This window comes from Tasmannia lanceolata, unplaced genomic scaffold (assembly GCF_043159265.1).
Source record: "Tasmannia lanceolata isolate RefF3 unplaced genomic scaffold, GAP_Taslan_0.1 ptg000008l, whole genome shotgun sequence".
Taxonomy (NCBI): Eukaryota; Viridiplantae; Streptophyta; class Magnoliopsida; order Canellales; family Winteraceae; genus Tasmannia; species Tasmannia lanceolata.
In genome coordinates this window covers 68,341,794-68,413,882 of record NW_027518685.1, presented here as the reverse complement: position 1 = coordinate 68,413,882, position 72,089 = coordinate 68,341,794, and the positions used below count along the sequence as shown (strand labels likewise).

At 37.1% G+C, this 72,089-nt stretch overlaps 3 protein-coding genes across 4 annotated transcripts; 2 read left to right on the top strand and 1 right to left on the bottom strand.

The window, feature by feature from the left end:
- The first annotated feature begins 16,135 nt into the window (after window positions 1-16,135).
- Window positions 16,136-40,595, top strand: LOC143883782 (cuscuta receptor 1-like). The gene is made up of 7 exons (XM_077387093.1): window positions 16,136-16,551; window positions 23,500-23,652; window positions 24,677-24,829; window positions 25,629-25,784; window positions 33,975-34,130; window positions 34,422-34,568; window positions 39,937-40,595. Exons 1-7 carry the CDS (start codon window positions 16,179-16,181, stop codon window positions 40,593-40,595), a joined length of 1,797 nt encoding a protein of 598 aa, XP_077243208.1. The 5' UTR covers window positions 16,136-16,178.
- Window positions 40,596-40,613: 18 nt separating this feature from the next.
- Window positions 40,614-41,870, top strand: LOC143883783 (uncharacterized). The gene has a single exon (XM_077387095.1). The coding sequence runs from the start codon at window positions 40,614-40,616 to the stop codon at window positions 41,787-41,789; it is 1,176 nt and encodes a 391-aa protein (XP_077243210.1). The 3' UTR covers window positions 41,790-41,870.
- A 7,403-nt stretch (window positions 41,871-49,273) lies between these two features.
- Window positions 49,274-51,602, bottom strand: LOC143883779 (putative LRR receptor-like serine/threonine-protein kinase At1g14390). Of its 2 annotated transcripts, none has more exons than XM_077387092.1 (5): window positions 51,116-51,602; window positions 50,713-50,921; window positions 50,510-50,559; window positions 50,197-50,308; window positions 49,274-49,806 (listed from the first exon to the last, which is right to left on the bottom strand). In XM_077387092.1, the coding sequence occupies exons 2-5, from the start codon at window positions 50,902-50,904 to the stop codon at window positions 49,573-49,575; spliced, it is 588 nt and encodes a 195-aa protein (XP_077243207.1). In that variant the 5' UTR covers window positions 50,905-50,921; window positions 51,116-51,602; the 3' UTR covers window positions 49,274-49,572. The 2 variants fall into 2 exon arrangements, with proteins under 2 accessions (XP_077243207.1, XP_077243206.1); XM_077387091.1 differs by lacking the exon at window positions 51,116-51,602 and adding an exon at window positions 51,010-51,029.
- Between the last annotated feature and the right edge of the window lie 20,487 nt (window positions 51,603-72,089).

Genomic DNA, 72,089 nt, shown 5'->3' with positions numbered 1-72,089 from the left:
ACCTTTCCTTCTCTACATATATATCTATGTTAAAGCTTAGAGTGAAACTACAACCGAGCTTTTAGTTTGGAGAAAAACTTGTATAACTCAACAAATAGGAAATTTATTATGAAACCATAGTTCTAAATTTTAAATATGATGTCTGTGCTTAGATATGAGTATTTTTCAAAAAAAGTCGGTCCCGCTTTGTTCAAAGATCCAAACCCTTCATATGGATTACCATAACATAAATATGTTGTGCCTCAATAATCATCTCTGGATCTACTTCTCCCGCTTACATGTCTGCATAATCCACACATAAATATTGTCCATGGGTTATCAACCTAGCATTCTCCATTAAGATATTGAACAACCTGAGTTTGAAAAATTTGGATCCGCTTTGAAACAGATCCGAGTGGACAGTGGGCTTGTTGACACCCCAAAAATCAGGTTGCCAGTTTTGAGCCAAGGGCGAATGGAAGAAATTTTGGGTGTGAATTTACCAGGAAGTACCCATGAAAAAAAAAATCCAATCATCATATATTTCCTTTTTAGAGTCAATTTGTTTTGCCATAAAATGGGCGTAAAAGTTTACAGCCGTGAATTATTTAGTTTAAAATTTTGAACCTTATTTGTTTTTAGCTGTGCATACCTCCAATTTCTCCTTTAGAAAAATGATCAAACCAACTGTCTCACATGAAAATGACAAAAATACTCATATCCCATATAAATAACAAAAGTACAGCTCGTTAAAAAAAATGTAAAACCAGGTGGGTTGTCCTCTTTATCAAAACATCGTCGTGGAGATATCAGTCCCACCAGTTTTAAATATGCAGTTTATAAGAAGACTATTGATTTTGGCACTACTGGGTTTTGATATTTGCACTAAGTTACCTTGTCTTTTCTTTCATAATTTGCTTCTATAGCATTTTTTTGAAATTGTGATAGCCATTGACAGCTGGTTGAATAGTACAAGACAATGTGAGTTAGTGAAATTATCAAAACATTTTCCCAACCGAAATCTTTCTTGCATCTTCTTTAAATAAATAGAAAATAAAAAAATAAACGTTACACAAAATGATAATGAGTGTGTGACCTACCACGGATAGAAAAAGCGACGACCTTTCCTGTCACACTTGTGGGTCTCACTCTTTATGAGATGTCATTATTAGTACGCGTTTTTCCCTTATTTGTGACCTTAGCTTCTACTTTAGACATTTGGACAGTCTGGATTTATGAACGGTGAGGTGGCGAAGACTGGGAAGACTTTGGATCCACTTTCCACCTTTCCTTCTCTACATATATATCTATGTTAAAGCTTAGAGTGAAACTACAACCGAGCTTTTAGTTTGGAGAAAAACTTGTATAACTCAACAAATAGGAAATTTATTATGAAACCATAGTTCTAAATTTTAAATATGATGTCTGTGCTTAGATATGAGTATTTTTCAAAAAAAGTCGGTCCCGCTTTGTTCAAAGATCCAAACCCTTCATATAGATTACCATAACATAAATATGTTGTGCCTGAATAATCATCTCTGGATCTACTTCTCCCGCTTACATGTCTGCATAATCCACACATAAATATTGTCCATGGGTTATCAACCTAGCATTCTCCATTAAGATATTGAACAACCTGAGTTTGAACAATTTGGATCCGCTTTGAAACAGATCCGAGTGGACACACTGGCTTGTTGACACCCCAAAAATCAGGTTGCCAGTTTTGAGCCAAGGGCGAATGGAAGAAATTTTGGGTGTGAATTTACCAGGAAGTACCCATGAAAAAAAAAATCCAATCATCATATATTTCCTTTTTAGGGTCAATTTGTGTTTCCATAAAATGGGCGTAAAAGTTTACAGCCGTGAATTATTTAGTTTAAAATTTTGAACCTTATTTGTTTTTAGCTGTGCATACCTCCTATATCTCCTTTAGAAAAATGATCAAAGCAACTCTCTCACATGAAAATGACAAAAATACTCATATCCCATATAAATAACAAAAGTACAGCTCGTTAAAACAAATGTAAAACCAGGTGGGTTGTCCTCATTATCAAAACATCGTCGTGGAGATATCAGTACCACCAGTTTTAAATATGCAGTTTATAAGAAGACTATTGATTTTGGCACTACTGGGTTTTGATATTTGCACTAAGTTACCTTGTCTTTTGTTTCATAATTTGCTTCTATAGCATTTTTTTGAAATTGTGATAGCCATTGACAGCTGGTTGAATAGTACAAGACAATGTGAGTTAGTGAAATTATCAAAACATTTTCCCAACCGAAATCTTTCTTGCATCTTCTTTAAATAAATAGAAAATAAATAAATAAACGTTACACAAAATGATAATGAGTGTGTGACCTACCACGGATAGAAAAAGAGACGACCTTTCCTGTCACACTTGTGGGTCTCACTCTTTATGAGATGTCATTATTAGTACGCGTTTTTCCCTTATTTGTGACCTTAGCTTCTACTTTAGACATTTGGACGGTCTGGATTTATGAACGGTGAGGTGGCGAAGACTGGGAAGACTTTGGATCCACCTTCCACCTTTCCTTCTCTACATATATATCTATGTTAAAGCTTAGAGTGAAACTACAACCGAGCTTTTAGTTTGGAGAAAAACTTGTATAACTCAACAAATAGGAAATTTATTATGAAACCATAGTTCTAAATTTTAAATATGATGTCTGTGCTTAGATATGAGTATTTTTCAAAAAAAGTCGGTCCCGCTTTGTTCAAAGATCCAAACCCTTCATATGGATTACCATAACATAAATATGTTGTGCCTGAATAATCATCTCTGGATCTACTTCTCCCGCTTACATGTGTGCATAATCCACACACAAATATTGTCCATGGGTTATCAACCTAGCATTCTCCATTAAGATATTGAACAACCTGAGTTTGAACAATTTGGATCCGCTTTGAAACAGATCCGAGTGGACAGTGGGCTTGTTGACACCCCAAAAATCAGGTTGCCAGTTTTGAGCCAAGGGCGAATAAAAGAAATTTTGGGTGTGAATTTACCAGGAAGTACCCATGAAAAAAAAAATCCAATCATCATATATTTCCTTTTTAGTGTCAATTTGTGTTTCCATAAAATGGGCGTAAAAGTTTACAGCCGTGAATTATTTAGTTTTAAATTTTGAACCTTATTTGTTTTTAGCTGTGCATACCTCCTATATCTCCTTTAGAAAAATGATCAAAGCAACTCTCTCACATGAAAATGACAAAAATACTCATATCCCATATAAATAACAAAAGTACAGCTCGTTAAAACAAATGTAAAACCAGGTGGGTTGTCCTCTTTATCAAAACATCGTCGTGGAGATATCAGTACCACCAGTTTTAAATATGCAGTTTATAAGAAGACTATTGATTTTGGCACTACTGGGTTTTGATATTTGCACTAAGTTACCTTGTCTTTTCTTTCATAATTTGCTTCTATAGCATTTTTTTGAAATTGTGATAGCCATTGACAGCTGGTTGAATAGTACAAGACAATGTGAGTTAGTGAAATTATCAAAACATTTTCCCAACCGAAATCTTTCTTGCATCTTCTTTAAATAAATAGAAAATAAATAAATAAACGTTACACAAAATGATAATGAGTGTGTGACCTACCACGGATAGAAAAAGAGACGACCTTTCCTGTCACACTTGTGGGTCTCACTCTTTATGAGATGTCATTATTAGTACGCGTTTTTCCCTTATTTGTGACCTTAGCTTCTACTTTAGACATTTGGACGGTCTGGATTTATGAACGGTGAGGTGGCGAAGACTGGGAAGACTTTGGATCCACCTTCCACCTTTCCTTCTCTACATATATATCTATGTTAAAGCTTAGAGTGAAACTACAACTGAGCTTTTAGTTTGGAGAAAAACTTGTATAACTCAACAAATAGGAAATTTATTATGAAACCATAGTTCTAAATTTTAAATATGATGTCTGTGCTTAGATATGAGTATTTTTCAAAAAAAGTCGGTCCCGCTTTGTTCAAAGATCCAAACCCTTCATATGGATTACCATAACATAAATATGTTGTGCCTGAATAATCATCTCTGGATCTACTTCTCCCGCTTACATGTGTGCATAATCCACACATAAATACTGTCCATGGGTTATCAACCTAGCATTCTCCATTAAGATATTGAACAACTTGAGTTTGAACAATTTGGATCCGCTTTGAAACAGATCCGAGTGGACAGTGGGCTTGTTGACACCCCAAAAATCAGGTTGCCAGTTTTGAGCCAAGGGCGAATAAAAGAAATTTTGGGTGTGAATTTACCAGGAAGTACCCATGAAAAAAAAAATCCAATCATCATATATTTCCTTTTTAGTGTCAATTTGTGTTTCCATAAAATGGGCGTAAAAGTTTACAGCCGTGAATTATTTAGTTTTAAATTTTGAACCTTATTTGTTTTTAGCTGTGCATACCTCCTATATCTCCTTTAGAAAAATGATCAAAGCAACTCTCTCACATGAAAATGACAAAAATACTCATATCCCATATAAATAACAAAAGTACAGCTCGTTAAAAAAAATGTAAAACCAGGTGGGTTGTCCTCATTATCAAAACATCGTCGTGGAGATATCAGTCCCACCAGTTTTAAATATGCAGTTTATAAGAAGACTATTGATTTTGGCACTACTGGGTTTTGATATTTGCACTAAGTTACCTTGTCTTTTGTTTCATAATTTGCTTCTATAGCATTTTTTTGAAATTGTGATAGCCATTGACAGCTGGTTGAATAGTACAAGACAATGTGAGTTAGTGAAATTATCAAAACATTTTCCCAACCGAAATCTTTCTTGCATCTTCTTTAAATAAATAGAAAATAAATAAATAAACGTTACACAAAATGATAATGAGTGTGTGACCTACCACGGATAGAAAAAGAGACGACCTTTCCTGTCACACTTGTGGGTCTCACTCTTTATGAGATGTCATTATTAGTACGCGTTTTTCCCTTATTTGTGACCTTAGCTTCTACTTTAGACATTTGGACGGTCTGGATTTATGAACGGTGAGGTGGCGAAGACTGGGAAGACTTTGGATCCACCTTCCACCTTTCCTTCTCTACATATATATCTATGTTAAAGCTTAGAGTGAAACTACAACCGAGCTTTTAGTTTGGAGAAAAACTTGTATAACTCAACAAATAGGAAATTTATTATGAAACCATAGTTCTAAATTTTAAATATGATGTCTGTGCTTAGATATGAGTATTTTTCAAAAAAAGTCGGTCCCGCTTTGTTCAAAGATCCAAACCCTTCATATGGATTACCATAACATAAATATGTTGTGCCTCAATAATCATCTCTGGATCTACTTCTCCCGCTTACATGTCTGCATAATCCACACATAAATATTGTCCATGGGTTATCAACCTAGCATTCTCCATTAAGATATTGAACAACCTGAGTTTGAAAAATTTGGATCCGCTTTGAAACAGATCCGAGTGGACAGTGGGCTTGTTGACACCCCAAAAATCAGGTTGCCAGTTTTGAGCCAAGGGCGAATGGAAGAAATTTTGGGTGTGAATTTACCTGGAAGTACCCATGAAAAAAAAAATCCAATCATCATATATTTCCTTTTTAGAGTCAATTTGTTTTGCCATAAAATGGGCGTAAAAGTTTACAGCCGTGAATTATTTAGTTTAAAATTTTGAACCTTATTTGTTTTTAGCTGTGCATACCTCCAATTTCTCCTTTAGAAAAATGATCAAACCAACTGTCTCACATGAAAATGACAAAAATACTCATATCCCATATAAATAACAAAAGTACAGCTCGTTAAAAAAAATGTAAAACCAGGTGGGTTGTCCTCTTTATCAAAACATCGTCGTGGAGATATCAGTCCCACCAGTTTTAAATATGCAGTTTATAAGAAGACTATTGATTTTGGCACTACTGGGTTTTGATATTTGCACTAAGTTACCTTGTCTTTTCTTTCATAATTTGCTTCTATAGCATTTTTTTGAAATTGTGATAGCCATTGACAGCTGGTTGAATAGTACAAGACAATGTGAGTTAGTGAAATTATCAAAACATTTTCCCAACCGAAATCTTTCTTGCATCTTCTTTAAATAAATAGAAAATAAAAAAATAAACGTTACACAAAATGATAATGAGTGTGTGACCTACCACGGATAGAAAAAGCGACGACCTTTCCTGTCACACTTGTGGGTCTCACTCTTTATGAGATGTCATTATTAGTACGCGTTTTTCCCTTATTTGTGACCTTAGCTTCTACTTTAGACATTTGGACAGTCTGGATTTATGAACGGTGAGGTGGCGAAGACTGGGAAGACTTTGGATCCACTTTCCACCTTTCCTTCTCTACATATATATCTATGTTAAAGCTTAGAGTGAAACTACAACCGAGCTTTTAGTTTGGAGAAAAACTTGTATAACTCAACAAATAGGAAATTTATTATGAAACCATAGTTCTAAATTTTAAATATGATGTCTGTGCTTAGATATGAGTATTTTTCAAAAAAAGTCGGTCCCGCTTTGTTCAAAGATCCAAACCCTTCATATAGATTACCATAACATAAATATGTTGTGCCTGAATAATCATCTCTGGATCTACTTCTCCCGCTTACATGTCTGCATAATCCACACATAAATATTGTCCATGGGTTATCAACCTAGCATTCTCCATTAAGATATTGAACAACCTGAGTTTGAACAATTTGGATCCGCTTTGAAACAGATCCGAGTGGACACACTGGCTTGTTGACACCCCAAAAATCAGGTTGCCAGTTTTGAGCCAAGGGCGAATGGAAGAAATTTTGGGTGTGAATTTACCAGGAAGTACCCATGAAAAAAAAAATCCAATCATCATATATTTCCTTTTTAGGGTCAATTTGTGTTTCCATAAAATGGGCGTAAAAGTTTACAGCCGTGAATTATTTAGTTTAAAATTTTGAACCTTATTTGTTTTTAGCTGTGCATACCTCCTATATCTCCTTTAGAAAAATGATCAAAGCAACTCTCTCACATGAAAATGACAAAAATACTCATATCCCATATAAATAACAAAAGTACAGCTCGTTAAAACAAATGTAAAACCAGGTGGGTTGTCCTCATTATCAAAACATCGTCGTGGAGATATCAGTACCACCAGTTTTAAATATGCAGTTTATAAGAAGACTATTGATTTTGGCACTACTGGGTTTTGATATTTGCACTAAGTTACCTTGTCTTTTGTTTCATAATTTGCTTCTATAGCATTTTTTTGAAATTGTGATAGCCATTGACAGCTGGTTGAATAGTACAAGACAATGTGAGTTAGTGAAATTATCAAAACATTTTCCCAACCGAAATCTTTCTTGCATCTTCTTTAAATAAATAGAAAATAAATAAATAAACGTTACACAAAATGATAATGAGTGTGTGACCTACCACGGATAGAAAAAGAGACGACCTTTCCTGTCACACTTGTGGGTCTCACTCTTTATGAGATGTCATTATTAGTACGCGTTTTTCCCTTATTTGTGACCTTAGCTTCTACTTTAGACATTTGGACGGTCTGGATTTATGAACGGTGAGGTGGCGAAGACTGGGAAGACTTTGGATCCACCTTCCACCTTTCCTTCTCTACATATATATCTATGTTAAAGCTTAGAGTGAAACTACAACCGAGCTTTTAGTTTGGAGAAAAACTTGTATAACTCAACAAATAGGAAATTTATTATGAAACCATAGTTCTAAATTTTAAATATGATGTCTGTGCTTAGATATGAGTATTTTTCAAAAAAAGTCGGTCCCGCTTTGTTCAAAGATCCAAACCCTTCATATGGATTACCATAACATAAATATGTTGTGCCTGAATAATCATCTCTGGATCTACTTCTCCCGCTTACATGTGTGCATAATCCACACACAAATATTGTCCATGGGTTATCAACCTAGCATTCTCCATTAAGATATTGAACAACCTGAGTTTGAACAATTTGGATCCGCTTTGAAACAGATCCGAGTGGACAGTGGGCTTGTTGACACCCCAAAAATCAGGTTGCCAGTTTTGAGCCAAGGGCGAATAAAAGAAATTTTGGGTGTGAATTTACCAGGAAGTACCCATGAAAAAAAAAATCCAATCATCATATATTTCCTTTTTAGTGTCAATTTGTGTTTCCATAAAATGGGCGTAAAAGTTTACAGCCGTGAATTATTTAGTTTTAAATTTTGAACCTTATTTGTTTTTAGCTGTGCATACCTCCTATATCTCCTTTAGAAAAATGATCAAAGCAACTCTCTCACATGAAAATGACAAAAATACTCATATCCCATATAAATAACAAAAGTACAGCTCGTTAAAACAAATGTAAAACCAGGTGGGTTGTCCTCTTTATCAAAACATCGTCGTGGAGATATCAGTACCACCAGTTTTAAATATGCAGTTTATAAGAAGACTATTGATTTTGGCACTACTGGGTTTTGATATTTGCACTAAGTTACCTTGTCTTTTGTTTCATAATTTGCTTCTATAGCATTTTTTTGAAATTGTGATAGCCATTGACAGCTGGTTGAATAGTACAAGACAATGTGAGTTAGTGAAATTATCAAAACATTTTCCCAACCGAAATCTTTCTTGCATCTTCTTTAAATAAATAGAAAATAAATAAATAAACGTTACACAAAATGATAATGAGTGTGTGACCTACCACGGATAGAAAAAGAGACGACCTTTCCTGTCACACTTGTGGGTCTCACTCTTTATGAGATGTCATTATTAGTACGCGTTTTTCCCTTATTTGTGACCTTAGCTTCTACTTTAGACATTTGGACGGTCTGGATTTATGAACGGTGAGGTGGCGAAGACTGGGAAGACTTTGGATCCACCTTCCACCTTTCCTTCTCTACATATATATCTATGTTAAAGCTTAGAGTGAAACTACAACTGAGCTTTTAGTTTGGAGAAAAACTTGTATAACTCAACAAATAGGAAATTTATTATGAAACCATAGTTCTAAATTTTAAATATGATGTCTGTGCTTAGATATGAGTATTTTTCAAAAAAAGTCGGTCCCGCTTTGTTCAAAGATCCAAACCCTTCATATGGATTACCATAACATAAATATGTTGTGCCTGAATAATCATCTCTGGATCTACTTCTCCCGCTTACATGTGTGCATAATCCACACATAAATACTGTCCATGGGTTATCAACCTAGCATTCTCCATTAAGATATTGAACAACTTGAGTTTGAACAATTTGGATCCGCTTTGAAACAGATCCGAGTGGACAGTGGGCTTGTTGACACCCCAAAAATCAGGTTGCCAGTTTTGAGCCAAGGGCGAATAAAAGAAATTTTGGGTGTGAATTTACCAGGAAGTACCCATGAAAAAAAAAATCCAATCATCATATATTTCCTTTTTAGTGTCAATTTGTGTTTCCATAAAATGGGCGTAAAAGTTTACAGCCGTGAATTATTTAGTTTTAAATTTTGAACCTTATTTATTTTTAGCTGTGCATACCTCCTATATCTCCTTTAGAAAAATGATCAAAGCAACTCTCTCACATGAAAATGACAAAAATACTCATATCCCATATAAATAACAAAAGTACAGCTCGTTAAAAAAAATGTAAAACCAGGTGGGTTGTCCTCATTATCAAAACATCGTCGTGGAGATATCAGTCCCACCAGTTTTAAATATGCAGTTTATAAGAAGACTATTGATTTTGGCACTACTGGGTTTTGATATTTGCACTAAGTTACCTTGTCTTTTGTTTCATAATTTGCTTCTATAGCATTTTTTTGAAATTGTGATAGCCATTGACAGCTGGTTGAATAGTACAAGACAATGTGAGTTAGTGAAATTATCAAAACATTTTCCCAACCGAAATCTTTCTTGCATCTTCTTTAAATAAATAGAAAATAAATAAATAAACGTTACACAAAATGATAATGAGTGTGTGACCTACCACGGATAGAAAAAGAGACGACCTTTCCTGTCACACTTGTGGGTCTCACTCTTTATGAGATGTCATTATTAGTACGCGTTTTTCCCTTATTTGTGACCTTAGCTTCTACTTTAGACATTTGGACGGTCTGGATTTATGAACGGTGAGGTGGCGAAGACTGGGAAGACTTTGGATCCACCTTCCACCTTTCCTTCTCTACATATATATCTATGTTAAAGCTTAGAGTGAAACTACAACCGAGCTTTTAGTTTGGAGAAAAACTTGTATAACTCAACAAATAGGAAATTTATTATGAAACCATAGTTCTAAATTTTAAATATGATGTCTGTGCTTAGATATGAGTATTTTTCAAAAAAAGTCGGTCCCGCTTTGTTCAAAGATCCAAACCCTTCATATGGATTACCATAACATAAATATGTTGTGCCTCAATAATCATCTCTGGATCTACTTCTCCCGCTTACATGTCTGCATAATCCACACATAAATATTGTCCATGGGTTATCAACCTAGCATTCTCCATTAAGATATTGAACAACCTGAGTTTGAAAAATTTGGATCCGCTTTGAAACAGATCCGAGTGGACAGTGGGCTTGTTGACACCCCAAAAATCAGGTTGCCAGTTTTGAGCCAAGGGCGAATGGAAGAAATTTTGGGTGTGAATTTACCAGGAAGTACCCATGAAAAAAAAAATCCAATCATCATATATTTCCTTTTTAGAGTCAATTTGTTTTGCCATAAAATGGGCGTAAAAGTTTACAGCCGTGAATTATTTAGTTTAAAATTTTGAACCTTATTTGTTTTTAGCTGTGCATACCTCCAATTTCTCCTTTAGAAAAATGATCAAACCAACTGTCTCACATGAAAATGACAAAAATACTCATATCCCATATAAATAACAAAAGTACAGCTCGTTAAAAAAAATGTAAAACCAGGTGGGTTGTCCTCTTTATCAAAACATCGTCGTGGAGATATCAGTCCCACCAGTTTTAAATATGCAGTTTATAAGAAGACTATTGATTTTGGCACTACTGGGTTTTGATATTTGCACTAAGTTACCTTGTCTTTTCTTTCATAATTTGCTTCTATAGCATTTTTTTGAAATTGTGATAGCCATTGACAGCTGGTTGAATAGTACAAGACAATGTGAGTTAGTGAAATTATCAAAACATTTTCCCAACCGAAATCTTTCTTGCATCTTCTTTAAATAAATAGAAAATAAAAAAATAAACGTTACACAAAATGATAATGAGTGTGTGACCTACCACGGATAGAAAAAGCGACGACCTTTCCTGTCACACTTGTGGGTCTCACTCTTTATGAGATGTCATTATTAGTACGCGTTTTTCCCTTATTTGTGACCTTAGCTTCTACTTTAGACATTTGGACAGTCTGGATTTATGAACGGTGAGGTGGCGAAGACTGGGAAGACTTTGGATCCACTTTCCACCTTTCCTTCTCTACATATATATCTATGTTAAAGCTTAGAGTGAAACTACAACCGAGCTTTTAGTTTGGAGAAAAACTTGTATAACTCAACAAATAGGAAATTTATTATGAAACCATAGTTCTAAATTTTAAATATGATGTCTGTGCTTAGATATGAGTATTTTTCAAAAAAAGTCGGTCCCGCTTTGTTCAAAGATCCAAACCCTTCATATAGATTACCATAACATAAATATGTTGTGCCTGAATAATCATCTCTGGATCTACTTCTCCCGCTTACATGTCTGCATAATCCACACATAAATATTGTCCATGGGTTATCAACCTAGCATTCTCCATTAAGATATTGAACAACCTGAGTTTGAACAATTTGGATCCGCTTTGAAACAGATCCGAGTGGACACACTGGCTTGTTGACACCCCAAAAATCAGGTTGCCAGTTTTGAGCCAAGGGCGAATGGAAGAAATTTTGGGTGTGAATTTACCAGGAAGTACCCATGAAAAAAAAAATCCAATCATCATATATTTCCTTTTTAGGGTCAATTTGTGTTTCCATAAAATGGGCGTAAAAGTTTACAGCCGTGAATTATTTAGTTTAAAATTTTGAACCTTATTTGTTTTTAGCTGTGCATACCTCCTATATCTCCTTTAGAAAAATGATCAAAGCAACTCTCTCACATGAAAATGACAAAAATACTCATATCCCATATAAATAACAAAAGTACAGCTCGTTAAAACAAATGTAAAACCAGGTGGGTTGTCCTCATTATCAAAACATCGTCGTGGAGATATCAGTACCACCAGTTTTAAATATGCAGTTTATAAGAAGACTATTGATTTTGGCACTACTGGGTTTTGATATTTGCACTAAGTTACCTTGTCTTTTGTTTCATAATTTGCTTCTATAGCATTTTTTTGAAATTGTGATAGCCATTGACAGCTGGTTGAATAGTACAAGACAATGTGAGTTAGTGAAATTATCAAAACATTTTCCCAACCGAAATCTTTCTTGCATCTTCTTTAAATAAATAGAAAATAAATAAATAAACGTTACACAAAATGATAATGAGTGTGTGACCTACCACGGATAGAAAAAGAGACGACCTTTCCTGTCACACTTGTGGGTCTCACTCTTTATGAGATGTCATTATTAGTACGCGTTTTTCCCTTATTTGTGACCTTAGCTTCTACTTTAGACATTTGGACGGTCTGGATTTATGAACGGTGAGGTGGCGAAGACTGGGAAGACTTTGGATCCACCTTCCACCTTTCCTTCTCTACATATATATCTATGTTAAAGCTTAGAGTGAAACTACAACCGAGCTTTTAGTTTGGAGAAAAACTTGTATAACTCAACAAATAGGAAATTTATTATGAAACCATAGTTCTAAATTTTAAATATGATGTCTGTGCTTAGATATGAGTATTTTTCAAAAAAAGTCGGTCCCGCTTTGTTCAAAGATCCAAACCCTTCATATGGATTACCATAACATAAATATGTTGTGCCTGAATAATCATCTCTGGATCTACTTCTCCCGCTTACATGTGTGCATAATCCACACACAAATATTGTCCATGGGTTATCAACCTAGCATTCTCCATTAAGATATTGAACAACCTGAGTTTGAACAATTTGGATCCGCTTTGAAACAGATCCGAGTGGACAGTGGGCTTGTTGACACCCCAAAAATCAGGTTGCCAGTTTTGAGCCAAGGGCGAATAAAAGAAATTTTGGGTGTGAATTTACCAGGAAGTACCCATGAAAAAAAAAATCCAATCATCATATATTTCCTTTTTAGTGTCAATTTGTGTTTCCATAAAATGGGCGTAAAAGTTTACAGCCGTGAATTATTTAGTTTTAAATTTTGAACCTTATTTGTTTTTAGCTGTGCATACCTCCTATATCTCCTTTAGAAAAATGATCAAAGCAACTCTCTCACATGAAAATGACAAAAATACTCATATCCCATATAAATAACAAAAGTACAGCTCGTTAAAACAAATGTAAAACCAGGTGGGTTGTCCTCATTATCAAAACATCGTCGTGGAGATATCAGTACCACCAGTTTTAAATATGCAGTTTATAAGAAGACTATTGATTTTGGCACTACTGGGTTTTGATATTTGCACTAAGTTACCTTGTCTTTTGTTTCATAATTTGCTTCTATAGCATTTTTTTGAAATTGTGATAGCCATTGACAGCTGGTTGAATAGTACAAGACAATGTGAGTTAGTGAAATTATCAAAACATTTTCCCAACCGAAATCTTTCTTGCATCTTCTTTAAATAAATAGAAAATAAATAAATAAACGTTACACAAAATGATAATGAGTGTGTGACCTACCACGGATAGAAAAAGAGACGACCTTTCCTGTCACACTTGTGGGTCTCACTCTTTATGAGATGTCATTATTAGTACGCGTTTTTCCCTTATTTGTGACCTTAGCTTCTACTTTAGACATTTGGACGGTCTGGATTTATGAACGGTGAGGTGGCGAAGACTGGGAAGACTTTGGATCCACCTTCCACCTTTCCTTCTCTACATATATATCTATGTTAAAGCTTAGAGTGAAACTACAACCGAGCTTTTAGTTTGGAGAAAAACTTGTATAACTCAACAAATAGGAAATTTATTATGAAACCATAGTTCTAAATTTTAAATATGATGTCTGTGCTTAGATATGAGTATTTTTCAAAAAAAGTCGGTCCCGCTTTGTTCAAAGATCCAAACCCTTCATATGGATTACCATAACATAAATATGTTGTGCCTGAATAATCATCTCTGGATCTACTTCTCCCGCTTACATGTGTGCATAATCCACACACAAATATTGTCCATGGGTTATCAACCTAGCATTCTCCATTAAGATATTGAACAACCTGAGTTTGAACAATTTGGATCCGCTTTGAAACAGATCCGAGTGGACAGTGGGCTTGTTGACACCCCAAAAATCAGGTTGCCAGTTTTGAGCCAAGGGCGAATAAAAGAAATTTTGGGTGTGAATTTACCAGGAAGTACCCATGAAAAAAAAAATCCAATCATCATATATTTCCTTTTTAGTGTCAATTTGTGTTTCCATAAAATGGGCGTAAAAGTTTACAGCCGTGAATTATTTAGTTTTAAATTTTGAACCTTATTTGTTTTTAGCTGTGCATACCTCCTATATCTCCTTTAGAAAAATGATCAAAGCAACTCTCTCACATGAAAATGACAAAAATACTCATATCCCATATAAATAACAAAAGTACAGCTCGTTAAAAAAAATGTAAAACCAGGTGGGTTGTCCTCATTATCAAAACATCGTCGTGGAGATATCAGTCCCACCAGTTTTAAATATGCAGTTTATAAGAAGACTATTGATTTTGGCACTACTGGGTTTTGATATTTGCACTAAGTTACCTTGTCTTTTCTTTCATAATTTGCTTCTATAGCATTTTTTTGAAATTGTGATAGCCATTGACAGCTGGTTGAATAGTACAAGACAATGTGAGTTAGTGAAATTATCAAAACATTTTCCCAACCGAAATCTTTCTTGCATCTTCTTTAAATAAATAGAAAATAAATAAATAAACGTTACACAAAATGATAATGAGTGTGTGACCTACCACGGATAGAAAAAGAGACGACCTTTCCTGTCACACTTGTGGGTCTCACTCTTTATGAGATGTCATTATTAGTACGCGTTTTTCCCTTATTTGTGACCTTAGCTTCTACTTTAGACATTTGGACGGTCTGGATTTATGAACGGTGAGGTGGCGAAGACTGGGAAGACTTTGGATCCACCTTCCACCTTTCCTTCTCTACATATATATCTATGTTAAAGCTTAGAGTGAAACTACAACCGAGCTTTTAGTTTGGAGAAAAACTTGTATAACTCAACAAATAGGAAATTTATTATGAAACCATAGTTCTAAATTTTAAATATGATGTCTGTGCTTAGATATGAGTATTTTTCAAAAAAAGTCGGTCCCGCTTTGTTCAATGATCCAAACCCTTCATATGGATTACCATAACATAAATATGTTGTGCCTCAATAATCATCTCTGGATCTACTTCTCCCGCTTACATGTCTGCATAATCCACACATAAATATTGTCCATGGGTTATCAACCTAGCATTCTCCATTAAGATATTGAACAACCTGAGTTTGAACAATTTGGATCCGCTTTGAAACAGATCCGAGTGGACAGTGGGCTTGTTGACACCCCAAAAATCAGGTTGCCAGTTTTGAGCCAAGGGCGAATGGAAGAAATTTTGGGTGTGAATTTACCAGGAAGTACCCATGAAAAAAAAAATCCAATCATCATATATTTCCTTTTTTGGGTCAATTTGTTTTGCCATAAAATGGGCGTAAAAGTTTACAGCCGTGAATTATTTACTTTAAAATTTTGAACCTTATTTGTTTTTAGCTGTGCATACAAAAGTGTCTTTGATCTAATATAGAAATGACAAAAGTGTCTTTGATCTAATTCTCATTTTGTAATATATAAACCTGCATCTTCTTTAAATAAATAGAAAATAAATAAATAAACGTTACACAAAATGATAATGAGTGTGTGACCTACCACGGATAGAAAAAGAGACGACCTTTCCTGTCACACTTGGGGGTCTCACTCTTTATGAGATGTCATTATTAGTACGCGTTTTTCCCTTATTTGTGACCTCAGCTTCTACTTTAGACATTTGGACGGTCCAGATTTATGAATGGTGAGGTGGCGAAGACTAGAAAGACTTTGGATCCACCTTCCACCTTTCCTTCTCTACATATAGAGTGAAACTACAACCGAGCTTTTAGTTTGGAGATAAACTTGCTAAAAATATGAGGGGTTTACACGCGTATAGTATTGTTGGGGTGTTGTGGTTTGTGAATGTGTGTTGCTGCTTTTACGGGGGCCAAGCATGTTTGGAGGAAGAGAGAAAAGCTCTCTTACAATTGAAAGACTCCATCAACGACTATCCAAATAATGCTACTTATCCTGTCTTGGAAGATTGGGTTGGAGAGGATTGCTGTCAATGGGAGCGTGTATCATGCTCTACTTCTTCATCTCGCGTGATAGGAATCGGCCTTTTCAATGCAAGGAATCCTTCATTAGGAGTGTGGTATCCTAATGCTATTCTGTTTGCCCAATTCAAAGAATTGGAGTCACTAGTTTTGAATTTGAATCAGATCGGTAGATGGGTTATGCCAGAAGGTAATGCTCGTTTCCTCCAATTTTATAAAATACTTCCTCAAATTGCATAAAAACCCTCAATCTCTTTTCTTAGGCAATTCAAAGATATTGATGGATGTTTAGCAAATCAGGTTTTTCTTTTAGTTCATTACCGGCATGAGGCCCATATATTTTTTATTATTATTATAAAGGGGGAGGAAATATAGTCATCAACACCTCACTCTCTCATAAAGTGATGTGGAATAGGTGAGTAGGGAATGGGTCTTAAGCTTAAAACTTTAATCTCTATAGACTGAGGTGTTTTAGGTCAAAATTCAAGTTTAATTTTTAGAGAAACACCACACTCTATCTTGGAACATTGTAATGAACTCAGAACCGATAGGCTGAAAAGAAACACTTAAAACAGAACGTTAACTTCAACTCATGAAAGAACATGTTTCTATTTTTCTTGGCCCACTGACCGCTTAGGGAAATGATCGGATCTGATTCTGATCACTATGGATGCAGAACTGATTTAGTAGGTGGAAGCTAAAGGAGATTCCTTAATTTCTCTTCACACTTGTCATCTGAACATAGAAATGACATGAGATGGGAAAGATCCTTGCAGATTCAAAGTTACTTGAAAGAGAAATTTTACAAGCGTGGGACTGATTACATTCAAAGAAATTCAAGATAAAGGAGATGAAATGAAGCACCTTACCTTTGAAAACGGCCAAAAATGAAACTCCTTATTTATAGAGGAAGAGAAGTCTACTAGAAGCTGCTGCCATCTTATGACAGCTCAAGCCAGCTGGCTTGCTGAGGTGGCATGCCACATGGCTTCTTGTAAGGCTCCCAATCATGTGGTCCCTTCTTGCCCAAAGGCCCCCCTTCTCGCTTTCTCTAAACTCCCAATTGAGTGACACATGGTGTGTTCTTGTGCTTTAACGCCTTTTAACAATCAGTCCTCCCAACCGACTATGCCCAACCATCCTGTCTACCTGATATTGCCTCTCATATGACAACATTGACATTACAATATTTAACCCCCTGTACGCATAAAGGAAAGTAAAAATACGACTACTCTATGCTAAAAAGAAACCTGCGCTCCTCGAACTCTCCCTCTTCAAAAGAACATTCCCTCAAGCTCACGTCTTTCTCCAGGCAGACTCGACACGGGTTCTAGGAGGCACTTTGCCCGGGGTCGATCAGTGTCAACACCTTGCCTCGTTGTCAATGGTGTATCGCACCACCTGGCTAATTCTGATAGTGCCTTGTCTTTATCTCCATCTTGAATTTCAAGTAAGTTTTATGTCCCAAGGCTATCCTCACGAATCAAATGTTTTTGCCATAATGTTCTATCATGATCCAGAAAAGGATCGTGAATGAAAAGCTCTATTAAGTCAAAATGGTCCCTTGTCATCTCAAGATCCAGGCCGTCCACTGCCCACACCCCTGGGCACAATATGGTCGCCCTCTGCAAATGCCATCCATTCTCCCTCATCCTCTATGAAGTGTTCCTTGTATCTACGACGTCAGACTGACAATCCTCCCAAATCTCAACTTGTGTACCACAATCCTCACAAATCTCGCTTTGTGTGTCAAACTCCCCTGTCTCCACACAAGAATCTATCATCAACCTGCTCATTGTACACACATCAATTGATGTAGATCGCCACGTTTAGATCAAATTGTCATACTAGTTCCCAAAGGTTAGCGGAAAACTCTGAAGATCTGATATTCAAGACTTGGATCTAAATGCACAGCTTTCAACAACAGTGATGAAGTTCGATCTACTCACTCTTCATAAATGAGTTTTAGAATTCTGGTCAGGCTGAGGCTTCACTATCACTATATTCTTTGTAAAATTAATGCTCACGAATGTATACTACTGCTCAGATTGAAGATTCTTCTAACCAAGGACTTTTGATTCTTTGGGATTCAGTTGTGTTTCAGTGATGGAAGCTGCAAAGCAATCTCAGATTTGCAAGCTCCAGGTTGAAACAAACTCCTCCAATGATTGCTCCTTAGTAAACTCAATTTGGCCAGATCCACTCACTTGTTGTTTGACAATAGCTGGCTGGATTGGAGTTCAGCGAGGTTTCCTTCACTCTCTGAACTGGTTCAAGTTTATTGTGAAGAGGAGAAGTAGATCCAGAGAAGATATTAAGAAGTATCAAATCGGTAACTGAATACCTTCAGCTCTGAGTTCTCCTGTTCTATGAAACTTAGATCTAGCACTTGAACCCAAGTATTGGAGGGGAAAAAATACAAATCAGAGAGAAGGAGCAATAGGACCTAGAACTTGTAGAATTCCAGAGTGGAGAGCTGGAACTTGTAGATCCGGAATGCCTTTGTATTCAGGTAGACCGAAGCTCAGCTTCAGAAAATTATCGCCTCAAGCCAGGATACGACAAGCAGGTGGCAGCTCAAACTCCACATAGTTGATTTTCATGATAACATAGCACGTTGTCTTTTCTCCTTCCAGCTCAAAATGGATCTAAGGTTCATCAATACCAATTCTCAAATATCTTCTTGGATCGAACAACCAAAAAGCATAGAATTTTCTCAAAAATAGAGTGTCGGTGGTACTCTGTTTCTGTGTTCTTCTAGAATATAAGAAACAAAAGTTGAATCCTTTAAGATCAAGTGGATTTGTTGTTTTGTAGAGATGTAAGAAGATAATAAGTATAGGATCCACAATACTTGTTGTTAACAGTTAGCACTCTGTATTCCATTAAGACGAATGATCAGTTTTCCCAAAGACGAATTATCTGCCATGAAGTAGTGTAAAAACACAGTGGTTTTATTGCCTCCTAGATGACTCCTTTCCCTATTTCAATTCTGTTCAAGGAAGGCTTTCGAAATTGCATGAAAAACATGAATAGATTCCTTCATTTTCTATTTTGATCTATTAGATCTTTATGAGGAAAGATCTCAGAGATGAAGTCCAGCAATGAAAGCAGAGAGGACCGAATGGATTGCACGTCCAGAACAAAGCGAAAAAGAACACTTATGGAATCGAACAACGAGGCTCTCCTCCAATTGCTAAATCTCTAAAACTCTAAGTCTAATGAAAACAAAGAGAATTCCTCAAGTATCCTAATAAGCTGCAGTTCGTGTGACGGGGATGGTTTTCCTGGTATGATCCAAGGAAAAAAACAATGGAGGCAGAGCAATGTGTGATGTTCTGTTTTTTTATTCTATGAATAAATTCAATGGAAAACTGTAAAACTCTCAATGGAGGAAATATGATCGACCAAAGAAGAAGGACTTTGTCACTCCTTGATGTGCTTGTCATGAGGCTTTCCATTTGAGTTGCTTGTGGAGTAATCTCATATTGACCTGAACTTAATCCACAATACTAACAAGCGAATCATTAGATTATAAATTTCAATCAATTTGGGTTTGGGATCAATCAAAACAGGGATGATCGTTGAACCATTGGGCTTACAAAATTTCCACAAATTTGGTGGACTTTTCGACAATTTCTGTGGAAATTTTGGTGGACATCTTTAAAATTTCGATGGGAATATTTAAAATCTGGGTGGAAATCTTGTAAATAAGCATGAAAATGAAATTTTGGAATTTCAATGAAACCGTGTAAAACAAATGACTCATTGTGAATTTTGTTTCGGTCTTGGCCGAATTCCAAAATTTCGGCTGAAATTTAAAACCATGCCACCGGCCTGATGTCTTGGAAAGCAGCCCTCACTTCCGCTTTGTTAGATTTCTTGATACCAAAAGGCCCAGGGAAGGCTCGCTTAGTATCACCAGTCTTGTCTCTAATAAGGCCTCCGATGCCGGTCAAACCTGGGTTGCCAAAGCTAGAACCATCGAAATTTAGCTTCAAACAACCGGGGTGTGAGTGACATTTTTACAATTTTTCATAGAAGTGATATAGAAATTTGTGTTAGTATCTAAGTCAAATAAAAAATGTGGAAAATTGATCGTACCTCTTGCCATGATGATCATATTGACATTGCTTTATGATATGTGCTACTATTGAAAATGCTCCTATCTTCGAGTATTGTTGATCACTGGAATGATTTTACAATATAGCCAAGTTATGATGCTCAGATCAATAGAATCTTTGGCCTTACCTTTGGTATATCAAAGAAAAATCATAATAAAATCCTGAGATCTGAATATCTCTTGCTCCCATCAATCAAAAACCCATATTAATAAAAGAGATTAGGGTTAACCCTCCTAGTGAAACACACCTTCCTTCTTAAAGTTGAACTTCTAATAGATTTAATCTTTAATTTATCTAAAATCCATTTTAGCAAAAATCCTAAACATGGATTAATAAAAAATCTAAGTGGCAATGTCGGCTACCCTATTAGATCTCACGAGCGATTATTCCAGTATTCTCCCAGCGGTCCATATTGACACTGCTATAAAAAGACCGGGCTTTGGACACTTTAAATTTCTGAAGTATGGGCATACATCATTTCCTTTAACAAATAATCTCTTTAGTCTAGTCTTTCAAGGAAAATATACATTCATGTAAAGAGAACTAAATATATAGATCATGGCAGCAAATACCCAAATAATGAGCATTACATTCCATATATCACGGAAATAATGATTTCCTGTTACGAGTACTTAATGTGGTGCACTCTTTATGATAAGACTAACTAATATCCATTCCATTCCAACTTTATGTTGTGCTCGTGGTTAATCTTCCTTTGACTATATCCAAATGTATAAACTTTACCTATGATACGAATCATCAAATTTAGTTTCAACATTAAAGTTAAAAGTGTCTCGTAATCGCGATCAAACACTAAGGCCCTGTTTGTTTTAGATTTTGAGAATGGATTGTGAGTTCAAAACTGATTACTGGACTAAAAATTAAATGTAATTTTGATCCCAATAATCAGTTTGGGACTCACAAACGATTCTTAAAATCCAAAACAAACAGGGCCTAAATGAACTAATCAATCCCATATGCTCTACATGCCCCTTATGTGATATGTATGGAAGCCTTTCTTTGTCACTTGGTATGCGGCTATCATCACAATGTATATGTGCTTCACAGTAGGGATGGACATGGTTCCGGTTCGAACCGAGGAACCGAGCCGAACCAGCACATTTGGTTCTGTTCGGTTCGGTTCGGTTCCATTTCTATATGGTTCAGTTCCGGTTCAGAAATCCAGGAACCGGTGCAAATTCGGTTCGGTTCTGGGTTTGGGATCCCGGAACTGAGAACCGAACCGAGAACCGAATTGGTTTAATGTAATTTTTGCTTTGGATATTAGGGACTGTTTGCTTTGAATATTAGGGCCTTAGTATTTCCCAAATTTGTAGTTCATGGCTTCATGCATTGCCAAAATTTGTGCATGATTATCCCACTTGTTTGTACTTCTTCATACTTCATATAAGTTTTGCATTGCCCAAATTTGCGCCTCTTACTGTTACTGTTAGTGCTTGTAATTCATATATAAACAGGGCCATTGGTGAAGGTTGGGTAAACCTAAAACCGAACCGAACCGATTATATATGGTTCTGGTTCGGTTCGGTTCCACACATATGGTTCGGTTCTGGTTCCAATTTCAGGGAACCGATTATATATGGTTCGGTCCTGGGTTTAGCCCAAAACCGAACCAAACCGGACCATGTCCACCCCTACTTAATACACAAATGATGATCCCCCCGTTCTCCCTAACAATATGATACTTTAAGTAATTATGCTTATTGTCATTGTCACTCTTCTTTCTCCTTAGAGAAGAAACCTACTGTAGCATTATCCCAATAAATAACATGTAGCCTAGAGATATGAGTGCACGACTCCAAGCCTTATGATAAAATTCTGCAACCATAGTGCCTGTATCGCAGTCTTGTAGCATGGAACAAACTCTGCCTCAATACTAGAAGAAAAGATCTGACACTAATACTTCATGTTTTGTATGAGATGAGATTTCCCTCCTTCCACATAAGTAGGAGGACATCCCTAAGGTAGACTTCATATAATCGAGGTATTGTATTTATAAGAGTTGTGACTGATCCTTAAATAGAACATCGCTCAAACAAAACCTCAAATGAGTCTTACGATCAAGCCTAGCGTCAACATCATGTCATACATAGGGACAAGGGTGTGGAATCAAGATCATTGATCTGGTGAAACATGATGAGGAAAACCCATATGGTTCTAGTCCCGTTCCTAATGAACATCCCATTCACCCAATTAACTGCTATAGAGAAACCTTAACGAAGCCTAATACTCAAGTGCTAGGATCATTCAATCAAGGTTGAGCAAACAATAATGTGCCAGGTTTATGTTCGCCAGTTAGTTAACGAAACAGATCACATCCACAGGGCACAAGTGGAGGGCCCAGGATGTGGGATGTGAGCCCAGGAAGTTATATGTCTTCAAGGATGCAAAGAATTGATAATGACTATTTATGTCGTAGAGTATGAAAATATAGTAAAACAAAGTTAACTTTTTTTTTTGGAAACCTTAAAATGAGGGTTGGTTAAAGAACCTAGTATCATGTCTCTTGGCAAAAGTAACAAATTTTCCTTCTTGCAATTGACTATTCGGTTTTAGCTAAAACAACATATTTTTGTTGTAAGGTGGGGTCCATTTTTTGGCTATCCATGTCATTCAACTCATGCTCATATGTTGGTAGATCAATGCTATTAAAAAGAATTTTATTCTTGGACAAATTATGCAAAAAATGAAAAAGAAAAAAGGGAATATAAGGGGAAGAAATGGAAATTGGGTCCATTGTCCCACACATAATCAAAAACTACTATTGAGGCATTTCATGCAGGCATCATAGCAGGGAAGTTGGTGGTCATGAGAGTCACACTTTTGATTGATTTAATCCAAAAGAAAACAGGGCCTAAGAATCACTGTTTTTTGCATTATTCTTATAAGTAATATAGAAATTTGATTTTTTTTCCCTTGCATTGAAAGGAATTTGTTTTTTGGTAATAAATGAAATTTGCTCATATTTTCTTGTCTTCATCATTTTCTTGTAGGTTTATGCAGGTTGAAGAGACTCAAGCAACTAGAGATCTCTGATAACCAACTTGATGATCGAAGCCTTCCATCATGTCTAGGAAACCTTTCGTCCCTGGAAGGTTTATATTTATCAAATAATAATCTTAGAAACCCAATTGGCATGTCAACAGGTACGGAGTGGCAAGAGTATTTTTCTCATCCCAAATGATGATGGTTGAAGTAGTTTTTCTCTTCACTTTCACTTATCTCATAATTTCAATGATAAGATGATGCATATAATACGCTTTTGGTATAGGCCTTGGGTATCTGGGGATCTTCAGTAGCTGCACCCTTTTTCAATTTTCGAAAGGCAACTGATCAAGGCACAAACTTGTTTTGACAATAGAGCAAATTAACTCATCTTGTCCACATGGATGGGGAGATCAGATAATGACTGTCGTTGGCGAAATTAACAAATAGGCTAGTATCATGTCTCATGGCGAAATTAACAAATTTTACTTCCTTCAATTTTTAAAATAACAAAAATACCCATTAGATTAGATTAGATCTCCCCAGCAGTGACCGGAGTAAACTGATCAACACGCTACTTTAGGGCTGTTGCACAATTAGATTAGATTTAACTCTAGAAAAACCGCCCAAAAGTTGCATTTATTGGTGTTTAATAGGAAGCCCTAACCCAGGTTTTGCAAACAGACAAAAACACCCACTTTGTCTAAAGAGGAGAACGAATTTGGTTAGGGTACTTTCGGGCTTTCGGTTAGGATACGACTAGGCTCAACTTCTAATCCCATTAAAAAGGGCGGTGATAAATTCGCCCATTGGAGTCCTTCGCCCCCTTTATCGCCTCTCTAATGCAAGCTAAAACCGAACCAAACCGGACCATGTCCACCCCTACTTAATACCCAAATGATGATCCCTAACGTTCTCCCTAACAATATGATACTTTAAGTAATTATGCTTATTGTCATTGTCACTCTTCTTTCTCCTTAGAGAAGAAACCTACTGTAGCATTATCCCAATAAATAAGATATAGCCTAGAGATATGAGTGTACGACTCCAAGCCTTGTAATAAAATTCTACAACCATAGTGCCTGTATCGCAGTCTTTGTTTTTTTCCTTTGCATTGAAAGGAATTTGTTTTTGGTAATAAACTAAATGTGCTCATATGTTTTTGTCTTCATCATTTTCTTGTAGGTTTGTGCAGTTTAAAAAGACTCAAGACTCTAGATCTCAGGGTTAACCAACTCGATGATCGAAGTCTTCCATCATGTCTAGGAAACCTTTCGTCCCTGGAAGAGATATATTTATCAGATAATAATCTTAGAAACCCAATTGGCATGTCAACAGGTACGGAGTGGTAATAGTATTTTTCTCATCCGAAATGATGATGGTTGAAGTAGTTTTTCTCTTCACTTTCACTTATCTCATAATTTCAATGATAAGATGATGCATAAAATATGCTTTTGGTATAGTCTGGGGATCTTCAGCAGCTGCATCCATTTTCAATTTTCGAAAGGCAAACTGATCACGGCATATAATGACTGTCATAGGCCTATGAAAAATATAATAATAAAAAGTTAACATGTTTTTTCTTTTTGGAGAAACCATAAAAACGAGGATTGATTGATCAATAGGCTACTATCATGTCTCTTGGGGAAAGTAACAAATTTTCCTTCCTTCAATTTGTAAAATAACACAAATACACATTAGATTAATTGTCTATTTGGTTTTAGCAAAAACAACATATTTTTGTTGCAAGGTGGGGTCCATTGTTTGGTTATCCAAGCCATTCAACTCATGCTCATTCCAAATCAACAGAACTTAAATCTTAGTGTTTTTGAAAGCTTTAGTGGCTTTGGTGTGGGACCTCCTAAATCAAGGCTCAGGATCATCTGATCAAGATTGGGAAAATGATAAAGAGCCACTTTTGTCGATGTCTGCTAAATCAACAGAATTGATCATGTCCACATGACACAAGTGGGTCTAAAAAGTAGGAAAAATAATAATCTAAGGGTGATTTTTCTAGCAATTTTCATATAAGTAATATAAAACTTCGAGATTTTTCCCTTGCAGCGAGAGCAATTTATTGTTTAGTAATAAATGAAATGGGTTTTGGGTTTTTATGTCTGGTTCATTTTTCTTGTAGGTTTATGTGGCTTGAAGAGACTCACGCAACTAGATCTCAGCGATAACAATCTTCACGATCAAAGTCTTGCATCATGTCTGGGAAACCTCTCCTCCCTTCAAACCCTGTTTCTATCACGGAATAATCTGACATTCACATTTGGCGACATCTCAACAGGTACGGGGCTATTAGCATTTCCTCGCCCAAAATGATGATGTGTGGAGTATTTTTTGACAGGATTTTATTAATTTTCTGTCATAGTACCCGCTTTAAGAAAAGTAAACTATACATTTAATAAAGAAAATAGCATCTGATCAAGATTGGGAAAATGATAAAGAGCCCATTTTTGTGGCTGTCAGCTAAATCAACAGAATTGATCAACTCCACATGGCACCAGTGGGCCCAGAAAGTGATCAATAGGAAAAAAATCTAAGGGTAATTTTTTTAGCATTTTTCATATAAGTAATATAAAACTTTTCTGTGATATAGTATAACTAAGGCAGACTGGCAGACCATATTTGGATAATGCCATTACTCACTTTGTTTTGCACCTTTTATGAGTGGATGTTTATACCATCTTGAATATTGTAGTGTCATTATCAAAATACGGTAGTGCAGATATCAGTCCCCCCTAAAATAATCTTCTAACCTTGTGACAATAGAATTTGGCACTACTCTGTTTTCATAATTGCAGAATCTCAGCTTGTCTTTTCTTCCTTAATTGCTTTGAGTGCTTTTGGGGAACTACAATAACCTTTGACAGCTATTTAAATGATAAAAGACAAGACGAGTTAGTGCAATTATCAAAACATGGGAGTGTCAACATTAGTAGCCGAAGATGGAAGTTCAATTTTTGCACCCTTCAATTTTATTGAACAATATAAACACAATTGCAAATTCATATTTCAAAATAATAGATCTATTTTTCTCAGAATAAAGTACACAAAACATAGATCAGAAAAGAATATATAACAATAATGCAGGGAAATAAACCACACTAAAAAAGGGAAAGACGAAAAAAGAAAAAAGAATGAAAGATTTTAGTTGGGCTTTTGTTGATGTATATTACACAAACACTACCCAAATCACGCACCACTCTTACTCCAAGGCTTGATGACAACAACGACAATGATAACCACGATTATGAGGAGTATAATAGCAAAGCACGTCCATTTCCGTTTGTTCCTTTGCAATTTCTTAGCCTTTTGGAGAGCAACCATCCCAGATGAAACGTGATCCACCGCGCTTGAAATCTAAGTTAAAAGCGTACTTAGCAAAACGTGGTTTGGCACCACAAAAAGGACAGGGATGGGAAAAATTCGAGTTTAATACAATATTGGTTCAAAAAATGTAGTAAAAAATGAAAACACAAAAAAAATGCATTAAAAATTTTGTCATTTACAAAAATATAGTGGGGGTAATAAAGTTGGAAAGTTGGGCAAAAAATGTATTTAATACCATCTTAAACGTGCTTAAAACATTTTCCACAGAAAATGGGGGTTTTTACTATAAAAGTTTTAAACAAAGTACTAACTCCATGCCAATAAAAAGAGATTTTTTTCAAAAAAAAAAAAAAAAAACCAAAAGAAAAAAAAAACTCTCCTTAAACAGTGTTTCGTGTAAGAAGCAACAGATCTTGGCGATTGAACATTGAGAAAATTACAGAACAACAGGGATTGAATTGAAATAAAGAAAAACATACCGGAAGCCATGAATTGGGTTTTTCTTTCTCTCCGAGTTTCTCTTCGCTACACAACCGTCGGTGATGGGGACCGGTTTCTTTCTCTTCAAGCGTGGATTCTCAAAGATTGAAACGAATTTGTTGTGAACAAATAGGACCCAAGAGTTCCTTTTTATAAGCGTTTGTGGGAAGAGATGCGACTCCTCATCGCGCCGATCCCTCTCCCCAAACGTCTTTTTTTTTCAAACGTTTATACCTTTTCACACCAAATGATCTTGACCGTCGATCTTGCAACAGCCATATCCACTGTTAGGAAATAATCCTAACATTCTCCCACTTGGCTAGCAAGATCTTTGAGCCAAACATAAGGATCATAACTTTAAATTAGTTAGATAATAAACACAACATTCCGTTTAGCGAAAACTACCAACAATAAACCATGTAACCATTGGGTCACCAACTCTACCCAATAGCCTACCCCATGATTATATTATTAGTAATTCTTACTAACATGAATGTAAAAGCATACATGTATAAGATGTAAACATGGTCCAAAACAGTCATACAAACACATTCTACCTCTTATTAACAATCCATTTACAAAATGTGCACGAAATGGAGCGATAGAAAATAATCATAATATATATATATCAGAATCTTAAAATATAATGTGATCACAACAACAGTGTATCTCAATACCAAATGCAGAATCCCACTATCATAGGCTATCAAAAGTGTCAACCAATCCCACGCGCACTACATGCTCTCTGAAGAGCTTTGGTGACAAGCCTTTAGTCAAGGCATCCGCCAACATAAGTGCGGTGCTTATGTATTCCACAGATACATGCTGATTCTGAACTCTTTCCCTCAGAATAAGATACTTTAGATCTATATGCTTCGAACCGTCTCCAGACTTGTTGTTCTTGGAAAAGAAAACCGCAGCGGAATTATCGCAGAGAAGTTTCAGCGGCCTCTCAATAGAATATATCAAATTAAGCCCTGAAAGAAAATTTCGCAGCCATAAGGCGTGAGCCGAAGCCTCCGAACATGAAATAAACTCTGCCTCCATAGTGGATGAAGCCGTCATTCTCTGCTTGACGCTTCTCCAAGAAATAGGTCCTTCTGAAAGCATAAAAAAATAACCAGAAGTGGATCGATGGGTGTCCCGACAACCAGCGAAGTCGGAATCAGAATAGCCAATCACCTCAAGGCTATCCGATCTCCTAAATGTGAGCATGTAATCTGAAGTCCCTCGCAGGTAACGCATAACCTTTTTGGCTGCCTTCCAGTGATCCAGACCTGTGTCACTTTGGTATCTACCAAGCATGCCAACTGCAAATGAAATATCTGGACGGGTACAGACCTGAGCATACATGAGACTACCAACAGCGGAAGCATAAGGAATATGTCTCATCTCATCCCGTTCCAGTGTGTTCCTGGGACATTGTAACTGACTGAATACATCGCCCTTAACTATAGGGGCAAGACTAGGGGAGCACCTCTCCATGCTGAATCTCTTAAGGACTTTTTCTATATAGGTCTTCTAAGACAATCCCAGCAATCCTCGAGTCCTATCTCGATGAATCTCTATTCTTATAACATAGGAAGCTTCACCAAGATCTTTCATATCAAAATTCCTTGAGAGGAATTGTTTTGTTTCTTTCAGCATACCTAGGTTACTACTGGCAAGTAGTATATCATCAACATATAACATTAGGATGATGAACTGACTCCCACTAACCTTAAGATATATGCATTGATCTACAGCATTTTCCTTGAACCCAAAAACTAGACACTACCTCATGAAATTTCAGATACCACTGCCTAGAAGCCTGCTTAAGTCCGTAAATGGACTTTTTAAGCCTACATCCTAGGTGCTCTTCGCTCTCAGCTTTAAAACCTTCAGGCTGAATCATATAGACATCCTCATGAAGATCACCATTTAAAAATGCAGTCTTCACATCCATCTGGTGTAACTCTAAGTTATAATGAGTCACCAAAGCCATGACTATCCTCAAAGAGTCCTTCCTTGATACTGGAGAGAAAGTCTCTTTGAAGTCTATTCCCTCTTTTTGAGTGAACCCCTTAACGACTAGTCTGACCTTATATCTTTCAATACCGCCCTTAGAGTCTCTTTTGGTCTTGAAGACCCATTTACAGCCTACAGGCTTGACCCCTTTAGGTAACTCGGTGAGTTCCCATACACAGTTCTTTTCCATCGAGAGCAACTCATCCTTCATGGCTTCAAGCCACTGAGCTGATCGGTCGCTATTTATGGCCTGACCAAATGAAAGTGGATCATTATCCATTTCACCGTCGTAGTCACATTCGTTTAGATAGACAACATAGTCATCAGAGATGGCTGACCTCCTCTCTCTCTGTGACCTACGCACAGATTGCTCAGCGACAATCGTTGCTGGAGCATCAGGAATGTGGGGCGAAACCTCCAATGTGCCATCTGGTGCATCAATATCCTCAGGTGGAGGAATCGACACTACTCTTTCTTGGATTACCGGTATTGGAACAAATATCCGGTTCTCCTCAAAAGTAAGTGACCTAGGCACAAAACTCCCACTGAGATCACCATCCTCTAAGAATACAACGTATCTAGTCTCTACAATCCGGGTGCTATGAGTAGAACTATAGAACCTATAACCCTTAGACCGTTCAGGGTAACCTATGAAGTAACAAGAGATGGTCCTAGCGTCTAACTTTCTCAACTGTGGGTTATAAATTTTGGCTTCAACCATACAGCCCCAAACATGCAAATATCCTAGCTTAGGCTTTTTACCGGCCCATAACTCATAAGGGGTCTTAGCCACAGCTTTACTCGGTACACGGTTTAGGATATGAACGGCTGTTTTCAATGCTTCTCCCCACAAGGACTCAGGCAATGGTGAAATGCAAATCATGCTCCTCACCATATCCATAAGAGTACCGTTTCGTCTCTCAGCAACACCATTTTGCTCAGGTGTACCTGGCATCGTGTACTGAGCGACAATACCGTTCTCCTGTAGGTAAAGTGCGAACGCACCTGGACTGCGGCCCGTATCGGAATATCTACCATAGTACTCCCCACCTCTATCGGACCTCACAACCTTAATCTTCTGGTCAAGTTGTAACTCAATCTCAGCCTTATAGATCTTAAAGGTATCCAGTGCTTCCGACTTTTCTTTGATGAGATAGACATAGCTAAAACGTGAAAAGTCATCGATAAAGGTAATGAATATCTCTCGCCACTTAGGGCAGGAGTAGGAAATGGCCCACATATATCAGTGTGAATAATTTCTAACAAGCCGGTACTCCTAGTGGCGCCCTTCTTACTAGTTTGGTTTGTTTACCCTTAAGACACTGCCTACAAATCCCGAAATCAGAAAAGTCAAGAGGAGGAAGAACTCCATCCTTTACCAGTCTTTCCATACGACTAATGGAAATGTGGCCTAAACGCTTATGCCACAAACTGGAAGAGTTTTCATCAACTCGACCCCGTTTATTGCCACGGTAACTGATTTCCTCATTCACATGCATGGATAATAGAGAATGTGCAAACGAGCTATCTAAATTAATCATATATAGATTGCCCACAAGCGGACCAGAACCAACAACATTGGAATCATGGAGTAATGTAAAACCTTTATTCCCAAACTTAAATTCAAATCCAAAGGAAACAAGTTTGGATACAGATATAAGGTTTCTGCTCATGGCAGGTACATAAAATGTGTCTTCCAAATATATAATGAAGCCACTATTTAATACAAGACAAAAAGTGCCAATAGCCTTGACGTCTGCTTCTACTCCATTTCCCATCTTAATGGTTCGCTCCCCTTTCTTGAGTCTCCGTCTCTCTTGAAATCCCTGCAAGGAATTCGAAATGTGAATAGTTGAACCTGTATCTATCCACCAGGTATTTCTAGGCGCATCTACAAGGAAAGATTCATGACAAACAAAAACTGAATTATTACCTTTCTTATGCAGCCACTCTTCATACTTGGAGCACTCTTTCTTTATGTGACCAAGTTTCTTACAGAAATGGCACCTAATGCGACTTTTCATCCCAACGGTCAAGCCCTGAGCCGAACCACTTGCTACCTTCTTCTTCCCTTTCCCAAAGCCCTTTCCTTTGGTTTTCTTCTTGAAGTGACCCTTCAATGTTCCCTCTATGGTGTAATGAGCACTTTCAGGTTGCTCGGTCTTCAACCTCTCTTCTTCTTGAACACACATGGCTATGAGTTCACTCATTTCCCACTTCTCTTTCTGCGTATTGTAATTAATTTTAAATGGAGTAAACTGCGCAGGAAGAGATGTCATCATGAAATGAACAAGGAAACCCTCAGAGATCTCCATGTTCATTTTCTTTAGCTGGGAGGCCATGTCATTCATTCGCATAATGTGCTCTCTCACACCACTACTACCATTGTACTTCATAGTGATCATCTTCATCATCAGTGTACTGGCAAGAGCCTTAGACGATCCCTTAAATTGATCCTCTACAGCCTGTAGGTACTCGCTAGCAGTAAATTCCTCATTTTCATCTGAGTCGGCAATGCCTCCTCGGATAGAGGTAGAGATCGTGCTTTTCATAATCATAAGGCTCATGCGGTTTGACAGTTCCCATTTTTCATAGGTAGCCAAATCCGCAGCAGTACTCTCATTAGAAGGCACTTCAGGTTTGTCATTCCTAAGTGCATAATCTGGGTCCAAACACCCTAGGACTATGTGAATATGATCCTTCCATTTTCCGAAATTAGTCCCACTCAAAACCTCGATCCCGGACAAATAACTAGAGATAGAACAAGGGTTCAATGCTGTAGACGAATAAGACAGACAGTTACAATTTTGCTCACTATCTAAGACACCATTTAAATCCACAAAAGGAGTTTATTCATTAAAATCCACGATTTAATGTAATCCAACTTTAAAACAAATGACTAAAGTAAACAGAAATACAAAATACATAAGTGTGTTCTTGATGGAACACCCGGTGTGTCACCGTGGGATGTCCATTGGGCCATGCCACGATACACATTTGGTTCCATTTTTAAGTCATCTTTAGGGAAGTCAGTTGGATTGCCTAGAATCACAGAAACACATAAATGTGATTCTAAGGAGACACCAGCGTATCATCATGGGTCGTCCATTGGGCCGTGCCACGACACACATTTGGCTCTCATTCATGAGACTAACTAGGGCCAAATAACTCTATACTTAAGGTACACATCACCGTTGGGCAGAAGCGCAACCCCAAACCAAGTTATCCAGGCCTAGCCCTCTCACACCGCATATTTGTGCAAAGCAACAGTCATCCGTTGGGCTGAGTGTTGCTCTTGGACAAATAGACGCAACTTAAAGTGGTTTTGTAGTTCATAATGTGTCACTATATGCGACACTGTTCTTTATTTAAACCACTAATCCTAAGCGATTCCGTTTCCCAGTCGGAATCACAATTCTTTGTTCATTCACAACTAAAATAATGAACAAAGTGTACAAACATGTGTACATAAAACCCGTTTTCAAGTTCCATAAAAAACAGACATCAAATTTGGGTTCAGAGGGGTGAAAATCCCCTGAATCCAGATTTACCCGGCCCAAAACCCAAAAAAAAATTTGACTCAAAATCAAACAAATAAAACCAAATTTTGTTAAATTTACACTGTAACCATATAATACAGTGCTCAAATGTAAAAACTGACTCCAAAAATGGGTTCAGGAGGGTTCCAAACCCCTAGAACCAATATTAGCCAGACCCAAAACCCCAAAAAATGGCAGAAATGGCTCAAAAAAGGTCCCTGGGCCGGTTTTGGTTGGGTCTGCTGGGCCCAGACAGGTTTTATGGGCCTTATCTATTAACTGGGCCATTCAAAAAACTGCGGATCCTTAACGGGCCTGCGCGGCCCATCGGCCCATTACTATTCATCATCTTCTCCAACAGCCTTTTTAAATTCCAGAAAATCCGAAAAAAAAAGAACAAATTTCAATTTCAATTTCTGGGTTCATTTGACATCGGATTTAGGCACCGTTTGTTGCATTGGACTCGTCTCTCGACGAACTTCACATCCATGCCAGAAAATCACCGGTCGGAGCAACTGTTTTCCGGCGGCATGCCATTTTCCGGCGATGTCAAAAATTCCCAAAAAATAAAATTTTCAATCGGATTTTCTCGCCGTTTTCTCGCTAGAACCGTGGCTCTGATGCCACATGTAAGAAGCAACAGATCTTGGCGATTGAACATTGAGAAAATTACAGAACAACAGGGATTGAATTGAAATAAAGAAAAACATACCGGAAGCCATGAATTGGGTTTTTCTTTCTCTCTGAGTTTCTCTTCTTTACACAACCGTCGGTGATGGGGACCGGTTTCTTTCTCTTCAAGCGTGGATTCTCAAAGATTGAAACGAATTTGTTGTGAGCAAATAGGACCCAAGAGTTCCTTTTTATAAGCGTTTGTGGGAAGAGATGCGACTCCTCATCGCGCAGATCCCTCTCCCCAAACGTCTCTTTTTTTCAAACGTTTATACCTTTTCACACCAAATGATCTTGACCGTCGATCTTGCAACAGCCATATCCACCGTTAGGAAATAATCCTAACATTTCGTTCACTACGGTTATATTCCATTGAGAGCAATTTATTGTTTAATAATAAATTAAATGGGTTTTGGGTGTTTATGTCTTAATCATTTTTCTTGTAGGTTTATGTGGTTTGAAGAGACTCACGGATCTAGGACTCGGAGATAACAATCTTCACGATCAAAGTCTTCCATCATGTCTAGGCAACCTCTCCTCCCTGGAAAATCTGGATTTATCAGAGAATAATCTGACATTCACATCTGGCGCCATCTCAACAGGTACGGGGCAGTAGCATTTCCTCACCCAAAATGATGATGTGTGAAGTATTTTTTGACAGGATTTTGTTATTTTTCTAACATAATACTACCCGCTTTAAGAAAAGTAAACTATAGATTTAATAAAGAAAATGGGAAATGATATTCCCACCCCCTCTTTTAACAACAACTTTGAGATGAATTTTTAGCATTTTTTTAGCATTTTTAGTTTTATATTCCATTGAGAGCAATTTATTGTTTAGTAATAAATGAAATGGGTTTGGGGTTTTTATATCTTGATAATTTTTCTTGTAGGTTTATGTGGCTTGAAGAGGCTCACGCATCTACGTCTCACAGATAACAATCTTGAAAGTCTTCCATCATGTCTAGGCAACCTCACCTCCCTGGAATATCTGTATTTAGCAGAGAATAATCTAACATCCACATTTGGCATCTCAACAGGTACGAGGCAGTAGCATTTCCTCACCCAAAATGATGATGTGTGAAGTATTTTTTGACAGGATTTTGTTATTTTTCTGACATAATACTACCCGCTTTAAGAAAAGTAAACTATAGATTTAATAAAGAAAATGGGAAATGATATTCCCACCCCCTCTTTTAAGATCTTTGGATCTCAAAACCCAGAGACAACCAATACAATGACTGGGCCATATCTTATAGGTATATCATCTCCACATGTTTAGAGGACTAATTATGTTATTACTTTGAGTGGTCATGGTTAGGGTCAAGCCTAGGGTCAACATTAAGTTCTACATATGGTCAGGGTGTAATCAAGACCGTTGATCAAGTGGACCATCATGAGGCAATCCATATTGTCCAAGTCTTATGCCTAACTGAGATCCCATTAATCAGATTAAGGCCTACAAATATTTTAGCATCTTTCTTGTTATGTTATTCTACGTACTACACAGGCCTTTCTAGAAGTTGTTTTTGACCTTTTTTTTTTTGAACTACTGAAAATTTATTCCAAGCAGCCACAAAAAACACAAAGAAAACACAGCACAAGAAATCTTATGAAACTATGAGGGGAGAAAATAAAAAAACTCTAAAGTTGCATGATCTCCTTACAAGATGGAACGGGACATGGTGACCCTTCACGCGATCAAGTATCTCAAGTTCTTAACAATGAACTCTGAAATTCTCCATGGAGAGGGAGATCTCCCATCCAGCCCATCGAGCAACCTGATAACAATTAGGGAGTCAAAAGTTATCTTTTACCCTTTTTTGGCATGCTAATTGAATCCAAAATTTATAATTTTTTACAAAACCCATCGTATCACATGTGCAACCTGAATAGGTTTAAAGGGAACACAGTAAAAGACAGTCTTACCGGATTGTGTCCATCTATCCCAACTAGTGCAAGAGTCCTTTTGTTCCCAACAGGCTAGCCTACATAGTTGTAAACAGTTTCTAAACAGCCACTAGTCACCGAGAGACCAACCCTTGCCTTCATCAATAGCAGTCATCGTAGGAAGATGGGCACCCACTGCACACATGGGATGATCGTCGGACCCCAACCTCTCCTTGTACTTTCTATTGATGCCAGAATCCAGACGCGAGACTAGGGTGTTACTTCGAAATGAACGAGGTTATGAACACCCTTTCTTGGCTCAAGTATCAATTTTCCTTCCATTAGTCAAATAACACACAATTTCACAGACGGAGGTCCGCAAACTCCGTAGCGGATGCTTTGGCAAAGACCGGAGTGAACCGTGAACCGTAACGATACCATTATTTAATGCCATCTTAAACGTGCTTAAAACATTTTCCACAGAAAATGGGGGTTTTTACTATAAAAGTTTTAAACAAAGTACTTACTCGATGCCAATAAAAAGAGATTTTTTTTCAAAAAAAGAAAAGAAAAGAAAAGAAAAACTCTCCTTAAACAGTGTTTCGTTCACTACCGTTAAAAGATACAGTGTATATGTAATGTAACAACAACCACCCGATAACAACAACTTTGAGATGATTTTTTAGCATTTTTTTAGCATTTTTAGTTTTATATTCCATTGAGAGCAATTTATTGTTTAGGTAATAAATGAAATGGGTTTTGGGTGTTTATGTCTTGATCATTTTTCTTGTAGGTTTATGTGGCTTGAAGAGACTCATGTATCTATATCTCAGAGATAACAATCTTCACGATCAAAGTCTTCCATCATGTCTAGGCAACCTCTCCTCCCTTCAAACCCTGGATTTATCAGAGAATAATCTGACATTCACATCTGGCGCCATCTCAACAGGTACGGGGCAGTAGCATTTCCTCGGGTGGTTGTTGTTAATACCATCTCAAAATGTATTTAATACCATCTTAAACGTGCTTAAAACATTTTCCACAGAAAATGGGGGTTTTTACTATAAAAGTTTTAAACAAAGTACTAACTCCATGCCAATAAAAAGAGATTTTTTTCAAAAAAAAAAAAAACAAAAGAAAAAAAAAACTCTCCTTAAACAGTGTTTCGTTCACTACGGTTATTGTTTAGTAATAAATGAAATGGGTTTTGGGTTTTTATGTCTCGATCCTTTTTCTTGTAGGTTTGTGTGGCTTGAAGAGACTCACGGATCAAAGTCATGCATCATGTCTAGGCAACCTCTCTCTCTCTCTCTCGCTCTCTCTCTCTCTCTCTCTCTCTCTCTATATATATATATATATATATATATATATATATATATATATATATATATATATATATATATGAGAAAACGGTTCCTACACATATGTGTAGAGAGTTCTCTACACACTAGCTTAAAATACAATGGGGGCCCACATTGTTTGGGTGATCCAAACCATCCATTTTAAAGGCCCTCGCATAGATAGGGTGTCTACAAAAAATCAGATCCATAGGATCATCCCAACCCTACGATTTGTGGAGGTAAAATGGATGTCTTTAAACCTTCACAAATTAGTCCATTTTTTGCCTCCACAGTTCGAATGGTTAGGATGATCTTATGGATCTGATTTTTTGTGGACACCCTATCTATGTGAGGGCCTTAAAAATGAATGGTTTGGATCACCCAAATAATGTGGCTCCCACTGTATTTTAAGCTAGTGTGTAGATAACTTATCTACACATATGTGTAGGAACCGTTTTCTCTCTCTCTCTCTCTCTCTCTCTCTCTCTATATATATATATATATATATATATATATATATATATAGAGAGAGAGAGAGAGAGAGAGAGAGAGAGAATTTATATGATGGGTGGCCGTGAAAACACGTGAAGACTAAATATGATCCAAACCGTTCATCTGTTTGTGCCCCAAAAAACATTTCCATAGGATGATCCTAACCCTCCGATCTGAAGAAGATTCCATAAATGATTTTTGGAAATCTCCATATTCAGATCAGTTCAGATCGGAGGGTTAGGATCAACCTATGGAAATGATTTTTGGGGCACAACCTATTTATGTTGTGCCCAAACAGATGAACGGTTTGGATCATCTAAAAAAGTGGGTTGTACCTACTTTTTTAGACTTCACGTGTTTTCACGGCCACCCATCATATATATATATATATATATATATATTAGTTAACAGTTGGTGAGCTTAAGCGCATGAAAACATTGGTGCGCTGAAGCGTTTCTATTGGATTTTGGATTTTTATGTCTTGATAATTTTTCTTGTAGGTTTATGTGGCTTGAAGAGACTCACGTATCTAGATCTCAGCCATAACAATCTTCACGATCAAAGTCTTGCATCATGTCTAGGCAACCTCTCCTCCCTTCAAACCCTGGATTTATCATGGAATAATCTGACATTCACATCTGGTGCCATCTTAACAGGTATTTTTTGGCAGGATTTTGTTATTTTTCTAAGAAAAGTAAACTATACATTTAATAAAGAAAATGGGAAATGATATTCCCACCCCCTCTTATAGGCAATACAATGGCTGGGCCAAATCTTATAGTTATATCATCTCCAAGTTCCACATATGGTCAGGGGTGTAATCAAGATTTTATTATTTTTCTGTCATAGTACCCGCTTTAAGAAAAGTAAACTATACCTTTAATAAAGAAAATAGCATCTGATCAAGATTGGGAAAACGATAAAGAGCCCATTTTTGTGGCTGTCAGCTAAATCAACATAATTGATCAACTTCCACATTTGGTTAATGCCATTACTCACTTTGTTTTGCACCTTTTATGAGTGACATGTTTATACCATCTTGAATATTGTAGTGTCATTATCAAAATACGGTAGTGCAGATATCAGTCCCCCTAAAATAATCTTCCAACCTTGTGACAATAGAATTTGGCACTACTCTGTTTTCATAATTGCAGAATCTCAGCTTGTCTTTTCTTCCTTAATTGCTTTGAGTGCTTTTGGGGAACTATAATAACCTTTGACAGCTATTTAAATGATAAAAGACAAGATGAGTTAGTGCAATTATCAAAACATGGGAGTGTCAACATTAGTAGCATAGAATATACACTAATACAATACCTAAGATGGAAACACAAAAAAATGAAAACACAAAAAAAATGCATTAAAAATTTTGTCATTTACAAAAATATAGTGGGGGTAATAAAGTTGGAAAGTTGGGGTAACAACAACTTTGAGATGATTTTTTAACATTTTTTTAGCATTTTTAGTTTTATATTCCATTGAGAGCAATTTATTGTTTAGGTAATAAATGAAATGGGTTTTGGGTGTTTATGTCTTGATCATTTTTCTTGTAGGTTTATGTGGCTTGAAGAGACTCACGGATCTAGTTCTCAGAGATAACAATCTTCACGATCAAAGTCTTCCATCATGTCTAGGCAACCTCTCCTCCCTGGTAGAACTGGATTTATCAGAGAATAATCTGACATTCACATCTGGCGCCATCTCAACAGGTACGGGACAGTAGCATTTCCTCACCCAAAATGATGATGTGTGAAGTATTTTTTGACAGGATTTTGTTCTTTTTCTGACATAATACTACCCGCTTTAAGAAAAGTAAACTATAGATTTAATAAAGAAAATGGGAAATGATATTCCCACCCCCTCTTTTAAGATCTTGGGATCTCGCAAGTCACAATACAATGACTGGGCCTTATCTTATAGTTATATCATCTCCACATGTTTACAGGACTAATTATGTTATTACTCTGAGTGGTCATGGTTAGGATGAAGCCTAGGGTCAACATTAAGTTCCACATATGGTCAGGGGTGTAATCAAGACCGTTGATCAAGTTGACCATCATAAGTCAATCCATACTGTCCAAGTCTTATGCCTAACTGAGATCCCATTCGTCAGATTAAGGCCTACAAAACATTGAAAAAGGATGCGGAACTTCCTTCACGATTTTCTCAAACATAACGGAATGTTTTATCATTTTCCTAACAAGAGGGATATTTTTGTCTTAAAAAGTAATTATGACTGTAACGTTACACACATGACAAAGCATGATAACCTCCCTACATATTATTGTTATGTTATTCTACGTACTTCACTGGCCTTTTTATGAAGATAAGCAAAAAAATGAAAAAGGGAAGAAATAGCGAATGGGACCCCACGTTGGAGATTTGATGTATGAGGGCGTCATCCAGAGGAAGTTGGTGGTCTTGAGGGTCCCACCTTTGATTGATCTTATCCTTACATTTGATAGGCCTTACATTGGGTCAAGGTGTGAGAATATTATTTCTCACAATATGACTATTTACATTTACACTAATAAATTGGAAAAAAAAGAAAAATAAAATTTTATTAGAAACTTGTTTTTTAGGGAAGAATTTTATCTTGCCTCATAATCATACAATGGGGCTTCCTCGTTATCATTTTGCAACATCAATCTAATTTTGTCACCATTTTTCTGTCTTATTCTTACAGGGATTTGCAAACTAAGGAACTTAAGTCTCTTGGATCTTTCGAACAATTCAATTGAGGGCATTCATCCATGTATGGAAGGCATGCATAACCTGCAAGAGCTTTATCTCTCCGACAATCGCTTTAAAGGGAAGATTCCTTCATTCATTTTCAACAACCTAACGAAGATAGAGTCTATTGATCTTTCAAATAATCCGTTCATGGGTGTGTTCTCATTTTCTAGTTTTGCCAACCTCTCGAAGCTTTCAAGTGTTGACCTTTCAAACAATGTCCAATTAGTGGTCGAAACCCAACATCCACATTGGGTTCCTACTTTTCAACTCCAGTGGTTGTCCTTAGAAAATTGCAACCTCAACAAACATAGCACTCGTAGCATTCCCAGCTTTCTTTCTAGCCAGGTTCAGTTATCTGAATTAAATTTGGGTCATAACTCTCTTAAAGGGATCATTCCATCTTGGCTGTTGTACAATACATCACGTGGTACCTTGTTGTTGAGCGGTAACTTGTTCGAAGGCTCAATTCCGCAGTCTACCTACAACACTACATCATCTGTCACTTTTCTAGATATCTCTGAGAACAATCTGTCTGAGCCACTTCCTACAAACATCGGCACACTCTTCCCTCAGTTGAATTACTTCAACCTATCCAAAAATATTTTGTAAGGTAGGATCCCGTCATCCATGGGTGAAATAATAAGCTTAAAGGTATTGGACCTATCTTCCAACAACTTTTCAGGAGAAATGCCACATCAACTCACCAAAAATTGCACTCGGCTGGTTTACCTAAATATATCAAGTAATAGATTGCAAGGAGACATTCTCCCAGTTGATGCTAACTTGATACGATTGCAATATTTATTTGCCAGCCACAATAACTTCACTGGAAAAATTCCATCTGGCCTGTTAAATAGCCCTAACTTGATGATTCTTGATATGCGAAAAAATACCATATCCGACACTATTCCTAGTTGGTTATTCTCCCTCTCAAAATTGGTATCAATTCTTTTAGGGAATAATTTCTTTCGAGGAAACATTCCAGTACAACTGTGTCAACTAAGTAACCTCCATACCTTGGATCTCTCCAACAATTCTTTTTCTGGAAATATACCTTCTTGTCTCAACAACATAAGTTCATGGAAGAAAACAGATCAAATCCAAATTTCTAATGTTTACTTTGGTCATTATTCATTCTTTCATCCTAGGCCTTCAACTTCTTTCATCACAAAGGGTATAACTTACTTTTACGAGGGCCTTCCTTTTGGCTTGCTGACTGGAATTGATTTGTCCATGAATCAGTTGCAGGGTGATATTCCATTCCAAATAGGAGACTTGGGAGAGCTTCTCTCATTAAATTTTTCCAACAACCTGCTAACTGGCTATCTTCCACAATCCTTTCGAAACCTAAAAAGCTTGGAGAGTTTGGATCTTTCTCACAACAAGTTGGTTGGGAGAATCCCTTATGAATTATCTCAACTGGATTCACTTGGTGCTTTCTCTGTCGCCTACAATAACCTATCAGGTAAGATCCCTTTTGATAAACACCTTACCACATTTGGTAATGATAGCTATGAGGGAAATCCAAATCTTTATGGACCACCACTAGAAAGAAATTGCTCCTTCCCTTCACAACCTCCTAGAGATGAGGGAAAAAATTCTAGGGTTCTTGAAAATCCTGTGATTTTCTACTCATTCGTGGCAATGTCATATGCTTTGGGATTTTGGGGATTCATCGGCTTTCTCATCCTCAACAAAAATGGGAGGCATAAATACTTCAGAGCTATGGATGCATATATTGACCGGTCGATTGAGAACCTCTCAGAATTCCGCAGTTACTTGAAAATTTGTTGTTTCAAATAATGGTACAATTTTCCTTTAGTTGTAATGCAAAATGATTGTTGGAACTAATAATAAGCTTTATCTTGAGTTTTAAGTTAATAATTTGATATTTTTGCAATGAATGGCTTATGACCACAAAGATCAAACCGCCTACCCAAAACAATGGTGTTGATCACTCCATATCAACAATTATATGGTTTGGATGGCACAAAAAAAATAACTGCTTGAACTTTTAATAAATTATTGTTAGATAATCATCACCTGCATTGTGAGGATGTCCCATATTGTGTTGGTTGTTCCTAGCAATCTCTTTAGACTATAACATCCTCTTAGAGTGATAGCTGAGATATCTTCACTATATATATAGACATTTTACTAAGTAATTACTCGAAGTTTCTGAATTTCTGGATGAATGGTAGTTTCACGGTTCGAAAGACCATTTTGTCATCTTCTTCTCATATTATTTTTCCTATCTTTTCATCTCCTGCAATGTGTTCGTTGCACCACCGAGTACCAATGAAATCCGGAAGTGGAAGAAGAGGAGGAAATAGTAATATGTAGCCAATGGGTGCATATATCTAGTCTTAGACAATAAACAATTGACATTTAGTTTTTTGGTTTTAAAGTAGAAATTTTGAAAAAATAAAATTTGATACTTTCTTTCCATAGGGCTGTATAAACCTTGTAAAAATTTCTTTTGATAGAGCTCAATTTCCTCATATAAAAAGTTTTCAAGTACAAAGAAAAGATCACTCTGTAAAATAGGGCTTTATAAACCTTGTTCTCGTCATGTTCCACAAATTGCCACATCCAATGTGGATGTTGTGTGTCAGATATATTGACTGATTATATATGGCACATCATACACACTAAAGAGAGATAATATATGGTGAAAACAAGGCCACATGTATGATCTATCATCACACTCAAAAGTAGCTTCATATCACATAATACATATATATATAACAAACAATATGGAATACCTTGCTCAAAACATTCTACTATATAGTTAATCCATATAACACAAACTCATCAAGATATATAACATTTACCTTAGTCATTGGAATATAGAAAAGGGAGATCATAAATTCGCACCCATTTAAGGTGAATTGACGTCAAAAAGTGTCAAAAAGCATAAACAATCATCAGCCTTTAACGCTTTTTTTATGTCAATTCACGTTAAAGGGTTTGAATAATCCTACATGGTGCGAATTTATCATCACCCCATGGTAAATCTATAAAATATGCCAAAATGGTTGAGGTCAAACTGTTAACTATCTATATCCATCAGAATATAGTATATCCACAACTGCACAAGATAACCTAGAGGTCGGCAGTTCAATCCCAGCTTACCTACCGAAAAAAGGAAAGTAATAAGCTTTGCTTGCTTGTGAAAACTTTCTAGAACTTACAGAAGACTTCAAGCTCTTGCTAGCAGACTTGGAATCCTTTAGGCCCTATTTAGATGGCAAGAACTTTGAGGAAAAGTTTGGAAAGGAAAAATATTTCAAAGATTTTGTACTTGTTTTACACATGAAAAAGCTAATTGGAACCACCACTATTCAAATTTTACTAAGAGGAACATACAATTTATAATAATATCCTTCCAAATTAACCATAATCATATCATTTCCATCTAAATTGTGGAAAGACGAAAATTTTCCAAGAAAGTTTTTTCCATCTGAAATTTTTTTCTTGCAACTCAAACAAGGCCTTAAGGTAGACCTGAAAAGGAATCTTAATGACTAGCTTAATACATTCCAAAGGAGGACTTCAAGGCACCTAAAAAATAAAACACTTGCTTAAGACTGGCATAAGTCTGCTAACTAATGCTGGTTGTCGAAGGGTCAGAAATGCTAAACTCTCTAACACTAGACAGTATTACTGAAAGGATATTCCCAATCAAACCATATGAAACGAAGAATCATGATCATGGACAGCTCAAGATTAATATCGAAGGAGCTGGAATTGGTGGAATTCTTCAACATAAAGAAAGAATGATTCTTGGTTTATTCTCCATTGAAGTCATGAAAGAACAGTTTTTTGGACTAGAGCTCTCATCCATTTTCATGGGAGTGAAAATGGTGCAAAAATGGGGAACCCCAAATCTATAGATTAGAGCCGATTAATTATTTGCAGTAGATGTAATTACGGGGAAAATCCAAGCCCCCATGGAAAATATCCCAATGATAACCCACATTCGAAAAATCCTCAACACTTTCAGAGCCTGGTGCATAACTCACATGCCTCGGCCGCAGACTTCCTCTCAAAGTGAGGTTGCCCATGCAAGGGAGACGATATCCCTCTTCTCCTCTTCCCTCCAATGCTCATGGAAATAATCCAGTCAGATAGGGAAAGAAAATTGTACTCTTGTTTATAATTTGTTCACTAGTTTCATCTATTCTTCTTGTATTCTTTCCTTCTATTCAATGCACTGGTAGGGGTTCCGCCAAACCCCAGCTCACCCATAAAAAAAATCTAGTTACAATTTATTGTGGCTATCCAAACCTTATCTCGTATGGTTTTCTTAGTGTGGAGATCCACACCTAAGACATACTTTCATTGTACTTATCCACACTAGCATATATGATAGCCATTCTCACTAGCTTAGCTTTTCTCACTGAATCCATCCGCACTTTATAAAATACTCAGTGTAGGTGCCCTAGTGAAAGTTTTACTGCCTATAAGGTCCTACTTGTGATTGAAAATGAGCATGGGCTTTAGGATTATACTAATAAACGGCGGAAATGAAGTAATTGATCGCAAGAAAGTAATGTAAGAATCAAATGGTAAAGAAGTGACTTATCGACTGAGTTGAGGCATGAATATGAATCTGCTATCCATAAGGCAAATATTGCCCTCATAAATGACTAATCGATGGTACTTATGGGATCTCCAATGTATGCCTCCCGGATACAACAACTCCGCTCCAGGATTGTGCATTCAAACAACCTGGACGCCTTGGGAAAATGATTATGTTTGCCATGATAAAAAAAATAGAACAGAAAAGGGACCAAACTTTACAGGGGGAGAAGGGAGAGAACAAATATATTCTAAAATAACTTTTACGTATTCTCGATCGAATATTTCAAAAGGTTAAAGAGACGTGATTAATGAAAAGTTATGTTGAAAACTGTTTTGAAATGTTTTCATAACGATAGCTTATGCTAAACTAACCTAACCCGGCCCGGCCCGGCCCGGCTCGGAAAAATTGCTACTCAAACCCCGGAATGATATTCCAAATCAAAGTAATTGAAAACACGCTACCCAAGCCCCGGAAAATACGCTACCCTTGGAGATGATGTGCTCCCTTCTCCACTGGGTTGATCGGCGTTCGGCTCCCAAGATACAACAATCCGTTGGGTCTCTTCCGGAATCGATCTGTGGGGACGCGGGTAGAACTCAAGCTTAAAAGCTAGCCATTAAGGGTAGGGTGCCCATTCCCTTATAAAGTCCATCCACATCTATTACACTTCCGATATGGGATCTTTGCTTTCACGTGGATCCCCCAACAATCTCCCCCTCCATGTGGAGACAATGTGGGAGCTACGAGATCTTCCCCGAGAGATATTTTACCATTCTCGGAGACATACCGGGGTTACTGAGATCTTCCCTGAGGGATTTTTCGTCCTTAGAGGCACACCAGAGTTACCACAGCCTAGCATTGATACCACTGGTTGTTTGACATGGTATCGGATGCAAGGGTCCCGAGTTCAAACCTCCTTGAATACAAAAATCCATATGCAATGGCCAAATCCAAAAGAGAGGACACATGTGCCACACGTAGGCCAACCCTAAAAGAGGGGCCACAAGTGAGGGGGTGTTAAAGTATAAAAGATTAAATAATGCCTTCTCCAGCCGCTTAAGCTTTTGAAGCAACTGGTTGTTTGACACGATCCCTCGAACTCGTCACCACCCGTGTTACAAAAGATGATAGAAGATGTAACCAAAAATAAATCAATGGAGTTTCTGGGAGAAGAAAACAGATAGCTTTTATAGAGATAAAGAGACCTCACCAGAAAGTGGTCCTTCTCCCATTTTGAGATTATCGAAACAGAGATTTTGTACGGAAGAATAAACATGAAACGTCTCCACCCCTTCTAAAAGCCCTCTTAACGTTTCCACTTTCCCTCATTTATAGGTTTTAATGTCTCCCACCCTTTCAACCCATAAAAAGTATATAGTAAATAAAATCTTTTGATTTCTTTAAACATTGAGAAACATTAAAACCAAAATGTCACATTTTCATCCCTTGGGACACCTTGCATGTAAACGAACGAGAAGTGGGTCTTGATAAATGTCTTTTAAAAAGGAGAATAAAAAGGAAACGATAAATGCACCCATTTTCATCCCTTGGGACACCTGGCTAGAGTGTATCTATGACTGCAAAGGGGCTGATCTACTTCACATTTAAGGAATGACGTGACCTGATTGCCACGTACAATGCAGCCGGCTGTCCTAAGCGATGGAAAGGGGCGCATTTATCATTTCCCGAATAAAAGTGTCTTTCATTTTAGCATTTTCCATTTCCATTAAGGCCCTGTTTGGATTGCAAGAATCTTTCGAAAAAGTAGGGAAAGGAAACATATTTCAAAAAATTCCAAACTTTTTTTACACAAACCAACCCTATTCAATTTTTACTTAGGGACCCTCAATTTCTGATAGTATCCCTCTAAATTAACCAAACAGGGTCGTAGAAAAGAAAAAAATTGAAAAAAATATTTTCATTCGGAAATATTTTTATTGCAATCCAAACAGGGTTTTAATGCTGGGCATCTTTCGCATGTGTATTTATTTTCGATTGAGCAGGGTTTGCTGAAGTTTTATTTCGTTTACTTACATCTGCCTCGTACTTTCCTAAATGAAGTGTTCTTTACCTACATGTATCAGAATATGTAGGTCCCACCCATATCATTTAATTTGGACCATGTAACTGATCAATACACTCATAGAATCTTAACTATCTCTAAAAAGGCGGCCCAGTGCACGAGGTTGCCGCTATTGCGGGGTCTGTGTAGGGCTACATGTATGCAGCCTTACCCCTGCTTTGCAGAGAGGCTGTTATCGTGACTCGAACTCGTGACCAGTATTGGAGCAACCTTACCGTTGGCCAAGAATCTTAACTATTTCTGCAAATGTACTTTTTCATCATTATTTCTTCTGTTCTTTTCTTGATCATTAATTTCTAGGATCTTGACCTGATGGTTACGATGATTAGCTGTGTGCTTTGTGCATGGTTGTAGATCAAGGTGGGCCCATGATGATCTGATGAGTGATTGAGATGGTGGTGTTGTATATATGAGAGATTTTCCCCACTTTTGTAGTTTCCTTTGGATTCCATGCCTGCAACATTGCCTCATGTCGGATGGGGATGAAAATGGTGGATTGCAAATGACCTTTCGTGTCCTTATATGGGAAGTGATATATTTGCCCCCTTTTCTTCCTCGGGCCACCCCTCTAGTGTATTTATGACTACTCTTTTCAACAGGGGTGGCCAGTGAAGAAAAAAGGGCTAGATATCATTTCCCTTCAAAAAGAGAATGTGGAATACACAATTGCTAATTAGTGGGACCACCACCACGAATGTAAGGTGGGAAACTTGGTAGGTAGTGTGATTCAGATGGTCGTCTGAAGTGTATAACACGGCATAGATATGGATAATTGAAATGGAGATTAAGAGACCTTTCATTGAAATTGTTGGTAATCTTTTGGAGTATATACGGGAAATGATACTTTTTCCATTCTTTTCTAATATTTTCACCCATTTTCGTTTATCTTTCCCTAAAAAAGATGGCATTTCCAAACTTTGTTTGATTTTTAAAGGAAGGGAAAAAAATACAAGAAAACCGAGTAAGAAATATGCCACCAAACCAATACTCAATTCGCGGTAGAGTAGAGTAATTGTGATGTTTCATTTGGGCACACCTCATTGTGTGACAATGGGGCATGCCCCACTAGGACATAGTGGGTGTCAACTTAGGTTGATCTAAATCGCCCATTTCATATTGTGACAAATTATAACGGTGGATGAACAAAGTGACTCTTCAGAACAAAGAATCTTAATAGGAGAGAAAGAGAGGTAGGCAAGGCACAACGAAGCTTTCTCTTATAGATTCTTTTTCTCCACTTATGAAGGTGGCTACACAGAAATAAGTCCCACGAAAATTGTTGGGGTTCCACGCAAAAGCAAAATAGTCCCACATTGGTTAAGTAAGATGGATGGGGATGGATTATAAGGGAATGGGCACGCTCCTTCTAACAACTAGCTTTTAGGGGCGAGTTCTACCCGGTTAAATTCCTTACAAAAATAACGCATACGCCAAGAACAAGGTCTACACCCCGAATTTTGGACAAGTATGCCCTTACATATAGGAAAAGAGCAGAGTTAAAGGGGAGAAAGTTATCTTAAAATTGAGACCGCAAGCCTTTTTTTTTGTTAATAGAAAATAAAAAGGATATGAAGGCACCACGTCAAATGAAAAGTACCCTTTCATTTTAAAACAATATTTGTTCACAACCTAAAGTGTCTTCTAGTTGGAAACATCATTTCACAAAGAGAAATGTCTCTTTCAAATTTCTCATTGAAAAATCTCATTTTTCTATTTAAAAAAAATAAAATATTTTAAAAATATCCAACATTTCAAAGGCACACCAATCATGCATTATATCTTAATAATATGTGTTTATGTCTTTCACCCCTTGATCATGAGATGAATATCACAAGATATTGTGTTTTATTTTGGATTTAAAACCACTCTCTCCATCTCTTGTGTCTTGATTTGGCTAAAATCTTTGAGAGATTGGATTATGCTCAACTTGTATTATATTGTGAGAGATTTCTTCTTCATTCTTCATCGTGCAACCAGCCCCTAAAATGAGGCAAACCAAGTTCTTTCTCTTCTTCATTCATTTTCATTGTAAAGGTGGAAGGGCACCAATATTAAACCCCTTGAAGCTTCAAGCTTGTATGGGCTCACATACGGCCTACTAGGGAGGATAGCAATAGTAGATTTCATCAAGGAGAAAAACTTGAGAAGAGTGGAGTATGCCTTGGTTTGAAGGCCGAACCACTATAAATTATTGGTGTACATTTCTCTTTCCCTTATCTTCTTTTCTTCTCTTAGTTATGCTTATCATGTTTATATTTTCATTCTACTTGGCTAACCACTCAACTAAAGATTAATAAGCAAAAGGGTTAGGATTAAAGATCAAAGTTTAAAGAGCTTAAAATTTTAATAGCCAACCAATTCCCACCCCCCTGTTTCGTGGTTGCCCTACTTGGGATTCACATTGATTTAAGCATAAGGCTTTGGATAGATCTGAAGGCCACATCAAAACTAAGTTCTTCAGGGAGAGTATTCAACGTTCAGATAATGTGCATCATCTGCACCTTCAATTTGATCATCATGGCAGAGGTAACGATCTATTTTCGCTTAAGGTTGATTATTTTTCTAACAAATATCATCAGTAGGCTAAATAAAAATGTATAATTTAAGAAAAAAGTATAAAATAAAAAATATCATTAAATTATCATGTTAATTTCACAATGAATTATAAAAATGAAAATATCTTGATATTTCTTAAAATCTTGGGAATATTTCGGGATTTTCTCATTTTATAAGACATCTTATTCCCCCTGCTCATTAAACATATCCTCCCTTCATTAACAATCACTGTCATAAAAAATAGAAAGAACCATAGGAGAATAGGATGGGTAGAAATATACAAACAAGTATCATGATCCGAATTTTTGAAATACCACCAAGTGATAAAAATCAATACAAAATGAAGGATACATTAATCTCTATGAATGTGTACCGAGGTTCTCGCTGTTCGCCCATCCATCTTGAACTTGAGCTGAATACTGCAAGTTCCAGAGAACATCTTCTATCGATGGACGCTGACCAATATCTTCAGATAGACAGCTTATGATGATCTCAACTGCAGGTTTTAAGGACTCATAGGCAAAAGTACCTCTAATGGAAGGATCACTTTCCCCCCTCAGTTTTTTCGGGCCTTCTGCTAGGCCCCTCTCTAGCTGTGAACCACAAAAAAACATACATAAACTTTAAAAAAATTACTAAAATTTCAACATACTATTATGAAATAAAAATCTATTCATGATTCAATCTTGATGTCTAATGGCGTGTCACAACTCGCAATCATGGGTTCAAAATTTCCTAATACAAGGAATTCGTTTCGTTAACATACTACCAAAACCTTCTTTCTCCAGTTATTAAAGGAGTTTTTTTTTTTTTTGAATAATCCAAACACTTGGATATTTTCTGAAGAGATTTCCATGTTTTTAAAAAACTAGAAATATGTTTTAGAAATAGCTGATTAATAGCTTAGAAATAGTTTAAATAAAAACATTTCAATTTCTCTCTCTAAATGCATTAATAGTAAAATGGAGGAATGGGTTGTTTACCTTATGTTTCAAGACATCCAATTCTGTCTGAGATGTGATGGGATTTCCTGTAATAATTTCTAGTAGAATAACTCCCAGCTGGTAAACATCTTCTTTATCACCATGTCCAGTACTGCAGATAAAGAAAGTAAAAACCAATTCGCACTGAATTCACCGTAACATGCTTGGTGGTCATCACTATATACACTCCCACATGTAAGAAATATAAACGCTTTTTAGGCTGACGATGATCAACTACACTTAATTTTGATTTGGGTTTTATATAAGACACACTCCAGCTATAAGCATTATATCAAAAAAGGTGGTTGTTTACCTGTCAAGATCGCCAAGTTCTGCTCCATTGAAAGGGCTTTCAGAACCGACCTACATTATTAAAGATGAAAATTAGCTGAAATTGAGACCTTTTGGTTCAAACAAAAAAAAAGATCAATAAAATTAGGGGTGTATTAAGTAAATGTGGATACTTCATATTAACAAAAAATAAAAACTGAACTATTCACTCTAAGTGGAGCTGACCTTAGTGATCTTATTGATAAATGGTCTTCGAAGCTTATAATCACTAATTTTGGCTATGAGATTTTCATCCAACAAAATATTCTTTATATTAAAATTATTTCCTAAAACACCAGGCACAATTCTTGTATGCAAGAATTGGATTCCTCTCGCAATTCCCGTAGCAGCAGCTAATCTTTGTGGCCATTTCAACATCTCTTACTTTCGCCGTTCTTCCAAATAAATTATAAGAATTGAAATCTTATGATATTTCAGATATTAATGTCTGAAAAGCAATAGGATAATGGTTATTCCCCTTACCAGTAAGATGACTCCTCATTTGAAACGTATTCGAAGACAAGAAAGATGGTATCAGTGGCATTAGGGGATTCTCATAAGTGACAAAGCAGTGTCCAAGAGTGCTGACCTAATGGCGATGTCTGAGCTTTGAAATTACTTCCATTTGCTGTTTTAAGACTTTAAGAGCATGCCTTTGCTTTAGTTTCAGACACCTCACCACGACCACTGATCAGTCACTGAGCCAGCCTTGGTACAACTAAAATTGCAAAAGAAGCCAAGATGATGTGAAATTATTCAGATGTCAACATTGAAAGTGAAGCAGTCTGTGTCTAGTAGAGATGATGTTTTAACCATATTAATTTACAAAATTCTATCAAATTCATGGAGATATGACGATGGAATCATCACCCAAAGTCAGAAAAGAATAATAACTTCCAGTTTTTCAAATATTGTATATTGGTCCAGTAAGATACACCATAATCAGGAAAGGTTACTGCAACATATGAAAATGGGAATGTTATCCCTATTTCTGGGACATTAAATAGAACAGTCCAAATCTTTTGTCTTTTTCATTTATTTTAATTCGTGAGTACATGTATGGCATCTGAAATCCTCCTACGAGATGCCCATGTCCGAAACTCTAATGACATAGACATTACAAGAAAACTGCAATTTACTGTCCTCTTGAGTTACTTTAGTTCATGAGTTATAGCTCCCAAATTTGTCTTACGTAGGTAGAAAAATCACTTGGTATGTTTTATGAATTAGGTTAAAAATATAACTAGTGATGGAAATATAACTAGTGATTGAAAGACACCATTTAGAGAGAGATATTGTAGTGCTTAAAATCTTATCATTGCTCAAGAAGTCAACCCAAAGCAAAAGTGGGTTGAATCAGGCAGTCAATGATTTACGCAGCGAGTTGATTGCATCGGGTGGATCAACGACTTTTATTGACTCAGTAGATCTGAAATCAAGTTGATTTGTGCGAGTCAATGATTGACCAAGTGAAGTTTCAAACATAGAAAAAGTAAATCCAATCACTACTTGTGGAAATATAAACCAGAGCATTGATGCATTTTGAAGGGTCCAACTTTTCACTACATGAAATTATAACAGTGCGGAAACTCAAAATGAACTGACAATAACAAATCATGCAAGTGAAAATAAATATTTTTCGATAGAGTTGAACACTATTACTGACTGAATTAAGCCTATAATGTATGCAAATAACCTATATTACTTTGAGATCTTTACCATGAGCGCGTGTGATTACTTTTCAAATTTTGAGAAAATAAAAAATTCTGAAACCAGCTTAGTTATGTGGAATCCGTCAGACAGATTTTAACTGTAAACACCTAAAAACATTTCTTCTTTGCTCTTGATCCATTCATAACTTGGGAGTTAGGCTGCTTAGGGAATTGAAAACTGATAAGGAGGATAACTTTATATAAAATTCACTACCTGTGGACCCCGATCCGAGAGGATGGGTGCTGAGGACATGAGATCCTCTGCAATCCTCAAAGATCTCCACATGTGAAGGAGAGCTCTACCAAGGAACTCTCAAAATAAGTGCCACTCTCATAGCCTAGCACGAGTGGTGATAAATGAGATACCTCTTGATCCAAGGATAAATCCTCAAACCAAGACGTACCTAAAACAAACTCAGAGTCGCCATCCATAAATAGGCCATGGAACTCCAAAACAAATCCTCTGTGCAATAGATAACCAGAAATATATATATATATATATATATATATATATATATATATATATATATATGGGCTCGTGCCTGGTTACGAATGGAGAAGGTCCGAAGAGCACCCCCAATTCGTCCGAGTGCAAGCACTTGGTCTCTTATGCCATTTTTTATTAACTCCAAAGAATTTTAGGCAAAATCATGTGAAATGGGAACAAAATATCCCCGAGAAAACGTCTACCTAATCATGTATGTTCCGGGGATTAAATAATAAGCACACACGAGATGAACGAAAGAAGTGTCACCTAATCACAGTTAGGTTATGAGTGACATACCTAATGGGTGTCTAAGTTCTGGTGGACAAAGACATGCATGCTACAGCTAAAGGTATAAGGTCCGCACAAGAAAATATGAAAGCACAACAAAACATGCAATATAACTTGATACCACACAAGACACAACACAACAAATCCTAAACTCTAAATGATTTCGCCCGATTCTTTGGATGGTCTGATATTCATCTAAAGCTGCCTACGTATCCCCGCCTCCACGAGAATCAAAGCAACGTAGTTCTTCGCACCTATTCTAAGCTATGATGCCTAAGGCATCTAGACCTCTATCCTAGACTCGACCTGAAAGACCGGACTAGTTATTAAAGCTTCTTGTGCAATTATTTAAATTCCAGTGGATTGTGAATTTTAGGACATCCTATATGCCCTAACTAAACGCAAGTTAGCCCTAAGCTAATGCAGATGGTTCCTACAACCTATGTGTAACTAGGCTGTGTGTCCTAAGGAAAACAATGGGATCTCTAACGCATCCTAGACCTAGTCATCAGTCTGCGATGTGAATCGCCAACTGACTGGACGGAGACACGATAAACTCCTAACTCTAACACAAACACAAACAAAACACACAACACATCAAAAGACAAACTCCTAACTCTAAAACTCTCTATCTAGGACAAACTCCTAACTCTAGAGGAAGATCTTGTTGAAAACAAGGTTTTAAAAGATTTTTGTGCTTTTTAAGGAATTCAAATGATTTATTTACAAAGTTTGGCTGGACTTGGGATAAAGATCCCAAGCTGCACTACGTACCTCGTGGAAGAGGATCAAGCCAACGTAGTTCGAAAATCGAACTCTCCTAACTACCACTAAAATTTAACACTCCAAATGATTTAAGGCTTTTGATGTTTTCAAATGTTTTTTATTTTCAAATGCTTCTAATGTTTTTCCAAATATTTTTGTTGTTTTAAATTTCTGATGTTTTTGGATTTTAAAATGTTCAATTGTTTTTTGGTTTCAAATTTCTAATATTTTTGTGATTTTAAATGATTTCAATGTTCTTGTGATTTTAAGATTTCAAATGTTCTGGATTTTAAAATTTCAAATGCTTTCACCCTTTTGGTCAAAGGCCAAAGGAAACACACATGCAACACCCTAGGGTAAAACCCTTAGGGTAAAGGGGAAACCCAAACCAACAAATTAGTATCCCAAAATAAGATGAAACAATCCACGAACAAGTAAACAAGTGCCCCAAGAACAAAGAAAACAATCTAAAATCCTAAGTAAGCAAAGCTCTAATAAGACTGTGCTAGTCTCTAATAAAGAAGAACGACAACAACTCTAAAGGAGAAACCCCTAGCTACCAACACTAAAGAAGAGAGTACAAATGAGTCGGACTCTCTAATAACACTATCAAAACAAGGGTAAATAAGTCAAAAACTTACTCTAGAAAAAGGGGAGACTCTAACATGAGGTTGGGTAGGCCTCCTAAAGGGAAAACTCTCTAAATGAGACAAGGCTTGTCTCCAATTAGGGGTTCTATAAACGAGGCAAGGCATGCCTATAAACGAGGCAAGGCATGCCTCCTAGACACAAAGGTGAGCTCCAAGTACCCCTATCATCACCCTTGTAATGATAAGCAAGGTCAGGGCAACTAAAAAGACTAAGTTAGTCTTCTACTTATGAGGGTGTTCCACAAATGAGGCTAGGCAAACCTCCTAAAAGGATGAACTCTATAAATGAGACAAAGCCTGTCTCCTATGGGCGGACTCCTCTAATGCTAAATCCAAGGTATACACCCTAAGAGATAAACTCTAAACAATGAGGCTTGTCTTCAAACGAGAACTGCCTCATGAGACAAGGTATGTCTCCTAATATGGCTCTAGATGACTCTTTCCTTGCCCTTGCAATGAATGGGCTACTTATGGGTTAAGGGCACCTAAAAGACTACGAACACTCTACCTAAAGATAATACAATAAACAAGCTATAGATAATACACACCTTCCCAACAATGATTTCTTAATGAAATACCCTAGTACAAATAGGAAACTAATTTTAGAAAAGATCACAACTATAGATAATACACACCTTCCCTTCTGTATCAAATGACCAATACCCACTACCCTAAAGTCCATGTAGAGAAATAAGTCACAAATTACACACACATAGTCAAAGTGGAGTTTTGAACTGGGCTCTTGCAGAAAAGGTATACCTAGGTTCATGCTTTAACTTAATTACAGGCCATAATATTTAGTGAACGAAGGTTGGACTCCTAAACGGGGCAGGGGTACCCTGTGCCATAAAAAAAAAAAAAAAAAAGGGTCCACTGCAACTTCATCATAAAACAAATCAGCCACAACCAAACTGAAGCATTCAAAGTGTATAACAATCTTGTACAAAACTTCTCCAATTGGACCATATAAAAGTAAAATCTACAGTTTTGACATCCACCACAAGAAGCCAAACTCGTATTTATTCAAAAATCATGAACCTCAATAAATTCAAAAAAGGAAATAACCTAAACTAAAACTTCTAAGAAAGTATACCCTACCATATAACAAAGAAACAATTACAGAATTAAGACATGAGGAAGTTGTTCCCACATTACCATTCAAAAAAGAAAAAATAAAAAAATGTTCTCACATTGCAAAGTGCAAACATGTAATAACCACACAGCAAGAGAGAGGTCTAGCAATTAGAACCTATCCACTCGAAAGAATATTATAGGCGTCCAGAAATTCAAAGTTTTAAATTTAAAAACAAAAAGAAGAAAATAATAAAAATAACCGTGCACCTGCAAATAAAATGCAAAGTGAAGCATGCAGTTCGAGGTGAACCCTACAATGTATAGTTAAGTTTTAACCATCCATAATATAGGTAGATGAAAATGACAAATAATAATCAAGTCATAGATGAAAACAGTGGCCTCCATAAACAGTAGAATCATAGTCAAACGCTCTAAGCATGTTGTGCACAAGAAATAGAATAAATACAAGGACCTTGAGACTTGTCCTCTCCGATTCTAAGATGAAAATAGCCGAAATAACCTTACTAGGATGGTAAGAAAATTAAAATGAAGCGCGGAGCTTAACGCTAATTGAAGTTATACCTTAACCATCCAGCTTGGGACGACCACATTTTCTAAGGCTGGTTTCTGGATATTCACACTGTCAAGATTTCCACTTTCCTCGATGTGATTGCAGCTCATTTCTTTGGTAAGAACCCCACATATCCAGCAAACATAGCCTAAGTCATCTTTGGGAAAGCAAGAATGGTCACATTTTTTGTTCTCTATTGTGTCGATTCTTGGCCTTCTTTTTTTTAATAATCTTAGGACTTGTGACTTTCTTTTACCAATACTAAAGTGAATGTAATTTATTATGTCATTTGATCATTTTTCGCTCTGGTGTGCAGGGCAATAGAGCATTCACACCACTTCGGTCATCTTTGGAGGAGTTGAGACCCCAATATTCCAATTAAGCAACTTCGCTGGAGTTTTTTTTTTAAAATTGCAAAGCAAGCTGATTTGAAGGTGATCTTTAATCACAGATGATAGGCTGACATGGTGAGGCCTATCGACGGATACCATACTACATCGGCAGGGGAGCCCTACGGGGGGAACTACGCTGATTTTCGGTCACGCACCACTTATCGGCAGGGGAGCCCTACGGGGGGAACTGTGCTGATTTTCAGTCATGCACCACTTATCTGCAGGAGAGCCCTACGGGGGGAACTGCGCTGATTTTTTGGCATGATCCAGTTATCGGCAGGAGAGCCCTAAGGGGGAAACTGCGCCGATTTTCAGTCATGCATCACTTATCGGCAGGAGAGCCCTACGGGGGTGAACTGCGCTGATTTTTGGGCATGATCCACTTATCGGCAGGGGAGCCCTAGGGTGGAATTGCTCTGATTTTTTAGCATGTTCCACTTATCAGGAGGGGAGCCCTATGGGGGGAACTGCGCTTTCGGTCAAGCACCACTTATCGGCAGGGGAGCCCTACGGGGGGAACGACGCTGATTTTCAGTCATGCACGCTGATTTTTTGGCATGATCCCCTTATCGGCAAGGGAGCCCTACGGAAGGAACTGCGCTGATTTTCGGTCATGCACCACTTATCGGCAGGGGAGCCCTACAGGGGGGAACTGCGCTGATTTTTGGGTATGATCCACTTATTGGCAGTGGAACCCTAGGGGGGGAACTGCGCTGATTTTTTGGCATGTACCACCTTTCGGCACTGGAGCCCTACAGGGGGGACTGCGCTGATTTTCAGTCACGCACCACTTATCAACAGGGGAGCCCTACGGGGGGAACTACGCTGATTTTCGGTCACGCACCACTTATCGGCAGGGGAGCCCTATTGGGGGAACTGTGCTGATTTTTGGGCATTGACCATTTATGCGTAGGGGATCCTTACGGGGGGGAATTGCGCTAATTTTCGATCATGGACCATTTATCGGCAGGGGAGCCCTACGGGGGGAACTGCACCACTTTATGATGCTTTATTCTGTAGGGGAACCCTTTGCCCCCCCCCCCCCCCCCCTCTTTTTAGGCGACTGTGCCGTTTAGATTTAATTTAATATGTTGGTTTATCATACTGATTTTTTTTGCTTCTTTTTAGGCGGTGAATATATTGGGGTGGTTCTACAGAAAACGACTTTGTTTGCTCAAGCAACGGATCTTAGTCCAATGTCCTTACCTTTTAAAGACCTTTTGTGGTCTTACTCTAGGGCCCTTACCTTTTAAAGACCTTCTGTGACCTTTTCAATAGCTTTAGCCAAGTTGTAACCAATACGGGTGGTATGCTAAAGCTGCCCTTGTCAGTGCCAGTAGGCGCATCCAAAACTAGTTTCATTTGCCTTTCCCGTCTTTTGATCTTTGGATTTGGAATATTTAAGGAGTTGCCTAAGACAAAATAAACACAGTTTCGCTCTTTTGGTATTTTTTGTTTCCACGTATGTCCCATGAAGTGTTTCACTTGCTTCTAAGTTCCACTTAGATTTTATGTCCCCAATGTATGTCCCCTCAGTTTTGAGTCCTTGTTGATTAGTAAGAAGGATATGCCTTTGTTATCCTCTCTCAAGTTTTCTTTACTTTCGCTTCTTTAACCACATGTGATTTTGTAAAACATCATCCTCCTTGTACTTGCAACTGTTTATCACATTTACAGTATCTTGAGGTTCATGTTCTTTAATCATTTCACAGCGGTCTTGAACTAGGATGTGCTCTTGTAGTACAAGAGATTCTGGTGAAGATTGCCCAGTCACCCAACCAAAGGTAAGTTCTCTGCTATCGCGGAGTTTGTGGTTGATCAGGGTGATGAATGTCCCCAATTTGTCACATGTGGCAGAGTAACACTCCAACCTTTAGTCCATGCAGCATGTCAAATGTCACATGTGGCAGGAGTAGAGCGCATTGGACCTGATGTTCAGATTGCTTCTGAGAGAGCAAATGGTTCTGTTGCTGCAACAACTGCTGCTGCTCCTCGATGTAAAAATTTCTACTTCAGCTGTTGTGGGATCTGTTAACTCGGTATCTATTGTAGTGGCATTTACTGCCTTTGTCTAAGCATAGGAAACGCTTGCTGCTGCCGCATTTGATGGCCCTTAACCATACCAGTTCATCAAACTAATTTGGGTTTAGTGGTATTTTTTTTTTCAGTAGGGAAATCAGAATGAGATTTTCTATTTCGGCTTTTGAGACAAGCATATGGCTGTCAGGTTTTGTTGGAAGATGGAACGAGAGTTTCTATGTTGGCTTTAGGGATCATATGCTTCTACATTTGGTTCTTACTGCTGAAGCGTGCGCTGTCTTTGATGGTGGCATGCCTTTCATATTATTTGCTGCTACTTTTGATTAGGCTGCATACGTGAATCAGCAATTTTTTATTTTCAGCATCTCTCTGTTGAGTATGCTGACTGTTTTCCTTTTTTTTTAAACTTTTTCACCAACAAACCAAGCTTGGGACTGCAACTATTTCTCCCTTGTGAAGCAGTATTTCTCTATTCTGTTTTCCAACATTTCTAGCTGATCATGAATGTTTTTTTCAACTTTTTTTTCTTAGATGTCTTGGTGTAGAAAAGTGACCCTGCATTTCTGAGCACTCGCAGTCCCATATATTCCCATGTTTTCTGACCATATGTACAGTCCCATGTTTTTTCCTTGAATATTTTTCTGAAGTGTAAACAGTCATCATCAGATGAGCAACAATTTTCGTTGTCAGATCATCAAATACAAGACTATTCATATATTCTACAGTATCGGAATCTGCGGTGTTAACTTCAATTGAAACGTTGGGAAAACATCCTGGACAAACATTAGACATCTATTGCTCTTTCAAGGACTTGGTTTCTTGACTAGTCCCTTCAAACCCTTTACCAACAGTATTCGCAAGTTGATCCTCATTATTTTGGCGTCCAATAGCTCTGCTCGCCACTCAATCAAATGCACCATTGCGATTTCCAATGACTTTGCTCTGGACCTAACTATCCACTGAGCAGAATGAGTCATTCTTCATGGCAGCACGTCTTTTAAGGCTCTCCATATGATCTTTTATCAAATACTGTAACACCAAGTTTTGAGACTTGGCCGTCGACACTTGCCATATGTTCCTTGTAAGAATCAATAAGATTTTTTTTTCTTCTGCTTTGGAAACAACTTCCTGTCAAATACTTTTGACTGAACAGCACAACTACACTTGCCAAAGGAGTATGAATGTGATTCTTTCTATCTACATTTCTCATGCTCACCGGCATCAGATGTGCTCTCTGTTCCATTGAGCTCCTAAATTCATTATAGTCTCGCCTGCGAGCCTCCGGGTTTGCACCATGTAGCAACTGTGAGCTTACATCTATGCCTATTTTATTTGACAAAGATGATGTTATAATTGGTAAATAGATTGGATTTGTTAAAGAGCGGGCTGCTTGGTCTGCTAATGAAGGCAAACTAGATCTAGCTGTTGCAAGAAGAGTGGAATTTATAGATTTATGGACAACATGATCGACATGGTCTCCGAGTAACTGAACACAATGATCACTAGCTACAGCCAAATGGCTAGAATCTTCAATATGCTTGCTGTGAAACGATGTGTTGGTTTTATCTAAAATAAACTTCAGCAATGGCTCTAGACCCTTGGCTCTTAATTTGTGTTCTATTGCACCAATTATGTTTCGTAACCTTATTTATCAGTAGCCTCAGTCTGTATGTTCCCTCCCAAAGGAGGGCTGAAGTGTGAACGAAACATAGAGACCAGTGAAAATTAGTTGCATCACCCTAAGGTGTTCCAATTTAGCAGGATCCAAAGCACGAATACCCTTAATTGGATGAAAAAATAGAGTTGAAATGGCTTTCTTTCTATCTTCTGTAGGAATTTGATGTTTTCTAGAGAAGAGCACCAAGGATTTTGCCTGGCTTCCTCAATCATCGCTTCCTTCCTCAATTACCCTGGGATCAATAGGAAATGACTCAAGTTGCACTGAGGATTGAAAACCTAAGCACTTGGCCTTGCTGAGATGGTTGGCCAAGCCTCAACTCAATATTCGAAGGAGGAACATTCTTTCCCTTAATAAATGTGTCCCTGGAACTGTTGAACCTGCTGACATCAGAATTTGTGCCAACAGATTTTTAAGTTTCTTGAAATTGGACCAGGGAAGAATGGATTTGCTAGCGAGGTTGGCCTATTTGAGTTGACTTTGACAGTTCCATAACCCTGTCCATTCCGCTTTGGTTAGCTGCCGAAGCAGATTATTTTGAAGAGACATTGTGTGACTTTCTTTGAGAGCATTGAAAGCTCGATGGTCTCCATTGGTTCTTATGACAGCTAAGCTTGTATATCCCACAATATTCTGCCAGAGACCCAACCCAAACATCAGGACAGGAGGATGTGCTTTACCCAAGTTTGTGGAAACCTCCAACCTCTAGCTGGAAATTACCTGCTTTGGAAGTCGAAGAGGCTTCACTTGTTGATTTCTGGGCATAACAAGGATGAATTGTTAAGTGAAATGGACAGTCTTGTTCTCTTTGTCCATTTGTATATTTTTTTTCACAAGGAACATCCATTTTTTGGTCTCTTTGTGTTTGAAATATCTCCGAGCGTAGTGCATCCATTCGAGCATGCTAACCCATAAATTTCCTTGAAACTGACGAGCACCATTTGCAGAGATTTTTTTTTGTCATCAAGAATATACGATTTTTGGATCACCATTTGATATCAAGAGTAATGAGAAACTTACGTTTCTGTTTCCTTTTTATTTTGTTTCTTTTTTGTGTGTGTAGGAAATAGGCTTATGTTCAACCAAACCAGAGTTCTGAAATTGTGTCTCACTCAATACTTACTTCAAGATTAGGATTGGTTCAAGAACCATTCATGTGGGTTTTCACTCTCCACTTTCAAGCAAGTTATAACTAGATAGAAGTGATTCGTGTAATTATAGATGCTCGAACATTCTGCCCCTAGCGTATCTGTATGACTTCTGAAGGGATTAGTTTATGTTCCCCTATACACATTCAGAAGTTAGCTTTTGATCAACCCTGAATTTCTTAAAGATTTATAGAGATGTGTTTTTCACGTCGCCACTCTCGAGACTACATTTTGGCTTCTTTTTGCAATTTTTACAATTTCCGCCTACACAATAAATTCATGGGAATATCTTTATGGGATTGAAGATCTGTCTAAGGTTGGAATAATAGCTCCTGTTGGCTTTGGAATATTGTCCTCCATAACGAGATATGTCCAACGTCTCCATATAATAGATTTTCTCTCACCGGATTTTGCGAAACGGAAGGTCTAACATTCTTAACCTCCTCAACAAAATCATTTTTCAGTGAGTCGTTTAGAAGAGCCTTCTTAGCCATGTTACAAGAAAGTGAGCCCGTGTACTGGCTATTCCTTGAAATCTCTATCTCTATTTCCTTCTTGGCTTTGTTTTTTAGCATCTTTGCTTTCTTTCTTTCTTTCCTTTTTTTTTTTGACATCTCCGGTGTCTTAGAAGAAGTCATGTTGAAATATGATCTATCTCTACTATGACCATATCTGAGATAGGTGGTTCCAATATGACATTTTCAAATGTTTTCTTGTTCTCTTTTTTTTTGGGCGGATTTAGCAGGAGGGGAATTCCATTGAAAAATGGTTGATGAATTCTCCATGTATTTTGTGCGCATCAATTTTTCATGAGTTGAAGGCCCCGCCATGTTTGACAAAACAAAGTTTTCCTCACCGTGTGATTCTTTATAAGTTGATTTTTTCACAATGCGTGGCATTGTGAAGTTCTTTCCATTTGCAGCGATTTGAAGTTAACCCACAATATGCGGCAGTGTGAAGTTCTCCACCATATGCAGTGTTGTGAAGTTTTTTATTTATTTACCATACATGTTGTGGAATTCTCTCCGCCATATGCTGCATTCTAAAGTTTTCCCCCACCATGTGCCTTAGATAAACTTTGCTCCACGATTTGTCCCTTTGTGAAGTTTGCCCCCACTATATCCAAAATTGTGATGTTTTTTTCTTCCCACCATAGCCGGCATTTTGCATATTGTTTTTGGCAATATGTGACATTGTGAAGTTTTCTCTACGATTTGTTGCAAAGGTGTGAAGTTTACACCGTCATTTGTGGCGCACTCCTTCCTTTGCTGGCGATGCGAGGGTAGCTCCGCTATTTACGAAGTTGTGAAGTTTACTCTGCCATTTAGAAAGTTGGAAGTTTACTTCACCATTTGCCGCAACGTGAAGTTTGCTCTACCCTTCCAGGTATTTTGAAGCATTTTTTTTTTACAATATGCGGGTCACACAGTTTGCCTTGGTGATGCAAACGGAGTGGGCCATTGTTTACTTTTCCCGCGTCTTTCTACACCAAAACTTTAGTTAGGCAAGGGAACCTTCATTTTTTTCTAGTTAGGAAACCTCTTAGACTTCAAGATGAAAGGAGAAGTGAGTCCCACCGGGCGTGCCAAAAATTTGTTTGCAACAAATTTCACATGCATGAAAAGGAAAATCACACACATAAAATAAATTAGGATCATATTTTCCTCTTGCGAGAAGATGTTTTATTAATTTTGATTGGGATCGTACACTTCCGGCTCTATTGGCCGTTAATTACATTTCTTGAAGAAGAAAACACCTCTGATTATCCATCAAGAGGTTCCCTATCTAAATACAACTTTTGTTAATTGTCCTCCAGAAAGAAGGATTTTTGAAGATCTAATTTTTTGTGAACTTTTGGAGAAATGCTATCTTTGTCGTCTTCCTCCTGGAGAAGAAAAGTCTTCTCCCTTTAGGGAGTCTCTGGGAAGAGATCCTAAAGGGACTTTTAGAGAGAGATTCTCTAAAGGGATTTTCCTCCGTCTTTCTTTCTAGGAGCCTTCATCTTTATCATCCTTCTCTCGGAGGAGAAGGGTTTTCTCCCTTTATGGAGTCTCTGGGAAGAGATTTAGAAAGAGATTCTCTGAAGGAATTTTCTCCCGTCTTTCTTTTTGGGAGCCTTCATCTTTATCATCATTCTCCTGGAGGAGAAGGGTCTTCTCCCTTTAGAGAGTTTCTGGGAAGAGATCCTAAAGGGACCTTTAGAGAGAGATTCTCTGAAGGGATTTTTCTCCCTCTTTCTTTTTGGGAGCCTTCATCTTTATCATCCTTCACCCAGAGGAGAAAGGTCTTCTCTCATTAGGGAGTCTCTGGAATGAGATCCTAAAGAGACCTTTAGAGAGAGATCCTCTAAAGGGATGTTCCTCTTTCTCCCGAAGGAGAAATGTCTTCTTCTTATCTCCTTTCTAGAACCTTTTGTTAGAAGCCGGCAAAGAAAAAAAAAAGAAAGCACTGTTAGCCAGTAATCTCTTCTCACGTTTCTTTTTCCTCCATCTTTTCTTCACGTCGCTTTTCTTTCGCAAAGATCCGATCCCTTTTCTAAAGGACTTTGAGTCTATTTATAGAACTCTCTTGAAGTGGTTAGCAATTGCCACCTCACCCCTTTTTTTCTCAACTTCACTATCCCCACTTCCTTTTTGTGGAGAGTTGCGTATCTCCTTTTTTGAAAAGTAGGTGACTCACTTCATTTTTTTTTTGCGAGAGTTATTCCCTAAAATTCAGGGATTTAACTTTTTATATTTATCCCTTTTTACTTTAGGGATAAAGTGATGCGTAACCGCCCGTTTTCTCTCTCTTCTCATTTTTAATAAGGGATTTTACTATTTTGCCCTTGTTGTAAAATTTCAAGTCCAACAACGCACAACAATACGAATACACCTTATAAAGTCAGAAATGGTGTTCCTCAATTTCGGACCATTCTTTCTTGTGGTGATCGAGGGTGTGTAGTCAAGAACGCTGTTCTTGTAGACCATCTAGAGGCAATCCATATGGTCCTAGTCCGACATGGACATCGCATCCCTCAAATTAAGGCCAACAAATATCAAAACTTTAGCTTCTTTTAGTTGAACATCATACGGGACCTAATAAATCAAGGGTTAGGATTATCTAATCATGTTTGGGAAAACAACAACAGGCCGGATTAGTGTTAATTTTGGGTCGACGAAATTGGTTACATCTACATGGCACAAGCAGGCCCAGAAAGTGATAAAAAAAAACTAAGGGTGACTCTTTTTTTGGCATTTTTCATATACAAATTTGAGTTTCCCCTTGCATTGAAAGGAGTTTGTTGTTTCGTAAAAAATGAAGTATTGCATGAGGTTTTATGTCTTGATCATTTTCTTGTAGGTTTATGTGGCTTGAAGAGACTCAAGGAACTAGATCTTGGCAATAACTTTCTTGACGATCAAAGTCTACCAACATGCCTACTCAACCTTTCCTCCTTGGAACCACTGGATTTGTCAGAGAATAATTTTAGAAACCCATTTGGCATCTCAACAGGTACATAGTTCTAGTATTTTCTCATCCAAGGTGATGAAGATGGATGAAGTAGTTTTTTTCTTCACTTTCATTTCTCTCACTACGATAATGATAGCATAATACATTTGGTAGGTCTTTTTAGTTTTTTCAACTCTGCTTGTTTATAACATATTACAAAAAAAAAGTTTTTTCAACTCTTTTTTAAACACATAAAAAAAAAACATATTACGAGCCAAAGGTCATTTCTGGGAAACTTCAAGAGCGGATTTTTGGATTTTAGTGAATTAGTAGAAATTTAATTATGGTTAGAATTTGTAAAAATTTAATTATGGTTATGGGAAATGATATTTTTACTCCCTTATTTTAGTAATAGCACTACACCCTTTACACGTTTTAAATTGGTTGTTGAAAGCATTTTAGGAATGTAACAATCTTTAAAAGCTAATTATAAAAGTGTAAAGTAAAAAATCTAGTGACATTATTAAATCAAGGTTGTGGGAATGTCATTTCCCATTGGCAGTTTACATTTTTATGAATAAATTGAAAATAAGCATAAAAAGAAAAGAAAGATTCTATTTTTTTGGTGGTTTACATTTTTATGAATAAATTGCAACCAAGCATAAAATGAAAAGAATGATTCTACTTTTCAAACGATGAATTACCTAATGATGATGGAGACTATTTATCTTTCAAATAATAAGTTCATGGGTGTGTTCTCATTTTCCATGTTTGCTAACCTCTTAAAGCTTTCATATGTTGACCTTTCAAACAATGTCTAATTAGAGGTTGAAACAGAATACCCGCATTGCGTTCCTACTTTTCAACCCATGTGGTTGCTCCTTGAAAATTGCAATCTAAACCAACATAGCACTTCTAGCATCCCCAGCTTCATTTCAAATCAGCAGCATTTATACAGCTTCCAATTGGATCATAACTCCCTTCAAGGGGTCATCCCATCTTGGCTTTTGTACAATACTACATCACTTCGAATCATGTCGTTGAGGGTAACGGCTTTGAAGGCTCAATTCGTCAGTCTTCCTATAACACCGGTTCGATTGTCTCTTTTCTAGATGTCTCTCAAAAAAAATAAAAATTTGACACTTTCTTTTGATAGTCTAAGGAAGAAAGCTATTAGTTTTCTCAAATATTTGAGAAAAGAGAGCTCAATTTCTCTTACAAAAATTTTCCAAGCGCGAAGAAAAGATAAATGTGTAAAATGGGGCTTTATAAACCTTGTTCTCGTCATGTTCTACAGATTGCCACATCCAATCAAGGTTTTAAATTTCAGTTTCGGGGGTAATTTCGGACCTAGCCGAAACCGAAATTTCAGCCGAAATCCCGTAAATTCGGCCGAAATTCAGTAAAGACACGAAATGTCATTTTTTTGGGCCGAAAATTTGGCTGAAATTTCGGTAATTTCAGCTGAAATTTGGGAAAGGTATAATTTTATTTTATTTTTCAAATTTCGCCGTAATTGATGAAATTTCTGAAATTTTGACCAAAATTTGGTACGTTTCGCCAATTTTGGTTTTGGAATGTTTCGGTTTCCGTATTGACCGAAATCCAAAATTTCGGTCTGAAATTTCAGATTTTGGACCGAAGTTAAAACCTTGCATCCAATGTGGATGTGATGTGTCAGATATATAGACTGATTATATATGGCATATCACACTAAAGAAAGATAATATATGGTCAAAACTAGGCCCATGTATGATCTATCATCACACTCAAAAGTAGCTTCATATCACATGATACATATCTATAACATACCATGCTCAAAACTTTCTACTATCTAGTGAATCCATATAACACAAACTCATCAAGATATATATCATTTACCTTAGTCATTAGAATATAGTAAAGGGAGATGATAAATTAGCACTCCTTGTAGGATGATTTGCACCCCCTTTAAGGTGCATTGACGTTTTTGACGTCAGAATTTAACACTTTTTATGTCAATGCACGTTAAAGGGTGTGAATAATCCCACAGCGGATGTGAATTTATCATCACCCCATAGTAAATCCACAAAATATGCCAAAATGGTTGAGGTCAAATTGTTAACTATCTATAGCCATCAGAATATAATATAGGGAAATATTATCAGCACTACTGTATTTTGATGATCACACTCCTCACTTTATTAGAAGTACGATATGGCCCACACCATAGGATGATCCAAACCGTCCATTAGATGGGCCACAGCCTAAATAGGATGTGCCCCAAAAATCATTTCCATAGGTTCATCCTAACCCTCAATCTGACCGATCAACTTGATCTTGATCAGACAGCTCATATCAAATCTGGTAAATTTTAAGCGCTCCAATTGCTCCTAGCGATGATGCGAAGTGCGCCAAAAGAGCGCCACTAGCGCCCTACAGGCCACGCCGCCTAACTCAAATCGCGAGAGAGAGAGAGAGAGAGAGGGCAACCCATGCTTTTTGAAATTGAGAAAACTAATAAGAATAAAAAGTCAGAGAGAGAGAGAGAGAGAGAGAGAGAGAGAGAGAGAGAGAGAGAGAGAGAGAGAGAGAGAGAGCAACCCATGCTCTTTGAAATTGAGAAAAGTAATAAGAATAAAAAGTCGAACCGACCCCACTCCTCCCTAACTCTAATCGCTAAACGGCCTAAAAAATCAAATTGGAAGGTAAACAAAATATCTCTTGGACTTTATATCTCGTGGAGACTACTTTGAGTCATGTCGGCCTGTTATTAATGAATGTAAGAAGAGACTTACTAATAAGTGATTGTGATGGTCATGTGGCGTATATGACACAACATTGACTATTAAATTTTAATTGTTTAAATCTCTATCAACAAGACTGTTTTTTCACTAGTAGACATTAAATACAGTCCGACTCACACTCCACGCTAGAGACTAGACACAACCGTCTCATCTTCCATCGAAGGATGATCGGTCCCACAAATTAAGATTTTCAATCTTCTAGGAGATGATAAATTCGCATCCACTGGCAGACTATAACCTTTTTTACGTGTAAAAGGGGTGCGAATCATCCTACAAGGGGTGCGAATTTATCATCGCCCTTCTCTTATCCTTTTCATAGGAATGAGAGTCGTCCACAGGAGATGTCCTTTCATTTTCAGTTGGGTCCCATATGCTTTTACTAGTCACAAGCCATCAACGAGGGAATATCTGGCTAAATATTTTGTACAATAGTACTTATTGAATTTTATTAAAAGTTAAAACTTAACCATAAGGAATTGAAAACCTAAAATACCTTTCCCTTTAAATACATCTGCTTGGCCCCATCCTGCTAGCTGGCACTTGTTTTTGCTCTACCCCATACAAATTGTGTATGACTCAACAAATAGGAAATTTATTATGAAAACATAGTTCTAAATTTTAAATATGATGTATGTGCTTAGATATGAGTATTTTTCAAAAAAAGTCAGTCCCGCTTTGTTCAAAGATCCAAACCCTTCATATGGATTACCATAACATAAATATGTTGTGCCTCAATAATCATCTCCACGGGATGATCCTAACCCCGGATCTGTTACATTACAGAAAATTTTTGGCTGTGCATAGCTCGTTATCTCCTTTTGAAAAATGACGAAAAAGCAACTCTCTCACATAAGAATGACAAAAAAACTCATATCTCATAAAAATAACCAAAGTACAGCTCGTTAAAAAAAAATGTAAAACCAGGTGGGTTGACCTCATTATCAAAACATTGTCGTGGATATATCAGTCCCCCCATTTTTAAATATGCAGTTTATAAGAAGGCTATTGATTTTGGCACTACTGTGTTTTGATATTGGCACTAAGTTACTTTGTCTTTTATTTCATAATTTTCTTCTATAGCATTTTTTGAAATTGTGATAGCCATTGACAGCTGGTTGAATAGTACAGGACAATGTGAGTTAGTGAAATTATCAAAACATGATGTGCAAATTTCAGGAGCCTATAAAAATTATTGAATGTGCAACAACAAAGTCTGTATCATAACACATACTTAAGAGACGTTATTTGGATTGTGTATGAGGGTAAACTCTTAATACAATTTGATCGAGTTTAATTTTAACAATCAACTTTTGGAACTCACCACCATGCACTTTTCCCAACCGAAATCTTTCTTGCATGCATGTATTACAGTATGTATATGCCATCCACTTTGTTCAATCCAAGTTTTCCTTCTTTTCCGTTGTTTGATTTTATATGAAAAAAAATAACTTGAACCCGTTCAAGTTTTATTGAAAAACAAAATTTCAATTTATGATGGTATTCTTCGAAATAAGCCGTAACCGTATCATTTTACTCTACTTTCCTGAAAGGAAAGAATTCCTGCAATCCGAACACAGCCTATATTCAAACAATCCTAACGGTCCCTTTTTTTGGATAATCCATTGGCAGGGTTTGATAGTTAGGATCATTGTCAGCTCTATATAGTTTTTTTACAGACTAGATTGACCAAAAGTAGCTTTGATCTAACTCTCATTTTGTACAGACCAACATCTTCACCTATTCTTTTAAATAATTAAAAATTACATAAAGATTACACAAAATAATAACGCGTGGGACCTACCATCCTTCAATGTAAATTATTGAGTAGTGATTGAGATGGTCGTCTAGAGTAGTGAATGTATTTGTGAGAAAGAGATCATGGTTGTGGGTCTCACTCTTTAAGAGATGTCACTATAGGTATGCGTTTTTCCCCTATTTGTGAGCTCAACTTCTACTTTAGACATTTGGACTGTCTAGATTTATGAACGGTGGGATGGCGAGGACTTGGAAGACTTTGGAATAGGCTCAGCTTCCCATATGCTTTTACTAGTCATCAACGAGGGAATACCTGGCTAAATATTTTATAAAATAGTACTTATTGAATTTTATTAAAAGTTAAAATTTAACCATAAGGAATTAAAAAAACCTAAAATACCTTTCCTTTAAATACATCTGCTTGGCCCATCCTGCTAGCTGGCACTAGTTTTTGCTCTGCCCCATACAAATTTTGTATAACTCAACAACTAGGAAATTTAATACGAAAACATAGTTCTAAATTTTAAATATGATATATGTGCTTAGATATGAGTATTTTTTTAAAAATACAGAAAATGATACAGATTGGAGGGTTAGGATCATCCCAAGGAGATGAATTTTGGGGCACCACCTACTTACATTAAGGTGACCCAAACGAATTATTTAAATTAGAGGAATGATATATGCAAGGACGCCCTTGCATAAAGAGCTGGAAAGGGCCCTTGATTGGATCCACATCATTAACTAAAATCGAATTTACCTTTTTCAACCGATTTTGGACGGTTACAGAAAATGATGTGATGCAATCAAGGGCCCCTTTCCAGCTCTTTATGCAAGGGCGACCTTGCATCTATCATTCTTCATAAGTCTGTAAACAAACTTCGGCTCAACTATTTGTTTTGAAAATAAAAATAAAAATAAATAAGGCACAGGGCACAACTATTCCTAAGCATTATATAAAAACTCATTCCAATCTGATAATGTTAGGTCATGTGATTAGGGGTGTCAATGGATCCAGACAGTCCGATGGATCGTCCGAATCCGAACGTTAATGAACGGGATCTAAACATATGAACAGGATCCATGGCCATATTTCGGATCATCAAATCTGGGATCCGAAAAATTTCGGATTGGGTATGGGCACGCCACATATGCCCATTGGATAGTCACGATCCGAAATGTTTTGCAAAATACCCTCCAAATTTTGTTAGTGCTAACCGTTCTATGAAGGGTATTTTGGTCAAAACCTCTCTTATCACTTAATGAAATACTATTTAGAAACGGTTTAGAAGAGCAATACTATTTTTGGATGGATCCACGTCATGTTGATGAGGATTATCATGGTGAGTCTTTTTTTCCTGATCATTTTCTCAGTTTTTACTTTCACTATGCCAGTCTATTGAACATATATGCCGTCATGAATATATTATTAGTTCATCATTTTTTTATTACCGAATGTTATTGTCATGCATCATATTCTTTGATAATAGTTATACATTATATTCGTGTATGTATTTTTGATTAGTTTTATTGTTTACAAGCATTATTTTACACAAAGATTAAACATAGATAAATTTTTAATTTAGTTGAAGAAAATGCATAGAGACACACTAAAAGTGGACTGCCATTCGAACTCTTTTTTAAAAGAAAATAATTGTTTACTTAGTTTAGTGGGACATAATAGGACACTCCGATGGACTGTCCGAATTAAAATTGATCGTGATCTTGACGTAGAAAGTAGGATCCAAAGAACAATCCGAATCCGACTCGACCGATAAGGAATTTGAATGGATCGTGACTGTGACATCTGTGGATCCGACCCGAAGTGGATCCGTTGGCACCCCTAGTAGCAGTATCATTTTCCACTATTTTCCTGAAAGGAAAGAATTCATGCAATCCGAACACAGCCTATATTCAAACAATCCTAACAGTCCCTTTTTTGGATAATCCATTGGCAGGGTTTTATAGTTAGGATCATTGTCAGCTCTATAGTTTTTTTACAGTCTAGATTGACCAAAAGTAGCATACCTACATCTTCACCTATTCTTTTAAATAATTAAAAATTAAATAAAGATTACACAAAATAATAACGCGTGGGACCTACCATCCTTTCAATGTAAGGTGAAGAAATTATTGAGGAACGATTGAGATGGTCGTCTAGAGTGTATACCACGTAGTGAATGTTTTCTCTCTTGACTCTCATGTTAGATGGATAGAGAAAGAGATGACCTTTCCTGCCACGGTTGTGGGTCTCACTCTCTAAGAGATGTCACTATTAGTGATTGTGATGGTCTTGTGATGAATGTGACACGACATCGACTATTAACTTTTAATTGTTGAAATCACTAGAAGACATTAAAAACAGTCTGACCCGCACTCCACACTAGACACAACCGTCTCAATTACTCACGATCTTCCATCGAAGGATGCATGATAGGTCTCACAAATTAAGATTTTCGATCTTCTGGGAGATGATAATTTCACACCCTCTCTAGGATGATTGGCGCCCCTTTAAATTTTGTCATTTCGTCTTTGCCCTTTCTAGTGATCGAGAAGGTCATATAGAGTATATGCTACATCTGCTTGGCCCCGTCCTGCTGGCACTTGTTTTTGCTCTGCCCCATAGAAATTTATTATGAAAACATAGTTCTAAGTTTTAAATATGATGTCTGTGCTTAGATATGAGTATTTTTCAAAAAAAGTCGGTCCCGCTTTGTTCAAAGATCCAAACCCTTCATATGGATTACCATAACATAAATATGTTGTGCCTCAATAATCCTAACCC

Coding starts and splice junctions, on each gene's coding strand:
- LOC143883782 (XM_077387093.1), top strand. CDS start 16,179: ATGAGGGGTTTACACGCGTATAGTATTGTTGGGGTGTTGTGGTTTGTG. Junction 23,653..24,676: donor CCCAATTGGCATGTCAACAG/GTACGGAGTGGC, acceptor ATTTTCTTGTAG/GTTTGTGCAGTTTAAAAAGA. Junction 34,131..34,421: donor ATCTGGCGCCATCTCAACAG/GTACGGGGCAGT, acceptor TTTTTCTTGTAG/GTTTATGTGGCTTGAAGAGG.
- LOC143883783 (XM_077387095.1), top strand. CDS start 40,614: ATGGGTGAAATAATAAGCTTAAAGGTATTGGACCTATCTTCCAACAAC.
- LOC143883779 (XM_077387092.1), bottom strand. CDS start 50,904: ATGTTGAAATGGCCACAAAGATTAGCTGCTGCTACGGGAATTGCGAGA. Junction 50,560..50,712: donor TTATCAATAAGATCACTAAG/GTCAGCTCCACT, acceptor TTAATAATGTAG/GTCGGTTCTGAAAGCCCTTT. Junction 50,309..50,509: donor GAACTTGGCGATCTTGACAG/GTAAACAACCAC, acceptor CTTTATCTGCAG/TACTGGACATGGTGATAAAG.